Here is a 72,089-nt window from a genome sequence, read left to right as displayed (position 1 = left end):
GCTAACTCGCACCCTAATCCAAATATTGTAGGTTGATTTAATAATTGTGGTGGGATTCTAGACTAGCGCCCAATTTTATAACTGACGGCCATACCATATATTTCCATATTATGTCATGTCATTATATTGCATAACGTTGTAAATTTGTCAGTTTGTTGACGAATAGTTTCCTAAAAAATGTAGAAAATTTGCTGCATCCCTGGTTGCCCAAGCAAACGCCCAACCCCACTATACAAGGTTCCTGCGAAGAAATTTTGTTTCGGGGAAACATTGCAGTGGGCTGATAACCTGGAATGTATTATTTTGGGCTTGCGTGCTGATCCCTCTATTTATGACTTATTTAAACGTGATTTAGTGAAAATTTGTGGTATACACTTTAAAGAGAGTGATTTTACTACTTCATGTAAGTATGTATGTATTACCATCTTGTTAAACAATAACAGTACTCAAATAATGTTTACCATATGTTTGAACAGCTGCTAATCAGCTTTGTTTGAGAGTTGGTGCACTGCCCAGTCTCAACATGCCAAAGTTAACTACACCAAAAGTTCCGCGAAAGGCTCCAACTCCTCGCATTTTCACTCAACAAGCGAAACATGCCACTCTCTCACAGTTTACTAGTTCAATCAAAGGTCGACTTTGTCAGCCATAGTACATAAAACATCAATCTGATGATTATGTACATTTGGCTTATCAGTCAGACCTGTTCGATCAGGAAAGAATGCAATATTTGTGAATAAAGAATTGGAGTTGGATGTGCAATATTTTGGTCGGTCCTTATCATCTGTTGATTTCTGAGTTTAGTGTTGCAAACAACACCTTTTTTCAACTGCTAAACTTTGTAAGGTTATTGGAAACTTGTATTGGTACTACCACAGAAGATGGGACAAATGTGAAGCCGCATATTGTGACCACCCTATCTGTTCCATTTCAAAAAGGTTCAATACCAAAAGTCAACCGATTGGCTTAAGTTTTAATAACATTACAATAAATTAATAGTTAACTATATTTTTGCAAAGGTCTGAAGTGCAGCATTTTTGTTTCGGGAGAGCTAAAATGTGATGCATGTACAGCCTTAGATAAACAGGTTAACAGAAGGCAGGTTGAACGAGAAAGGTATCGTTCCAAAGTTAAGGATCAGCCCCTGCAGCGCTTTGGCCAATCTGTTTTGCCTGCAAGAATAAAGCAGTCAATTGTTAAAAAAAATGAACGGTTGTGCTAGGTTTAAATTAGTTTTTGTACAGTTCAATATGTGAAATGGAAAAATAGATTAACTTATTAAATGTATTGCAGGATAAATGAACTGCAAAGCTCAGTTGAAACTCTGCTTGCAGAAAAAACTAAGCTTGTTTGTATAGAACCAAGCGAGGCAAACAACCTGGATAACTGCTTAAAAGAAGGTTATTTTAGATGCATGGCAAGCGAAATGTTAGAGTAAAGTAATTTAAACATTGTTTATACTACAGTTGAAAAGGCAGGTCAGATGGATGACTTCCACAAAACCTTTTGGAGTGAGCAGTTGTAATTAAACAAGAAATATCAGATACATAATCGATATCATCCAGATTTGATCAAGTAAATACACTACTGACATGCAATAAATCCTCTAGTTACTAGAATCTAGTACAATCAAAACAATATTTTTTGTAGAGATAAACCGATATATCGGTTTACGGATAATATCGGCCAATATTTGGCTTCTACCGATATATCGGTTTTGGTAAATGTAGGCCGATACTTTGGTACAAAAATGTGATCTAATTTTTCCTGTACAACAAACAACTTACCCATTTTGTGTTTTAGCATCATGCCAAGTTAATATGTAAAATAGCAGTTTAATAATTAATAGAAGTATATAAACCAAAACGTTATTTACATTTTATTTTCAATTAGTTCAAGTTTTCAACATTTCCCAGGTATATATAAAAAATCGGGAATCTGTGACGGTCCAAAAAAATGATATCGGTCGATCTCTAATTTTTAGGTACTGTTTGCTGTTGTACTCCAGGGGTCCACAAGCATATCGAATGCTACAACAATCGAATGTGATTGTTTTGCCTTCACTCCGCACTTTACGACGTTACAGGTTTGAATATATATAAATATATATATCTTATTTATTACTATATTGTACATATTTATTTGTAACTTTCCCTTTGTATGTATTTGACTTTTGGGAAACTAACATTGCATTGTGGCACAAATCAAATTTGTTTACACATGACTAAATGTGGAAAATCCTGAAGAGTCCAGGGTATATTTTTGTTGTCATTTGTGCTTGCACTTTGAAAAAATGCAAACAAGCCAGATGCTGGTTTTGATGTGAATCTGTTGAAGAAAATGCGGCAGGATGGCGACATTACTCATCATCAAAATCAATTTATGATTATTGTTGATGAAATGAAAATTCGAGTTGATTTTTGTATACTAGATTTTGTTTATTAATCTCGTTAATTTTATATCATAAACACTTTGTTTATTAATCTCGTTAATTTTATATCAAAACATTTAGAGTTGGTGTTTCAATCGTCAACCAATAAATTTATGGAATATGTGGATCATGGAGACACCAGTAGCAAAAAAGTCCTTGCTACAAATGCTCTTGGAATTTATGTTAAAGGTACAATAGTTTGACACCAAATGAAAAGTGTTATTGTTTTTTTTTTATATCAGGGGTGGCTAAATTGGTCAGTGAGACGAGATATATTTTTTACCGCACAATAGTTTTACTGTATGTTTTTGATTAAGGTTTTGATTGACCCTGTTATTGAAAATACAAATAGCCCATTATCAGCGGTTGGGCTATCGTTCATGTTTATCATCTTGCATCCATTTTCATTTAAGAAATATTTATTAATTACTTATGCTTTACAGGTATTACCAATTCAAAGATTTCCGCCATGATTGGCCACTTTGCAACCACAGGAGCAAATGGACCAGAACTAGTTGCACTAGTTGTTAAAGCGATTAGTATGTTGTACCATCTTGCAAACTTGTGGCGCCTTGTATTAATTGGTAATTTAAGTAATGATGTTTATTCAAAACCTTTAATCAACTAATACTAACACACAGAAACGAATCCAGGCGATGGATGTGTAATGCACAGACAGCTGTTTCAACTGCTGTCTGCTACTCCAGAAAAAAGTGCCATTCCACGCTTCGCTCCGAATCCTTTAGATTCAACAAAGTATGTGCAAAATCTCACTATTAAAATTTGTTACAGTAATATTCCAACATTTTTTTTACTAATTACTTTTATAAAGCTGTTTTTTATCAGTGACCCCAGTCACCTGATAAAAACCACTAGAAACAATCTGTGGAGCAGCCGTCCTGGGGGGAGCAAGTATTTATGGAATGGTGAAGACATGACGTGGTCAACGATTGCCAATATCTTTCATGAATCACGTTGTGATACACCCCAATGTCTTGTCAAATTGCCAAAGCTCTCAATTCGACACATCTATCCAAATTCATATGACAAAATGAAGGTGAATTTTGCAGCTCAAGTTTTGTCCAATTATGTTGCTAACGAAGTGAAGCAAAGTGGTAACAAAGTTTTAGGAGAGTTCTTGGCCATGATGAATACATTTTTTGATATTTGCAATTCTTCACTTGGTCAGAGTAATCCTACTAAGGCTCCCTTCCACACCACCGATGATCCAAGGTCAAGTTGGCTTAAAGAAGATTTTGTTGGTCATCTTAATAGCTGGAGTGCAACGGTCAACAACAGGCACAAGAAAAATGGTGAAATCTTTACATCCATTGAGAAGGGGAAAATAAAGTTGTCTCATGCCACTCACAATAAATTGATTTTCACAGTTCTTTCTTTGTTAGTGTAACTAAAATTATGTTGAATTCTGGTGCAGAATATATACTAAAGCGACTTTCACAAGACGTCTTGGAGGCCTTTTTCGGACATATTCGTGAACAAGGAGGTTGCAGTAGAAACCCCAATATGCCAGAATTTAGCCAGCGCATGCACACTGTAAATGTCATGCGATCCTTGAAGCGCAATGCTACACCAACAGAAAATATCTCCCATCTTACAGAATAGTTTTTCTGTATTTTGCCTCAATTGGACAGCATTTTGTTCACCTAGTTTGGGTATGTTCTGTGTCCAAACCAAGGGCAAAGGTTTATCTGCTTACTAAAAAAAAACACCATTGCTATGCCTGGAACCGTGGCGTGGTGCAATGGCTTTAAACCAATGCCAGTCAAAAGTAAAACATTTCTAACTCAAATGATATACGATCTCGTGACTAAAAATCAGTAAACAAAGAATCATACATTGTGCATTACGACCAAAGACTTTTGTTGCCGTTATTTCTAACATATATATATAATTTATATAGTGCATATAATATTTGTTGTGTTTTCTCAAGTTAGTTGATAAATCCCAAAGTAAGCAATATAAAATTATAAACTTTTTCAATACAACATATTATTGTTATTATAAAGTGTTCTGAGCGCTTTTCTAGCAGGTCTTAAAGGTCAAGTTTTAAATGTTTTTAACTAAAAAAAAAATCCGGCTGATGTTTGTTTTAAAGCCAATGCACCAACGACAAGGTCTCAGCCTTTGCAGAGGAATTTCTTTTAAACAGTAGAAACTCTTGTACAGGTAGGAATTGATATTTATGTTATTATTATTAATCCCAGCATTTTAAGCAATGTATACTTTAAAACAACACTTGCATAGAAGTGGGTTAAATTAAGTAGCCTAATTACTTACATGAAAATTTGTAGTTTTGTTTATTAGATTAAGAGTATTTTTAGAGACTGTATCTGCTCACTTAATAAGCTAGAACAGCTAAAGAAGCAAATGATTTTTTCAGCTGAGTTGCCGAACATGCAAGATCTATTTAGGCCATACAATACAGACAAGACTTCTGTAAAAAAGTCCATATATGTTCAACATTAATGTAGAACATTGGCACAATTGTTAATATTCTAGAGACAGTAGCAAAGTAAGCACTGCAATACAGGTCTGGCCCATAACTTATTTTTGTTGTTTGTTCTTTTCTGTTCCAATGGACAATACATTTGCAATGTTTTTGTAGCAGGTTATTTTTAAGTAAAATGTTTTATGTAAAAATTAGTTAGGTTTCTTCATTTCTCTAGCACAGGCCCGCACAAAGTGCGTCCCACGTATCACTGCTTAAATTTTTTTAATTAAAAAAATGCCGGATAGCAAATCTTGGCGAAATGAATCCCGTTTACCTAAAGTTGCCCTGTTGTGTCTTTTTTTTGCATCAATCTTTTTTTTGTCTGATGCAGGTTGGTCAGTCGTTTGGCATAAGAATGACCACGTGTGCGAACATATTTTTCTAAAAGCATCGATACAAGTTTTGACGCATCTTCAGATGTTTCACCAACAGCAATGGACCATAAATTAAGCAATAAATGGCAATTTTGTAAAACCTTTTCAGCAATGTAACTTGGGTCCAGTTCCTCAAAAGCATGTAAATCTGCCTTAACCTCTTGTTCACAAGCAAGGCAACTAGATTTAGCTGTTTCATTTATACCCCAGCAATTCTTATACTCAACTGGACTAACATCTCCTTTTAATGTTAGAAGCACTGAATCTCCAGTTTTGTAATAAATACTGCGAAGAACTCTTCCGCCAATATAAAAACAAATATCTCTTTCATCGCGTGTCAGAGCAATTGCAGGAGAAGTGGATAACTTGGAAGATAAAGAAACCTTAATCTGTTGTAAATGTGGCAACAATTCGACCTGTGCAGTTTTCATTTCAATACCTGCGTTAACTGTATGCATGATTTTTAAATATTCACGCGTAAAATTAACGTTACACACATTATGGTTGAAAGCGTGCAACAAAATGTCAGCCAAAGAAGCAGGTAGTTCAAGTTCTTTTATGGAAGTGTATGTAGCACATTGAGCAATAGCCTTGTCCCATTGAAACTTAAGGTCTATAATACTCAACTGGGATGCGACAGGCAAAGTGTGCACCTTGGTAAAATGTAACTGCAATCCCCTGTAAGTGGCGTAGCTTTTCAAGCAAATGTTACACACATGCTGAAAGGCCAGAGAGGACGTACCAGTTTCAATTTCAACCAAAATCTGTTCCATGGCTTCGTCCAGATCATCATCAGTCCATAATTCGACATCAGACATCGTTGAAGTGCTTTCGGTTTTCAAAAAGACACCTATCAATAAAAAAATTGGTCGTTTGCTTCGATCTTCCAACCTTATTTCATTACGCGCGCAACAAATCAGCTGGTTTTAGGTAATGCAGCCATGCATGACCTTGCAAGGACTACTGATCGTTTAAAAGGCTGTGTCCAAGCGTGTTGTAGATAGGCGTTGTTTTAACTATTTCCTTACTTTTTTAAGATGAAAAACTATTAAGTGCAGAGTAACATATTTAAATTTTAGTTCAATTAAATATACCAGTCTTAAAATCATCACCGACTGGGCGAACATCTTGCCACACACATACACACATCTCACAAACTTTCTCTTTTATTATGTAGATACCAGATGGCGTTAATTACAATTCATAACAGTTCGATTCGGCGACGCATCGAAAAAAGAGGAAACTCGGAGAATCGACGAAAACACGATCGGGCAATATGCTGTCAATTTGATGAATTCACAGAGGCTGGTGTGACGACGTCAATTGACGAGTTGGGCGACGCCAAAACGGAAACATCGTTAGTTAGTAAGGCGGGTAAATGGGCCACTTTGAGACGGTCAATTGATACATTATCGGCCGTACCATTCATTGCAAGCGTGAAAAATTTGTCATATCTAGCCAGGACTAAATATGGCCCTTTGTAATTCACATCTAATGAAGTTTTCTTTGCTTTATTTCGCACAAAGACATAAGCGCATTTTGAGTTCTTGTCAACGTACGCTTTTCGAGGCGGCTGTGCTCTCCGTGGTTTGTACGGACGGGAACTTTTTACGAGATTCTGGACAAATTGATTTTCGTAAGTGTGTTCAGAATCATTCGCTTGAATTAACTGTCCAGGCAAACATAAAGGCTCTCCATAAATTAACGAGGTTTGCAAATATTTTTCACCGCGGTGTGAATGCCAAGCATAGTTAATCCCAACTGTAAAGCCCAATTTTCTGATTCGCCGTTTGCGCGGAGCGAATCCTTAATTACGCGGTTTATGCGCTCAACTACTCCATTAGACATTGGATGATACGCGGTGGTAAACTGTTGGCTTATTCTCAAGAATTTACAAAGGTCTCTGAAAATAGTTCATCTGAACTGCATGCCTCTGTCTGAGGTCAAACGTTGCGGGCACCCAAAACAAGAAATCCACATATTTACAAAGTGTATTGCACAATTTTCGGCAGTGCAGTTAGTTAGCTGGACCGATTCGGACCAACGCGTAAATCTGTCAACGATTACCAAAATATATTTGAAACCATACGACTCAGGATTGGTCCCGTCAAGTCTAAATCTACATCTGTAAATCTGTGTTTGGCTTGCTCGAATTCACCAAATTACGCTGAATTATGGCGAGTTATCTTAGAAGATTGGCAAGGAATGCAAGTTTTGCACCAGCTATTTACATCCTTTGACATAAACGGCCAAACATAACGGCTTCCAATTAACGAACGCATAGCTTTACTTCCAGCGTGGCTTAACTTGTGTAAAGTGTCCAATACTTGCTTCCGGAATTCGGCAGGTACAATTATTCGAAATTGTTCTAGTGAAATGTTGCCTGATATTTTTAACTGTGAATCAGGGAGAGGTCTTTCTACAATTTGAAGTGAGTGACATTGCGGCAGGGTCTCTTGAAATGAGGGATTCTGTTGGCAGACTGCAATTGCCTGTAAATTTATTCCCTCATCAAACTTTAAAGAATTCACTTTGCTAAAACTTGTCGGATTTGTAGCGCGACTAACGTCATTCAGGTCGTTATACACCGCAGGGCAATTGTTTAGGTGGTGCCGTCTCTGCCACGGTTATGCGTTCACTGTTTGTTGCGGGCACACCTTTCAGAGGAGTTCTCGTAAGTAACTTGGGCAAGGTAATCCGATTGCCGGATTCTGGCTGTGCCGTGGAAGGTTCAAAATTGTTTATCGGCTGTAGGTTAGATGAATTAATCTTATTAGCCGCGATCGACTGAGACATGCCGGCGTCTGATTTAATCTCTTGCACGAGATTAGTGGGCGATTCGACTTCCCGTTTTGGCAATCTAGATAAACAATCGCTAACCACATTCTCATTGCCTGGGATATACAATATGTCCGACACTGTTTGTGTAATCAAATCAAACCAACAACTAATAGAGCAGAATAACTTAAATTTAGCTCCTCCTGATGGAAATATACTTCGTTTTTACTGACACCAGAAAATATTTTTTTTTATTGCAACAAGGCAACGTCAAGTTAGGTAAAATCAACTTATATGATATACAAATCTTTGGAATGGCCTCTTTGATCGGTCTAGTTCAGCGGTTCCCAAACTTTTCTAAAAATTTTGGCTGGCGGACCCGTTGCAATTATTTTGATATTTCGCGGCCCTATAAAATTTCAAGGGTCAGTTGACCCATAGTTCTTGTAATACACCAGTGCAGTCACGATTCTTTCTAATTTAACAACCTTCGAACTCAGGGTGGTACACGGTTGACTGCATCGCGGGCCACAATATTTCTTGCATATTCTTTGCGGGCCACATAAAGTAGGCTAAATGCGTACCAGGAGCGGGTCAACGCTTTTCGTTTGGTCGAGGCATGAAATGTTTAAAGATAACGTCACAAAGTAATATCGATAGACAGATACGCTCCAGAAACTTGCTTCTGTCGTCGAACGTGTGCGCAAATAAAATCGAATGTTATGAAACTGGGAAAACTGGTGCGCGCGAAGCGCGAATAATTTGCGTATTTGACAAAAATTTTAATTAGAAGACTGCATTTTATAAGCGTAGAATGTTCGCGTGAAAGAGATTGCATACTCCCCAATCGCTAAAGTACAAAGACGTTATCATTTCGCGCAAAAAGGTTTAATTAACCAGATCAATTTGGCTGAAATTGCAACTGGGTTTGGACCACTTTGTTCTAACTCAGTGGTCGGCAAACTGTGGGCCGCGGCCCAAATGTGGGCCGCACAGCCATTTTTAGTGGGTCGCAAGCTACTTTTTAAAGTTTAGTTTTATTATGTAGTTGTGGGCCGCGTGAATGCTGTACATATATTATTGTATTTAAGCTGGTAAGAAATTTTATATTGTCTCAGCGTGTGGCCCGCGTGCTAAATGTGGCCCTGTGAGTGCCTATCAAAGCCAACTTTAACTATGTAAAGTTAACGCACATTTTTTTCGCGCTACGCGCGTATACTTGGTTTTGTAGTATGTTTTACATTCGAAATAGTGTTGTGTTTCGGCATCGAGGCGCCGTTTAATATTTCACCATTTCTTCGTGTCCACAGCCTAACGCTGTGTAGACTAAGACTTCCCAAAAAATACAACTTCTACAAACATATATATAGTTAATGTTTTATAGTTGGGGAACAAATGGTTCACTTGAGTAGCATTCTTTGCATGCAAAATAAACACTTTTTCTGTACTGTCATTTCAAGTTAAAAGCTGTGGTATGTTGACGGATAGATTAAAGTTTGTGTTAAGACTTTTAAATCCCATTTTACGAGGAAACTAAATCCTGCAGATGTAAAAACGTCAAAAGTGAACCACTGGTCCCACATCTCCCCTACGTCAAAGTTCAACGTTTCGCCAACCGGATTTTAGATTCACATTTGCGCACGAGTTCGTTCGAGGATAACTAAGAACAATTGTTTTGTGGCGTACCTTTGTGACGCCAATCTAATGCCTCAAACTCAAAACAAATATCCTGGATCCGGCCTTTTCTTCCTAGTGATTTTACGTATTGGGCCTCCGAAAGCTCTGAAAAGAGTTATTTGGGCCGCGACAAAAAAGTTTGCCGAACACTGTTCTAACTAATGCGAACGATTCGATGATAGCAGGTCACAACAGACATCATAAAACACGCTATGATCGAATAATAAAGCATAATTAAAGACAATAAAGATGACAGATAATGTTTAAAACATAGACTAATGTTAAAAAACTTAAAAGACTAATTCTCCTTGCGGACCATCTGAAACTGCTGTACAGACCCTATTTGGTCCGCGGACCCCAGTTTGGAAACCGTTGGTCTAGTTAATGTATTTTTTATGTACATTTAACTATGCTGGTTGGTAACGCTGTTCTGACAACAACATTTCTTAGCATTTATTTTCGTATAATAGTAACAGCAGCAGGTAGTAGTAAGGTTTAATTGAAGCTATATGCATAAGTAGAATCAGGTATTTTATTTAATTGCTTTTAATATCTCATGGATGTACTGAATTAGTTGCTGTGTTTTATATGGTGTTTGTCTGTGTCATCCACTAACAAACATTGGCCACCAGATGCCCAATCCATCACTAACTGGTGTTCAAATGGCAAAATGTAGGATATTATCACATTCCAGTGCATTTTTTGCTTATTGTCGTTACTCTGTTAGGAAAACATATTCGTGCATAAATAACTTATCCATAATACAAAATCTCTGCAAATAATTACTATTTTCCACACAGCAGCAACTCTGTTGTATTACAAATAGAAAAACAACCATAACTAAGGAAAACAAAGTCAAATGACACTTGTAATTAAACATGAAAATAAAAGGTAAATTGGTAAAAAGTTTTATGTTGCATTTTCTATAAAGTACCCTTATTGGATGTTGAAAATAAATAAAGATTTATTAATAATGTTAACAAAACACTATCTATGTTTAATGAGTAATTCTTTATATGTCAAACTACAACCTTCAGTGCTTTCAAGTTTATATTAGTTTTTTCCAGTTGTTGGGTGACAATATCATAGAGATCAGTGGTTTAATCACGCAATACTTGACAGAGTTCGCAAAATATTGCGTTAATTGCAGCAGTATAACAGTAAGTATTTGTTGAGGATTTTTCTCACGTTTCACGCTGAGGATTTTTCTCACGTTTCACGCAGTTTAGCACCGGGATTACGTATATTGCGCTATCAAGCAGGTCTAAACAATTGCTGCTATAACCTAAAGTTTTACGTCTGAGAGTTATTCTCAATTGACAAATGTTACGGGGTTTCGTTACTTGATGTATGACAAGCTTACCCAAGTAATGTGTGATATAGTAGATTATTTAATCGTACAATTTCAAAAACATCACGCAGCATTGCACTTTGTTTGCCTGTTAATTACAAAGGGCGCGTGTGCGACTTCTCGCAAAACCTCTTGACGTGTCCAGGGGTAAATCGTTTCCAAACATTTATAGGGCAGTAACCTGCGTGACTGTAAAAATCAAGGTACATTGCCTTGGTAAAAATAAAATTTCATGTGTATTCGACTCTGTGGCAAAAATTTCTACTTTTAGGTTTAATAGCTTTTTACAGTTTGTTTAACCACGTGAATGGAGCCTATAAGTTCGCAAAATATTGCGTTTATTGCAGCGTTTTCCTTAACATTTTTTCATTAGGACACTTACACAGACAACTTACAGCAACCCTAACCGAGTATAAACTATGCAACATTTGGACTGAGTTTGCAAAATATCGCGTATCGTACAACAAACCTTCCAGCAATATTGTGACAGCGATTGAGGCCGAAGCCCAATGGCTTCTTACAATGTGTTCATCCACGCAATACTAGACAGAGATCGCAAGATATTGCATTTTTGCAGCAGTTTAACAGTACAACCTAAAGTTTTACGTTTGAGAGTTATTCTCAATTGACATATGTTACGGAGTTTCGTTACTTAAAAGATGTGTCACATGCTTACCCAAGTGACACGTGATATAGTCGATTATTTAGTCGCATCATTTCAAAACATCAAGCAGTATTGTAGTTTGGTTGTATGTTGAATCCAAAGGGCGCGCGTGCGACTTCTCGGGGTAACACGTTTCCAAACATTTATAGGAAAATAACCTGCGTGACCGTAAAAATCAAGTCAAGTACATTGCCTTGGTAAAAGTAAAATTTTATGTGGCAAAATTTTTACTTTTATGTTTAATAGCTTTTGCAGTTTGTTTAACCACGTAAATGGAATTTAAGTTCGCAAAATATTGCGTTTATTGCAGCGTTTTCCTTAACATTTTTTCATGAGGTATTAAGAAACTAACACAGATAACGTACAGCAACCCTAACCGTGTATAAACTACGCAACATTTGGACTGAGTTAGCAAAATATCGCGTTTATTGCAGCGGTTTGAACATTAAGCAAATTTACTTTTCAAACAGGATTTTCTTTCGTTGGATGCAGTATGGTACCTACCGGCATTACTAGGATTAAATTGGCGCAATTTGAACAATTGCCGCTACAACTTTTTTACGTTTGTTAGTGATTTTCGATCGACATATGTCACGGGTTTTCGTTACGTAAAATGGTAAAATGTCTGTCATTTAGGGATTACTTTGAAAATGGACAAGGCGTTAAGTTTGTTTTCGAGTTTTAGAGATTATAGCACCTTTTGACTTCTTTGATTTCGGTATTCTAGAACGATAGATTCTATAGGCATTTGACTAATGGCTTTGCATTTTTACATCAAAATTACGATTTTGACGGCTCTATTTCTGCATTGTAGGCTACATTTCTTGTAGTCGCATGTTGTTCATCGCCGGTGTAAGTATTTTTACACAGATTGTTTAGCGATGACGAACCAGCTCGATAACAGAAGAATTCTTAAACACTAAGGAGCAGTTCATCATCAGCTCCTCGTTTACCAACGCACATTGTTCGAAGCAAGTTTTTTATCGCCGGACAATAGTCATCTACGTCTTGGAGGCCGCCACCGCTCTTGACTTCCACTACAAAAAGCCGATCAAGAAGGACTACATGATCATCCCATGAACAATGTTTGACATCATGGAGGAAGAAGACCAACATTGAGTTTCTCCGGACCTATTCTTCAAAGACAAGGGGAGTGTATGTAGCGGCTTGCGCTTCATATTGTTACCGGGTTGAAACTACGGCTATTCAAATAAAACAGTCTGACGGATTGTGACATCAACCAGCGCCTGCCTGTGCGTGTTATATAAAACTGTCAGCGAATTGCTGGAAGCGTTTCGTCAATTGTCCAAAATTTCCTGTTCTGTATGTTGTGCTTAAAACGTAATGCCACGAAAACTAATTAACGCCAGCTGGAATATGCTATATAAGTAATTTTCATTTATGCCAAAACCAGCAGTCACTGTTCACTTCTGGAGTCAGATTCGCTACGTTACGGAGGTAAATTATTGTAGGCCTACGTATATCGTAAGTAGCCTACCGTTTATCGTTTGTTGATTTGCAATAAATATTCCTTTATTGTGGTTCACACCAACAACTTCGTACATTATCGTGGTTATTTTAGATGTAATTAATTTTTAGCCAGTTAGAATAATTGGTAAACATTCTATTTAACCTGGGCAACGACGGGTATTTCGTCTTTACTAAAATATCCGAAAAATAAAAAATCAACGTTTTATTGAATCAATATTTATATTTTATTCATATAATTTCTAACATGGCATACCTTGACTCGGTAAAATACAAGTTGTAACGTCAAGCTGGACTGAACCGCTTTTTTGACAGGTTCGGGATCGGTTAAGGTTCAGGTTCTATTAAAATATTCGGTTCAATTCCGGTTCGGCTACTTAAAATATTACAAAAAAACGGTTCAGGTTCGGTTACGGTTCGGAAAAAATTGACCGAAAACAGGTTCATAAAGTTCCGGTTCGATTCCCTGGTTCATAATGCTGCCCCTTAATAATTATTTTATGGTAACACGTGACTAGTTTAGATTAATCCGCTTAATATGTGCTTGAATCATGAATATCACGCAATGTGTTGTGAACTTTAGGGCTGCCACTCCTAGTGGTTTTCAACTAGATCTAGTGTTTTTTGAAATAATCTAGTGGTCTAACAAGTCGTTATACTGATTACTGTCAGTGTCAGGCAGCGACTTTGTCTAGAAATCCTACAGAGCGAAATCTGCCCCCCCCAACCAAAACGCTCAGCACTTGTGAACTAGACCAGACCCTTTTTAGGCTATGTCGGATTTATAAAACTGTGAGGATGTTGTAAATGGTGACAGAACTCCACCTCGAAAAAAAAAGTTCTTATCGCCAACCTTTAAATCTGAATTGGTTAAATGATGACAGTTTCAAAGCCTGGCTGAAACCTGGACGGATCGATATAAGTAATATGTAAAGTTTGTGATACAAAGTTGAAGCAACCTAACAAAAGTGGTATTTTAATGCATAAAGATAATGCTAAGCATAAAGAGAATAATTCAGCCAAACTTAAAACCACAGATGTTTCTGCATTTTTTAAAAGTACCCAAGAAACATCTCTACAAGAGAAGGTAGTAAAAGCAGAGCCTCTGTTGGCTGAATTTATAGATGAGCATCACACACCGTTTCGGCAAAGTGACCATCTTGTAAAAACAATAAAAGATGCTTTTCCTGATAACGCAATTGCACAAAAGATAAGTTTAGGAAAGAGTAAAGCATCATATGTCATGCAGCATGGCAAAGCTTGGAATGAAAGACGGGACATTGACAGCATTTGCAAAGAAAAGTTTTTCTCTATTTTGATAGATAAACTACAGACATAGCAGTTGAACAAGTTTTGGGTATAATTGTACGCTATTTGGATGAGGTATTCCTCTTTCCAACATAATTGGATTTGCAAGTGACAATTGTGGGCGCTGGTCTAGAATCCTACCACAACGAAACACCATTTGGGTTAGGGTACAGGTTAGCGTTTGGGTTAAGGTGGGTCAAGTATTATTATTGAATTAGGAATATAATATTACTTGACCCACCCACACCCAAACACTAACCCGCATCCTAACTCAAATTTTTTGCGTTGATTTTAGAACTGTGGTAGGATTCTAGACCAGCGCCCAATTGTGCTACCATGACCAGATCTCGTAGTGGTTTTCAGGCCAAGTTAAAAGAAGACGTTCCTTCAGTTTTTGTAATTGGGTGTGTTTGCCATTCTTTTGCGTTGTGTGCCAACCATGCATGCAGTCGTCTGCCTTCTTGACTAGAAAGTTTTCTGAAAAATGTGAGAAAAACGCAGCTAGGGATGTTCAAAGTAGAATCCCAAGGTATTCTAGAATAATAGGTTTCGAATCTAGAATAACGAATCCAGAATAGCGAATCCTAGTATATTTTTATTAAATTTTCTAACCTTGGTTTTGTTTGGGGAAGAGATTAATCTTAACCTACCCCACAGGGCCTACAATCACAGCAATAAAACGCCAAACAATTTTCTAACATGTGTACATTATAATAGAAAATTCTCCCATATGTTTAACATTCTTAACAACTGTCAGTTGAAGCAGTTCTGTAAACTGTAAACTGTATTATGTCAACTGTCCAGGTTGTTGCCAAAACTTATATTTTTGCTAATAGTGAGTACAATGCAACACTGCACACAGAACTCTTTAGCAATTCAGTCCTGTTTTTTAAAGCATTGTTGGGTTTTATTTAGTGCTTCTTTTTTGAGTAACATGATCTGTTATGCAGTCAAATAATGTACTGCAAAGAATACAAAGTTACTATTGACATAACGAATTCTTGACAATTACACTATGCATAACTGAATAACCTCGCTGAATATTGGCCTAAAGTTGACCTTAAGTGACCCTATAGCGCATTTTGTAGACGGCCAGCACATTTTACAACGTAATATTACTTTTGCAACGCATTTAGGGCAATTGCGAACTCCACACCAGACACACGTTAGTCGCACGCCCAATAATGCTTGATTGACACTTACTTATTAGACGAACGTTATCGCGAGATGCGGTAATTGGTCGCTCGAAAAAACGCTGAAACTGCACTACCAGGTTACATTTAAAGCAAGCACTATAAATTGGTCGCCGCAGCGACAGGCCAACTTACCACACGCGTTTGTACAATTAGGCGCAACAATCGGCGGTAAAACATTAAATTATATTGGTTCCAATTACCCGAAATAAACGGCAGAATTGGATTCGAATCCCATCTGGATTTGAATCCAAGGATTATTCTACTTTGAACATCCCTAGACGCAGCGTAAATGTAAGTTGTGACAAATAGTAATGAACGATCTACCGCTTTACGGGCTGCCGTTTGGGGGACTTATTTGACACTGCGAGTTAGTGGCATATTAGCAAAAATATTGGCGACATTAAATGTACCACCACACTTGTTATTCACTGTGTAGTAATAAAAAACTCATGGGTCACTTGTTGTGGCACTGGTCTGCAATCCTTTCCTTGTTTTTGGCAGTAACGAAATGTCTTGTCAAAGTTGAAATTGCAAGGAAGAAATACATAGGAGAATAAAAATTGTAATAATACTAGCCCCCCCTAATCCAGTGGTTCTGTAGGAGTTGTCTTATTATTTGTTCTTATTATCCGAAACTAAGTTTTATAATCAACTTTATGATGTGACCCAAACGCAGTCCTGTCACCATAAAACAGTGATCACGTTGTAACACGAAGATGTTATTTCCATTCCGTTAACACGCCTCTGCTAATCGATTCTTTGGCCAGGCGATGTGTACAAAAGCCGTTTGCATTAAGCCAAATGAGACTTGACTTACCTTAACTGAACAGAACACAACTGGACAATGACTCAACTCACTCAAAACGTTATTATGCTGGACTGTTAGTACTGTGCATGGACATTAAGCTATTCCTGTAATTGATTGCCATTTTGATGTTATTCAATAAACTCAGATACGTTTAATACCTTGCTGTGGCTAAGCTGTTGGAACACGCAACCTTCAAACAACCTTTAACAAAGGAGTCGGACTGAAATCGTAGCAGAAACCTGAATCAGTTCTAAACAAACTCAGCTTAACCCTGCAGTTCTCCTTAAGTTTTTTTAATATTCCTACGTTCTAAACACGAAATCTAAACACTATCATTTCTTCCTCAGCAAAAAACAAATGTACAAAAAATATGTAAAACTGCAGTAGTGCTTCTGTGCCAAAAGTGAAGACAGCAGAGATCATAAAAATTGGTTCTTTTTAAAGTTTTCTATTCCTTGTCTTACAATGATGCAACCTTTACTGTCTTCCCGAAAACTCCAGCCTCCTGAAGCAAACCTTTTTTCACTTTCGGCAAACTAACTGGGTTTAAGTTGACTTTTTATATTCACAATACTCTATTTTGGTATTTTCCAAATTCTGTGGGATTTCACTTCGGTTGCCCCTCACTATGGAAGTTTAAATGATATTAAGGATTTAACAAAATTGCATTTAAAAAATATGGCACGGATCTAGAATCCTACCACAATTATTAAATCAATGCACAATATTTGGGTTAGGGTGCAGGTTAGCGTTAGGATGTGGGTGTTTTTTTAGAGGGAACAAATAAATTTTTGTTAGGACGGAATATTTTAATTTGGATGTTCAAGCGGTAGCAGTATCTCGCAAACAACACTCGTTTCTCAATTTTGTTGTAGTGTAGTGGGTCGGTATTCCAATAAGCGCTGAAAATAATATTGTTTTGTTACGTATTTATATTGTTACTATTACATATTTAGGCTTAATTTCACATCTGTAAAGTCTTGGTAAAAATGCTGGAAATTTTTCTGGTGATAACTGTTTTGGCTGGCAAAAAAAGTTGAGGAAAAAGGTTTTACGGTATGTATTTGCCTGTTAAAAGAGCTTTTTAGGGGACAGGGTTGGCAAAACTGAAACAAGTGATTTTTGCTTAGTCTTTTCAAAAAAAACATACCAGAAAATGTATTCCTTGTCTTACTACCTCTTTGCATCTGTTAAGTTATAGCTGAAGGCAGAAAGTTTTCGGCTCATATCTGTTTTTGCAAGGCCCTAAAAATACCCGAAGGTTATGGTAAGTTATTGGTCGTCCGAAAACAGGCTTTGACAAACATTGCACTTCTTTAAAGCACTATAAAATAATTGCCACAGCGACAGGCCTTAATCCAATGTTCACTGTGCAAAACTTTGCACTGTGGGCTAAACTCGTTGAATATTGACCTAAAGTTGACCTTGAGCAGTGTTCCTCTAATTTTCTACCAGGTGCGCAGGTGCCCCCCAAAAAATTTTTTTTATGGCCTGGTGTCTAACCTTTATGCAAAATTTAGATCCCTGTCAACTGCACTACCTTGTTCAGACAAACTAAGCCCAAATCCACCGCGAAAGATTAAAATGTGAGTTAAATTAGCCTATAGAAACCAAGAACTAATAAAAATTAGTAGATCAAAAACTTGCCAATCACAAAATCACAAACCAAATTTTGCAGATACTAAACTCTTACCCGATCCGTCAGAAATTAGTGCAGTTCTAAGCATAAGGGCCTCTGACAATTAGGGCATCCAAAGTATGGAAAAGTCTGACTTTTAGACTTGAAAGTCTTGGACAATGCACTAATTTGACTTAACAAATCTGCTTAAGAAGATTAAATTTAATAATACTTGCCACCCGAACCCAAACGCTAACCAGCACCCTAACCCAAATAATGTGCGTTGATTTAATAATTATATAAACGCTTTCGGTCCTAATACATCAATGTGTGACATAACAATCCTATATAACCTGGACGAGAAATTATCTTATGCCCACCCGAATTTGGGCTTTTTCCCAGCGTTTAAGTAATTATTAAATTTCCGCACATTATTTCAGTCAGGGTGCTGGTTATTGTTTGGGTCAAGTATTATTAAATCTATCTCATAGTTTTTGTGAGTTTTCAGCCAATATTTCCTATTTATCTCTGCCGGGAGTTTACCTAAGATCCAATCAGTGCGTTGCCGCGACCTTAAAGTCCAAAAGTCGGACTCTCCTGTCCTTGTATGCATATATAATTGTCATAGAACTTTTTGCTTAGAACTGCACTAATTTTTGACGGATCGGGTGAAACTACACATGCGTGTAATTTTAAAGTAAAGCATACGATACTGAATATAGGCAGAAATCCAGGCGTAACCTAACCATAAAAATTACTGCACAAAATATTAAATATTTAGGGCAGTACTTACGGCAACCCAGAATTTGCCGGCACTCGAGTTAAGAACCACTTTTTTCGGACGTCTCAAAGCAAACTAATTACGACACTCTTTTGGTTGTACGTAGCTCGAATAAAACTAATTTGAGCACTTTTTATTTCGTACGTACTTCGGATAAAACTAAGTTGGGAACTTTTTGTTCTGTACGTAGCTCGAATAAAACTAATTTAGGCACTTTTTGTCCATACGTAACTCGAATAAAACTAGTTTGGGAACTTTTTTTATCATACGTAGCTCAAATGAAAGAAATTTGGGCACTTTTTGTCCGTGCGTAGCTCGGATAAAACTAATTTGGGCACTTTTTGGTCGTACATTGGTCAGATAAAACTAATTTGGGCACTTTTTCGAAACTTTTGTGAAGTAGAAATGGAGTACATAAAATATTACATGTAATAATCTTTGCAAAATAGTGATAATGTGGACTTCAGGAGAAGACGGAAGGTCAAATTTAAGTAAAAAAAAACTTTAAAAAAAAAAAAAACTTTTTTTTTTACTTCCTTGAAAAAAGTGAGCAAGTGCCCAAAATTTTGCGCAAAAAATGCGCTTATTGGGAATACTGACCTTGAGTAAACCCGTAGCTAATTTTGTATGTTTTTCGATGGGAGTTTGTACATTTTTCGATGGGAGATACTTTTGCAATTTAAAGCTTTTAAGACAATTGTGAAATTTCTGCACCTGGCATAACATGTTATACACTCCCCCAATAAATTTGTGAATTAAACTATGGTTATCGGCAAGTAATTAATTGGCTGCCCCCCCAAAACTACAATGATGCATTTAAAGCAAGCACAGTAGTTCTTCCGCCAGTGCTAATCCAAACTTGCCATTCTCAAATGTAAAATTAGCCACAACTTCTGCAGGTGAACCAGCAATTTTTATCTGTTCCGATTACCCAATATAAATGGCAAATGTGGAATTGAATCCAAACTGGATCCTAAGTATCCGATATTCTACTTTCAACATCCCTAGCATTGACCACAGGACCACTATGGTCATAGCCACTAATCATACTACGGCATGTTGCACTCGAGACTGTGTGACTCTAACCTAGGTAACAAATTTTATTAAATATGATTATAAATATCATTATTTCAAGCAATTTATATAACATTTTTTTGTGTGTTTTTTCTAATTTTGCACTATGTTTGCACCTGATTTCCCCCCACAACAGCTCATCTGTGTAACAGTTTTAGAGTAAAAAACAGACATGTGCACCTGCAGGCCCCAGATAGCAGTTTTGCATGTACCTATGACCTTATGTATTTGTTTATGTCACCAAAAAATTGGCGCTTTCGGTGCAGGTTTTTTTAACTAATTTACTTGTTAACCTTGTTTATCACCTAAACATGACAGTGTTGATTCATTCCTTAGGCAAACAAATTATTAAACTTTAGGGACGTGACCAAAAACCAAATAATTCAGGCCAAAATGCTTGTCACCAGAAGGCTGGCAAGATTCTTCCAGCCTGTTTGAGTCTTAAATTACCCGGTCTAATACAGCACATTGTTTTTATCTTTATATTTTGTAAAACATGGTTATGAAACAAATGACTATGTTGTAAACGTGCTATTTGTAACCCAAAAGTTTGATGTGTATCTTCACATATAAAAACGTCCTTTGTTTAGTAAACAACATTCTTCAATTAATAAAGCCAATCATAGAATCAATTATTTTTTCATTCATGTATAACAAGTACCACCTATACACTGTATATTATTCCAAGTGTCTACAATATATAGTCTGATCTAACTAACTTCTCCAGCCCTTATTTGTCGTACCCTGAAGTAAATTACAATGGATAAATGTGATTGTTAGATCATTATCAACTGGTACAGTTTAATAATATTGAGTTCTAATGCACTTGCAAACAATAATAATACACAAAAGCATTTCTTATACAGTGAAGTTTTGATACGGAAATCATTTTGTGATGACCTAGGAAGATTGTAACGATGCACTGGGGTACGCACAGTTTTCAGAAATTCTGTAATAGATGGCCTGCGTTTAGTCTTGCATGTATGCCTATGTGTAATAAAAGTTATTTCCAAAATTACAAAGATATTGGGTTTTAATCTGGTGCTTATAATGCCATTTTTACAATATATAAATATAGTTCATTTCTGTTTTTGTCCACCTAAGTTTCAGGGGAGAGTAGACTGTTTTTAAGGGACATTAAAAGTTTGAAAAACAGTGTCAATTGGTAAATATTTACATTTACAACATAAAACTAGACGGGGGTGCGGTTGTTGTATATTTTGTCAGGGGGTATATTTTCAGGGCTTAGTGTTTATTTTCAATTTTTACTTTATTTTAATTTTTTTCAATTTTTTTTTTATATTTGTATTGTGTACTTTATATTATATATTTTGTGTTTCATTTTCCTTAACTTGTTTCTGCAAGCAAAAACAGATATGGGCCGAAAACTTCCCCACTTAACTTAAATGCCTTTGATGCGAAAGGGGTTCAAATATGGCGTAGTTTTTGGGGAATGATCGAAACATATATTTGATAAATAGAATTTACGTAGATAATGCGTATGGCCATTTTATTACATTTTGACCAGCTTACGTGTTTGAAAATCAAATGTTGTCATTCTCTTAAGACTTCAAATGGTTTAACGCCTATGGTTTGCTATACTTTTGCAAACTTTGACTCGGTAAATTTTTACCATGGCTAGGTCCGAGCAATCACTGTTAAAACAGGCTTTAAATCTGTAGTTTCAAACAATATGAAAAACCCTATTATGCGCTAATACGCAAACTATTAAATCGAAAGTTTTGCTAGATGTTTAGGCCTGATGTTGGTATGCTGGTTGGAGCAACTTTCACAACAGGTGCTAACAGAAAGGCGTAGACTGCCTCAAGATTTCGCATTTAAATTTGTGGCGGGAAATACACCCTATTGACACTTGATTATTAGGCGAAGCTTATCGCGAAGTTATTGGTCGCCCGAAAAAAAGCTAACGCCGCATTGAAAGCAAACATTATAAATGAGTCGCCGATATTCTGCTTTGAACATCTCTACTCGCAATGCTTCCCTCCGTTAATTGTACGGTGGGTGAAACTTTATTCACGGCCTTACCTCTTTGTGTATTACCGCGACAATACGATGAAATATGATTTGGAGAATATTGGAAAGAATCGTATTTGGAGAATATTTGCTATTTGCACCTGTGTAGTATGTTACTCCAATCCAACATATCAACACACAATTTTAAGTTGTGTAGGCCTGGTGTTGATATGTTGGATTAGAGTTGCCACCAGATTTTGCATTTAAATTTGCGGCGGTAAAATAAGTTGTTTCTTAAGAGCATTAAGTAATTTTACTAAAGAGAAGCCTCGTTTTAAAATGCAAGCCGCACGAGCCCAGTTTTGGACGTGCCACTTCGCACAATGAAAGTCTCACGCGCGGGACAATAAAGCGCAGCAGGCGGTCAGTCGCTTCGTCACTTCATAAGCTGGACAAAGCAAGCGAATATGAACGAATTCTGTATGAAAGTTTTTCTGCTGCTAGATGGCAGTCGTTAGCTACAAAGAGCTGAAACGCAATATTTCAGGTTTTTACCCCCCAAGCAAAAGCCCCTGGGGGTGCAGCCTCATAAACTTCTACAAAGCACCTACATACCACTCTACGCCATGTCTGAAAATTGGAAGGTTCTACGATGTCTACTTTTTCTATAAAGCTTCGGACAAAAATCGGTCTGAAACATACCATAGGAAACCATAGGAAACCAAAAAAGAAAGAATAACGGCAAAAACAAGATATGTCCCGAAAATAAATTTTCGGCCCATATGATTTAGCTTTGCCACAGGGTCTCTGAATCTTGCCTTTTAATTGATTTGCATTTTATTAAGTTTTTGAAGTAGCCTTTGTATTTTCGTTATTTAAAAACCTTTAGGTTGACTTTTAAGCAGTTTTTAAATTACTTTGAAATTGTTTCATAAAGTTGTATCGCAACCCTGCAAACTATAGTTTGCATATACAGCCCAAAATGCATAAAATATTTGGAATTTTAATTGTCTACACTTATTTCGTTTTTAATTCATTGATCGACATATATATGTGTGGAGCGTTTTTAGATGCCCTGGAATTTGACAAGTTTTACTTGCAGTTAGTGGGCAAATTTCAATTCTGAGAATACTATAGGTCTATAATGAAGAAACGCCGTTAGTTTCACAGTTTAGGTGCACATAATAATGTGCAGAATTACATTGTGGGAAGTGTCCGTTCGTATCACAGATGTGTAAACTGAAGTGCTGAACTCACAAAATATGACCAACGAATATGGAAATCTTTTGGCCTACAACCTTTTACAGACTGGATGGGAGGCCATTTACCGGTAAACCGATATATCGGTTCTATCTCTACTGATAAGAATTTTGTGTTTGGGGTTAGACCTCTTATGGTAAAATCTGCATCAACATATCAACTGAGCCTGAAATAGGAAGAACTGTCAACCCGTTTTTTTAAGTTTGAAATGCTGTATAACACACTGACGCTCGGTTGCTCAATGTGTAAGAAAACAATTCCAAAGCAATCACTGTAAAACAAATTTGTCGTTCAGCAGTTAGCACTTTGAAGATAAGGCCTAGATGTAATAAATACTTGCAAACCATTAAAAAAAATATGGGTGTTCTACAAAAAATTTTGAGCCCGTTTGCTTGCCAGGTTTAGAGGTATGATACGATTATATCAGCAAGTATAGCTTATCATTGAGTATAGTGAATAATAATCATGTATCGCGAAAGTATTATATTGTCCGCTGACAAACATCGCTACTTACATTTTTGATATACATAAGATATACATCGCAAAGATTTTAGTAATAGTGTTTTGTGTTATGATTAGGTATATTTTAGCCTGTTAATTTTGGCATGTATGGTTTCGCAATGGTTTGATTATAACCTTACAAATTTTATATGCCGGCATGAACTGTTAAAAAAACAAAATAATAGTTTAAAATGTGCAATTTTAACTTTCTCTAAACTATATCCGTGTCACAGTGATTAGATTTGTTTTGCTAATATTGTTGTGGTTTAGTGTGCATAGCACACTGTATATTCTTGGCAAAAATTTAATCAACAGAAAACTGCCAAGCTTTGTTATGGAGAGCAAGTCATGTATCAAGCAAAGGTAATGTGTTAACATATAAACACATCTAACAAAATAATAAAATGATGACTCTTGTTAATAGGTGACTCTTGTTTACTCTTTGAAATTTTTTAGCCAGCATTCAGAATAGTTTTTATATCTTGCATGAAAGCTTATTATGTTCAATGTTCAAAAAGTTTACAATTTTTTTGTGTTATTTATAACTTTTAACAACCAGACCGGTAGCCATTGAGGTCTAACCCTAATCCTTCTTCAATAAAGAATTACTGCGTTTCTATCGCTTAATAAGTGTGATATTAAACTATAAATATAAAGGTGATTCCAGTGTGCTTTTCATATTTTTTTTAATTAGGTCAAGGATATCATAAAATCCAACTGTTGGCTGCATGTTCCTGATAACTCACAATTTAATTATGTTGTTTTAACTGTGGATACTGAATAACCACATTTTCAAGCAAGCACCAAGAAGGAGCGCAGATCCACATTGACATTTTCCAAACCTAAATTATTGTATACCAGTGTCCCCTTAAATTTTTGACCATGTGCACAGGTGCCCCCCAAAAATGTGATAATAAGTGCTTCAAAGTGCCTAAAATTTTAAACAAAAAAAGTGCTTAAATTGTATATGCGGAATTCCTTTTTTTGGTCTTGTCACTTTTTTTAGTCTGTTAATATCCTCTCTTTTTCACCCAATTCACCTAACTTACAAGTTCTTTCATGAAAAGTTGTTGCAAAACGCAAACAAATAATAATTAGTTTGGAACTTCCGTTTTTATTAGCTCTTAAATATAATCTGTAATTATTTTTGGCTTGCTTTGCCTATTGGACGGATGGTTTCGTTGCAATTGAGGGACCGGACAATATGCACCGGAGAGCACAAGAGGTTTTGCAATAATCTTAATTAATTTCTCCCAGACATAAAAATGAGTCTCTTTATTTGGAGTATTGCGTTCGCTTGAGACGCCATTTCGCTTGGTAGTTTGTGAGGCGGACTTATTCAAACATTGCGCGCTGTAACCGCCCAATGGCGCGTAGTGCAGCGGTTTTAGCAGTAAGCATTTTTACTTTTTAAACTTTAATTAAATTAAGATTTAGCCCTCGCGTCTTTCCTGTTTATATTGACATAAATTCAAGCTAACTCCTTTAGTTGACACAACTAGCAACATTACTTTTTTTGAGGAATATTATGATTTTGCATTGTACAGTGTTTTAGCAAAACAATGAACCTAAAAAACTTTTTATCTTCGGAAATTCCTAACCTTTTAGGCGTTAAAAAATAGCATGAAAAGGACTTTTTTGCAAATGAAAGCATTTCACAGATAATTGCAATAATTTTGTTTGAAAAAGGTTAAAGGTATTACAACGCGTGGTTTTTAATATAAAGCAAGTACTTTCCTGTAACACAAAGCATACAGTGCTAAACACAGATACCTTGAGCTAAAATATATCTCCAAATCAGGACAAAATAAAGTTATAAAGCGAAAGATTCGCGCGTAATGCAAAAAATTCCGGTTACTGAAAACCACAACCAATTTCGCAGTTTAACTTAACAAATCTGATTAAGAAGATTAAACTTAATACTTGCCCACCCGAACCCAAACGCAAATCAGGACCCTAACCCAAATAATGTGCGTTGATTTAATAATTATATAAACGGCCCTACTACATTAATGTGTGATATAACAATCCTATAAAACCTGAACGAGAAATTATCTTATGCTCACCTGTATTTGGGCTTTTTCCCAACGTTTAAATAATAGCGTTTGGGTTGGGGTGGGCCAAGTATTATTAATTCTATCTCATAATTAATTTCTGACGAATCGGGTGAAACTACACATGCGTAAAGCATATGACACCGAATATAGGCAGAAATCACACCAGGCATTACATGTAACCATACAAATTACTGCGCAAAATATTTATAGAAGTAAACTAAATAAACACACTGCTTTAAGGTATATTGTTGTATAATGCCATGGTATGATTAAACTTTGTAACATCATCCCTAAAAGTGCATTCAACTTCAGTATGAGGCCTGGTGCTGATACGTTTGGTAGGAACAAAATGTGAAACAGTTGCTAACAGAGAGGTTTACACTGCCACCAAATTGGAATTCAAATTTGCGGCGGTAAAATATGTTGTTTTGTAAGACTCAATAAGTAATTATACAAAGAGAAGCCTCTTTCTGAAAGGTAAGACGCACACATGGCTTAAAGCACGGAGCATGGTGCTAGTTGATTTGTCGCTTCGTCAGCAGAACAAGCGAAACGAATCTTGCGTTGGAAATATTGCTATTGCTAGATGGGAAAAGATACTGTAAAACTAAAACAATGTCGTGACACTATTTTTTTTTGTCCCCCAATAAAGCCCCTAGGGGGGCAGATTCCTAATCCTGTGATACGCACCTGTATACCATTGTACGCCATGTCTGAAAGTTTTTTTACATTCTACAATGTCTACTTTTTCTATAAAGTTTCGGACAAAAATCGGTCTGATGCATACCAAGCAAACCAAAAAATAATAGCAACAAAACAAGATTTGTCCCGAAAATAAATTTTTGGCCCATATAATTTAATCAAAGCATAACTCCAGCAGATAAAGGCTTTATGGTTGTTCAACTTTTAACATTTTTCAACGCATCATTTTATTAAGTAAGGTTGCTACAGATTTATATCAAAGGTGAAATGGCTAGACTTGACTTGTGCCGTTTGGCAAGTCACTTGACTTGGACTATAATATGGGCCGAAAATTTATTTCTGGGACACATCTTGTTTTTGTCGTTATTCTTTTTTGGTTGTTATGGTTTTCTATGGTAGGTTTCAGACCGATTTTTGTCCGAAGCTTTATAGAAAAAGTTGACTTTGTAGAACTTTCAAATTTTCAGACATGGCGTAGAATGCTATGTAGGTGCATATTTAAGGTTTTGGAGTCCACACCCCTAGTCATCTCTAATTGGGGGACAAAAAACAATCATGTGACTTCATCGTTTTAGTCCTTTACATCTATCTACTCCTAGTTTGTTTTTTTAATTTAAAATTCATTGTGGACTTGCTCTAATATTGACTTTTGTTGGATTTGATTTGGACAACTGATGGCGTGGACTTGACTTAGACTTAATGATTTCTCAAATGACTGGAACTCAAATGATTTCAAAATTGTTTGTTTAAAACACTGTTCATTTTAACGTTGTATGATTGTATCATAAATTAGTGGGAATAATAAATTGAAACGATTCTACATGGATAAAACAAAGCAAATACCCAATGCTGTAGTTTTGACATCTTAAGACAGCAGTTCCCAAAGTATTGGTCAGAGTAAAAAATGGGTATGGTAAAGGTAAAAAAAATGGGCCTCCCAGAGACAATTCCTTCTGCCCCAAAATGCACTGTTTGATTCCTTCTTTTAAGTTTGATTTATCTCAACATAGACTGAGATTAGGGATGTTCAAAGTAGAATATTGAATCCTTGGATTCGAATCCAAATGAGATTCGAATCCAATTCTGCCGTTTATTTCGGTTAATTGGAACCGATATAATTTAATGTTTTACCGCCTATTGTTGCGCCTAATTGCACAAACGCGTGCGGTAAGTTGGCATGTCACTGCGGCGACCAATTTATAGTGCTTGCTTTAAATGTAACCTGGTAGTGCAATGTCAGCGTTTTTTCGGGCCACCAATTACCGCGTCTTGTGATAACGTTCGTCTAATAATTAAGTGTCAATCAAGCGTTATTGGGCGAGCGATCAACGTGTAATGTTTGGTGTGGAGTTCGCAATTTTTCTAAATGCGTTAAGTTGCAAAAGTAACATTACGTTGTAAAACGTGCAAAAATGCGCTATAGGGTTACTTAAGGTCAACTTTAGGCCAATATTCAGCGAGGTTTTGCAGTTATGCGCAGTGTAATTGTCAAGAATTCGTTAAGTCAATAGTAACTTTGTATTCTTTGCAGTACATTATTTGACTGCATAACAGATTATGTTAGTAAAAAAATAAGCCCCAAGACCCAACAATGCTTGAAAAAACAGGACCGAATTGCTTAAGACTTTTGTGTGCAGTCGCACGATTGGCAAAAATATAAGTTTAGGCAAACCTGGACAGTTGACGTATTACAGTTTACACAACTGCTTCAAATGACAGTTGTTAAGAATGTTAAACATTTGGGAGATTTTTTTTATTATAATGTACACATGTTAGAAAATTGTTTGGGCGATTTATTGCTGTGATTGTGGGCCCTGTAGGGTAGATTAAGATTAATCTCTTCCCCAAACAAAATCGAGGTTAAATAATTGAAATAATTTAATAAACATACTAGGATTCGCTATTCTGGATTCGTTATTCTAGATTCGAAACCTAGTATTCTAGAATACCTTGGGATTCTACTTTGAACATCCCTAACTGAGATATTGCATTACCTGCAGTTTTGGCAATATTAAAGTCACTTCATTCAATGAATCTTGTATAAGTTTATGGGTTAAGTTGTTAAAGGAACCATATTGAAGCTGAATAGGTTAAAAATAAGTAAGTGGACAGGAGCTGATGTAGATGGGAACTAGGCACTGCCCCCCAATAGTATATTTTTGATAGCATTTACTATGCAAACATAAAACAGTTTTGCGCGTTGCCTGCCCATTGCTACATGTTCACCTTGTTTTTTGTCCGTTTTAAGGTAATTCATTTTACTAAAGTTTATAAATAAAAAGGACAAATTCTGGTAAATTAGAAAAAAAGTTGTTATTTTAAGCAATATGCAAAACTATTTTATGTGCCTAATGCTCCATGTATCCTTTTAAATTTAAAATTAGGTCAATTTTAACCAAATAAATGTATTTTTGTTTCGAGCTTTGCACGATCAGACTGCACTTGATATACGCATTTTTGCACACATTGACCAAATTCACAAAAATATCTTATTATATATTACTTGTTTGTGCGTTTGGTCAAGAGATATTCACAATACTTAAATTTGGGTAGCACTGAAAAACAGTTGGGGAACCACTGCCGTACAACAGGGATGTGCATGATAGTGTGTCTTTAAGGTGGTAAATCCAAGAAAATTGTATTTAATGCTTTGCCTCTTTGCATGTCATACCATTCGTTTTAACACCTTGCTTTTAGTTGGCGTGGGATTCTCTAATAAGCCTTAAGACAAATATTGATTCCTTGTTTATAATTTTCTGACTTTTGTAAAGTTAAAAAAATGCCACAAGTTTTCATTGGATATGCCTTGTCGAATCTCAATTCCGCCCATAACAGAATTAAAATAGTTTTAACGATCTATTTTTTATATGCATTTTTTGCGTTCTCAGAAGTCAGATATGACTTTACAGTTAAAATATGATTCTGTAGTCCCGTTTTAGAGATATTTGAAACATACTTTTAATTTTAGAACTTCAAAGCCATCTGCTGACAGATCTGTGAAAGGTTCATTTTGTGATAAAGGAAATCTTACTCAATGTATTTGCATTTTAGATGAGGTATGTGTGCACCCTTGTGAAATACAAGCACCTAACCTTGTAATGCCCAAAAGCATTTCTATAAACTGATTTAAAATGCATATAATTTATTGTTTAATTTGGATATTGTCCCTATTTGCACAAGTAACTTTCATGTAAACTAACAGTCAGTCCCTGTAGTTTGTTGACTTTTTTCATATGACAGGTTGACAGCCCTTTTCTACTTTACAAAATTGACTCAATTTAGTTGAAAAAACCTCACATTGTAACATGTAGACCAGCGTTTTCCAACGTGGGCTTCACCGCCCCATGTGGGTGTTATAGATATGGCTAAAACTGAGACAGATTGATAGTAAAGAAGGGCATTAAAGTTGCTTGAAGCGCAAATTTTTTTTGCGTTAAACTAATTAAAACTGCCAAAAATATAGTTTAAGCCTTAGATGGAACAGCATGGCCTGGTACATCCTGGTTATGCCCATGGGAATGTCATTCTTATACCTGTCTATTAAACAAGAATTCGCGACTATCGTGATTGCTTTTTTAACTCAATATAGTAGTAGGGTACTGGCCAAATTAAAGTAAAACTGCAAATACCCCAAAATGCTATTATCAAAATTGAGTACTTTTTAAAATAAAAACAATCTATATGCCTAACACTGGCTTTTCCTCAGTACACAACATGCTATACGCATTCGGTTACATTTTTAAGATTGGCACAGCAAAATTAATTTCAGCCAAAAATATAGTTTAAGCCTTAGATGGAACAGCATGGCCTGGTGCATCCTGGGAATGTCATTCGCATACCTGTCTATTAAACAAGAATTCGCGACTATCATGATTGCTTTTTTAACTCAATATAGTAGTAGGGTACTGGCCAAATTAAAGTAAAACTGCAAATACCCAAAAATGCTATAATCAAAATTGAGTACTTTTTAAAATAAAAAACAATCTATATGCCTAACCCTGGCTTTTCCTCAGTACACAACATGCTATACGCACTTCGGTTACATTTTTAAGATTGGAACAGCAAAATTAATTTCTGCCAACTGTAGTGCGTAATGGTTTCAAAGGATGTGTAGAAACAAAGTTCTTTAGAGTGAAATAAATCTTTCGAAAAAAAAGTTAAAAAAAATAAACAATTTTATTTATTTTTTTTAATTAGATTTTTTCACGCCAGTTTCTTCGTTTTTCTGGCTTATTCTTCTGCCGACATAGTCGCCAAGTCGCCAGCATTCTGCCAAACAGGATTGAGGGCCTTGTAGGGGAGATAAAGATTAATTATTTCCCCAAACAAAATTGAGGTTAAATAATTTAATAAAAATATACTAGGATTTGCTATTCTGGATTCGTTATTCTAGATTCAAAACCTGTTATTCAAGAATACCATGGGATTCTACTTTGAACATCCCTAGCGCTAATACAATACGGTTGGGAAACACTGATACAGACAGATATTTATTGTTTTGAAGGGGGCTTCCAGGGAGAGCAGCAAAAGACTGTTAGGTACATCAAAGTCATCTGCTCTCCGGTTACAATGTCAGCTGTAGGCACATGGTCAACAGTGCAAAACTAATATAAAAAAAATAAATTGAAATACGATAAACCATTAGTGTTTGGTCTGAATGGAGACCCTTGCGGGAGCCAGTAATGCATGTGAAAAATTTAAAATATTAGAAAATATTAGAATCAACAAAAATAAAAAACAACAAGAAAATATGCAAACAAATTAAGAACCAACAAGGGTAGCAACTCACCAGAAGAACGGTTAGTGCATGGTACAATTGTCATACAAATGAGGTTTGTTGAAGAGAAATACAACTACACCAGTTTAATTAAATATACTCACTAAATTTTTGGTTATATTGAAGTGTGTCCGATGCTAGGCTGGACATACCTGGATGCTAGATAAATTCATAATCACTTTTTACTTGTCCCAAATTATTTTGTATCAGTATCAGAGTAAAATATATCGTACATTCCCAATCAAAAACAGTCAATTATGTCCAGTGTGTAACTTTTTAGAAGTCTGAAGAACTTATGTGTCGTTGACATCCTGACGGTCACCAGCTGCACGGGTATTAAAACTTTATGCATGAGAGTGGGACTACATTAATTTACAAGTACGCCTTTAGCCACTTGAATTTCCAAACTAAAATCTTATTTGTTAGCTGTTATCATACCATGTTTATCTAGCCATCTGCACTGCACCTAAACGCCAAGGCAGCTAAAATCCAAGATTGGTTTGGATAATATTTGTGTCAAGCGCACTCTACTCATGTGGTCTTAGAATAGGCCTATATATATAGAGAATAATTTGTGCGATAACTATGATTTCATAAAAAGAAGACTCCCAAACATGTGCAACGGTCAAAGTGAGACCACTTTTTATGAGACTCTGCCTCAGTAGAAGAGGCCAGTGTTACACCAATGACGGATATTAGCGCAAACTGCAAAAAGCCAGGAATATTACCTGCGCCTAACTCAATGTGTTTAGCGAGATAAAAAGACAAAGCTTTGAGAGTCAAGAATTATGTACTGTCTTTTTTTATTCTATATTAATGAACTTGTGTTTCATTGCAAATATTCTATTTGCTGATGTGTTAAAGCCCTCATGACAAATCTCTTAGCCTGGTGGGTTGGGCCGGTTGGTTGTAATTTGTGACAATATGTAAGTTTCGTTTAACATCCACAAATTTAACAAAAAAATTTTCTTCATCTTCCTTGAAACATAGGCACTAAATTTCCATTTCAAAATCTCTACATGACCACATTAAAAAACGAGCCAGTGTGGATTGATACACATCATGATCTACTTGATGCGCGTCAAATGGGTAAAACTTAGTAGAGTTTATTAGATGCTAATGTTAATTTTTTGCAATTCATTTGAAGCTGTACTGGTACTTTGGATATCTCTATAAAAATGGGCAATTATGGAGTTATCCCGTACAATCAGTGATTTGTTTAAACATTCTTTATTAGCTTGGCACCTAAGTGTAACAGTTTAACAAACAGGTTCAATGACAACCTTTAAATGAAATTTAAACACCAAGCAATTGAAATCATGTGACAATTGGGCGTGAGTTAATCAACGAGTTTAAATGTTGCATTTTTCTTGACTCAAGTAGAAAATTTTGCACAGTCTCACGCATCTAATCATCGATGTTTGGAGAATCTACAATACATGAAACGTATATATTTTCTGTAAGATTTTTTTGTTTAAACGCACCCACAGCCCCCTTTGATGATTGTGTGACACCCCCTTTAAGAATGTCACGCTACACGCCTGCCTGTAGTTATAGCGCAGGGGTCAGTTTGTTTGTGCACCGCGGCTAACTGAAATTTTATTGTGGGCCTGCCTTTAAACACCATCAAATGTTCAGTAATCTAAAATTAGCATCCCATTGATTCAATGAAAAAGTGTTTTGCCCCCAGCAAGTTACAAAAGTATCTTTTGCAACCCAACGTTGGTTCGGCGACCATGCAGTCGCCAGCCGTCGCCAGCCGCCTGTCGATCAGACGCAACGGGGGGTCGCAAGTTGCTAGTTGCTTTTACCGTAGTTTTTGGCTCCGCGAAAGACCGGGGTCGCGGGACCATCCAGTTTGGGTCGCGAAAGCCTTAATATATTTGAATAGCGGTCTATAATTGGTAAGTTTTTTAATTGTGTCCATTAGTACACTGAATTATATACATTATACAAGAGGGCCGTCTTACTGAGCGCGAATAAAATTGTCACATGAAATATATACACTGAGACCCTTTAAAATGTTGGGATACCTTACTTCATACTAGGTGATGGGATAGAGCTTGGCAATCCAACACTATTTTGGCCATTTCCACATCAAACTGATCTGCTGAGCCGGAATCTGGGTTTACTTCCGAGTATATGTTTTAAAAAAACTCTCTTTCACGACTTTTTAGCCCGTTTTCTTTGACCAAAGCATCCTGAGCATGTAGTTCTCTTAAAGTTAAAATATGCAAACTTATCAGATAACGAATTTTTTTTCTTAACACGATATGCAATGAGCATTTTTCTCACAATTAGTATTAAAATTCTTGCTAACATAAACTGCTTATCCAGGTTGTGCAGTTTTTCACGAACTTTAACGATATAAACGAGCTATTATAAGACGCTTTACGCGAATATTTATGTTTGCTGATACATTATTTTTTGTGCGTTCAAGCATCGTCCATATTTTTAACTGAAAAGTTCTTTTAACTAAAACCAGATGCAGGAAATCTGGTTGCAATTGGCGCATTGAGTTAGGCTAGACAAAGCAGAGTGTGTAAGGTACTTGTGTTAAGATGTCAAGTTTTGGTTTACTTTTGTTACATTACATCGTGTCTTAAAGGCCCTCCAGTGAAAATAATCCGGCCAGCAAAGGCCATGCCCTATATTTTTAACTGTTTTAACTATACGAAAATGCACAAAATTTTCTCGCCCCGCGCGTATCAAATTTGACTTTGAATTATATTTGCGTTTTGAGGGAATCTTCTCAGACCAAAGTTGACGTGCGCATGACAACTACAAGTAGGAAATTTTTCGTAGCATGAAACCCTCTAAAATCCAATTTTATCCAAATTAAATAGTTGGCTGATGTATTCTTTTATGATAAACATTAAATAAAATAGTATGAGAAATATGTTTATATTTTATTTTGTGTGTGCCAAATGCGTCATGTCTCCTTGTAAATTAAAGGTATTTGCCAATTTGAACCAAAACAAAAATATTGCCAATTTAAACCAAACAAACACATTTTTTTTTTGAGTTGCGCGCGCTGCTTCATTTTGTAGTAGACTGACTCATTTTACTGGATCAAACATTTAGGTCCCTCCCTGATTAGGAGTTATTATATTACAGTGCGTAAAGGCCACACATTTTCTAAACAAAATTGTTAGTGGAAACTTGGTATAGCCCGCCAAGAAGGTTTGCTTTAGCCCGCGACTTGGTAAAGGTTGCCGACCTGTGTCTTAAAATGTATAGTGACCCCTGAAAATTCCTTAGATCCGCACCTTATAATGTTAAGCTAATAATGTTGAGTTTCCTAAAGCAATTGCGAGACGTCGGGCAATTCTAGTGAGTCGCGCCAAAAAAGTCATTACACATCTTGACAGTAATTATTGCACTAAGAAAGCTCAGTAGCGGACGGGGAGTTGGTGGAGCTCCAACTCCAAGAACACATATTGGTTGCTAAATCATATTTATCATCTGAATGAGAAATCACAAGTACTAAAACTTAAGGCTTCTTTTCTGTTGTTACAGAACCCGTTTTCTTTTAAAATGAACAAAACACAATACTAATAAATAGAAACACAATAAGTTACTGTGTTTTTTTTAGCAAAGCTATTTTATTAAAAACAACTCGTATTGGGGTCGCGATACCTCGGTAGAAGTAATTTTGGGTCGCGCCAAAAAGTATTTGCGGACCCCTGCCCTAGAGTCTACTACCATACAGCATACATACCTTATATGCCGAGCTGCCGTGAGGCACACACATTTTTGTTTGCGTTGGAATAGTGATTGCAATCTGTCCTTAATAAAATCATGCCTGTCAACTAGTTTTTTTGTCACTTTATTTGATGATCACGAGTAACAAACCTTTGAAGAATTAAACAGGCAACATTTTTTGTAACTGCAGAATTGTTATCTGCCTAACATCTTTGGTAAACAAAAAATTTTGTTACTGACTATGCAACTAGTTTCTAATGGTTTATGTCATGACAGGAGTTTTCTTTATTTGGATACCCATCTATTAGCTCACATGATGGTTTAAATCAGATAGTGCTTGTCAACATTGTATACGATTTACTTTCCAAATATAAGGAAGCTTTGGAGTTGCATGTTAAGGATTGTGATAAACTTCGTAATGCAGAGAGGGAAGCAACACGTTTTCATCACCTCTTGTCACTAGCCAAGGTAAGTTTTTTATTTAATAAAAATAATGAAATGTTTTATTATTGTTTTTTCGATTATGACACAATACTTAATTGATCATATGATATATGTATCTTTTTTTCTAAAAAGTGAGGTTTTCAATTTTTTACTAGGGAGTATTTTCTGTCTAACGTTAATGAATAATGACGTCATAAAATAGTGATTTCAGTGATGTCTTCATTAGGAAAAAAAATGGAAAAAAAAAAATTTAACATCCAGCAAAAGTAAATGTTAAGATGCGAAGCAAACATGTGTGTTGTTAACACTTCTGCCAGGTGCAAAGCCGCTTAGTGTGCAATTATTAACTTTAGGCGACCCACTATACCAAGACAGTAAAATATGTGTTAATAATTTAAGTAGATAGAAGGGCGTATCTTTATGGAATCCAAAACCATTGGCAGCAGGTTTCTGCTTGTCGATCACTGTTCTGCTGAAGCGTATATAAATAATAAAACTCAAAGTTTAAAAACCAGAGTAAAACAGGATCAGACAGTTTTTTTAAAAAGGAATATATATTGCGCCTATACTGGCATTGTCAGTTCCTTAATTCGAATGATTCATTCGACTCTGGTTTTTAAACGTTGAGTTTTATTATTTAATTTAAGTAGAATATGGGACTACGCTAAATTGCAAGCACATATTTTTTATTCTTAGCGATACATCTGCATAGACTGTTTGTCAAGTCAGCAAAATACAAGCTGCGGTAAAGGGAAAATAATTTGCGTCAATGGTACACTAAGCATGTAGTCTTATAATTTGCTAATCGAGAACAATAATGCGGTAAATATTATTCCATAAAAATGGTATCTTTAATATGCTTCATGACACAGTTAGACCTTCTTTAAGAGCATCTTCTTCAGTTGCCACATTATCCGATGGCTGCACAAGCAGCAAACAGCGAGGAACATTAGTCTATTAACTCATCATTTTTAGTGAGAGCAAAACCAAGAAGGTTTGACTTAACATTGTTAATTGTCCTTGAATACGCACTTGCTAATCAGCCTGAGAGGTCGTTACGTCAAAATGTTAGTTAAACTCTGACAAAAACAATCATAAAACAATAGTATCACTTACAAAAAGGGTGGGGGAGGGGAGTATGAACCCCCAAACCCCCTGGATATGCCACTGAATGTGTTGGCTAACATTGGGTAAATTGCATTAGCCACATCAGTTGTTTCCAACTGTTTTTTGCTTGCAGCACCCTTATAAATAAATTGCATACCCTTAGTAGTATTTCGCCAAGTGTTTTTATGTAATGTCACAATACACTTAGATTGAAAGAGCACATATCAACTGTGCACCAGGTTGAAAATCCCTTGATTTGTTTCACTCTAGTTGACAAGAAACCTACTAAAAGGGTCATTCCATGTCAATTCACCAGAAAAATCGAAAAATGTAACCCACCATTTTAGATTTCGATGAAACTTTCAGGTAATGTAGAATGACTCTTCATTAACTCAAAACTGAAAAAAAAAATCCGAAATTCGCCAAGTACTTTTTGAGATATGATCATTTAACTAATGGTATGTTTTGTTATTTTTTTGTTGCAAAAATTATAGCAAAAACAGTGATTCTTTTTAGTATCACTAATATTGTGTTTTTAAGGGAGTTTTAAATTACTTACAACGATTTTCAACAATAGGAATCCTTTCTTTTCAACTTACGAATAACAAACAATGTCAAAGTTTATGTTTTCGCATTGTTTGACCCAATCACCCCCAATTTAATCACCCAATTGAAGAAGTCATTAATGCGGAACGCAAATTTCAAACGCTTTTTTTCTCTAAAACCTTAGTTTCGATTTTGCCTTAAAGTATCTCATTTGAAAGATACAGTTTTACTAAACATTATATGCAAAAATAAAAATGTACTTTTTTGTATATTCTTTTTAATTGAGGAATTAAAAATCATACCCATTTTTCGTTTATGTTGCTAAGTTTTGGTTCATTTATTTACAAAATCAAGCCATACATATTTTACTACATAGTTACTATTGATCTGTACACTTTTATTGTAATAAGTAAAGAACGCCACAGCAAAAGAAAAGAAGTAAAAATAAAATACTCATAGCAAAATATTTTTACACCCATAGTTTGATATAAATTTAGTGGTACAACATTGATTATTTAACAGATGACCATTTTTTATAATTAAAATTTGCATTTGTATATTTAGTTTGTATTTTTTAGGGTCAGTGAGATGTGGTCCAAGTGCTGAAATCACACATAGAATGTGGTCAATCTTTACTCTGGCCAATAAAAATACTCTTTTGGCCTTTTGGGTGCATGAAATCCACTAACAAATCTTCTTGATCAAAGCTAAACTCTAGTATGGTAACCAAATATCATAAATTGTCATAAATAATGGCTACCTAGAAACCAGGGTGTATGTTTTTTTGTATAATCCGGCCAGCAAAGGCCATGCCCTATATTTTTAACTGTTTTAACTATACGAAAATGCACAAAATTTTCTCGCCCCGCGCGTATCAAATTTGACTTTGAATTATATTTGCGTTTTGAGGGAATCTTCTCAGACCAAAAAAAACCAGGGTGTATGTTTGTAAGATCTCTTTTTGCCAAAACACTGACCGTCATCCAGCTAGTCAGCTTGGTCGTAAGGCATGTTTGTGAAAAAGGAATGAATTTATGCAAGCTTTTAGTTCCTTAAACTGCAGAAACTTCCGAAAACCATTGTTTTAAATTTTCCCTTGCTTCGATATTTATTAGATTTTATAAATATAAACTTGATTCCAGCAATGTTAGTTTGACAGTAATGAAACATTTTATCTGGAGTTGTAATTTGGTTGTTTACAGGTCTTTGCAAACTGGCTTTGGATGTCAACCTTTTTACTATACCCCCAATTCCATCACATGCTCCTTTTCACTGACTTGTTGCAAAAAAGACCATTGAGCATAGATGCCAAAATCATCTTTATGTTTGCACAGATTGTAAAAGATTTTACAGTTTTTGTATTGTGCAGCACAGCACAACCATTAGTAATATATTCTACAGTGGTAATATTTGGCAGTATTTCTTCTTTAGGGCCATGCAATTTTTTTGAATTACATATACCATGGAAACATCATTTTCCATATCATAGCTACTGGATGAATTGTACAAGAGTGGTATGTCCAATGGAATCCTTGTGCTTCATCTTGGATATAAAAAGAACAGTTTTAACTGAAAACCGCCATTATCAGTGATTTGTTTTTTAGATTTTCCTTTTCAGATTGAGATATTTTGATTGTGATTTTGAAATGTATGACTGAGGAATCAATACGATTAGTTTGCTGATCAATAACTCAAAAAATTCTGCAACTAAAAGTGACTGTGGCATTAATACTGTTCTATATACTAAAAGTTACTATTTGCCCTCATTTGCAAGGTTTTCCATGTATAAACAAGTTTAAACAAATATTTTTTTACTAGATCATATATTTATCCCTGTCTTACAGCACACTAGAAAATCTTATTGGTAAAAAAACATCCTAAAATGTCAATACTTGCACTTTAGATACAAAAGTTTTTACAAAATTCAAACACCCCTAAAAACGTTTAAACAAAAAAGTACACTCGAAATTAAGGGTTTCCAATAAAAGCTAACTAAAGTATAGTTCCGCTTGAATGATTTCGTAAACTACGCTGTAAACAATAGACAATAAACAATGAGAACAATTGGATCAACAAGAAATTTTGCAGTAACTTCAAAGTGGCATGCCTGATGGTTCTTTAAAACTTATTTGAACCTTCTACAAAGTTGCATCACTGAAAAAATGCAAGAAACCACCATGCCTTCACATTTTAGGTTTTCAGTTACGCTTCAATGAACACAAAAGTGACCATACAAAAAAGGCCATATCTCCCGATATAGAAATAATCTGAGTGAAATAGGTATATCATTTTTCTTAGCAAGGAATGCTCTACCAAGTTCAATCAAAAATTCAAGAATATGAATCCATGGGTTACATGACCTGGTGAATTGACATGGAATGACCCAAAAGTTGGAATACAAAATAACTTAAAATATTTCTCTGCACCCTTGATCATTAAAACTGACCATTAGAAATAGCACTTGGTCTGAAACAACTTGGCTACATTATATTTGACAATATAATGCAGTGCTAAATAACGTGCATTTGACGGAAATCAGTGCGCAAATCGGCTCCGCGAAAGACCTTTATCTTGGGTCGTTCTTTTGTTTCAGTCCCCTAACATTATTTTGAAGTGGGGAGCAGATCATCTTGTGGCAAAACACCTAATAAACACTTTTTACCCATTAATTTAAACCTCTGTCAAGACATAACATCTGTCTTTCCTTTAACGTCATGTAAATTATGGGAATTCACCTAAAAGTTGTTGCCAGGCACAAAAAATATCAATACTTCTGTTTTCATAATGTGATCTCTTAAAATATTTGGCTTGGTTTGTTGTCGGTCCGACACTTGGCGGTATTTCCATTGCAAGAGAGAGACAGTAATGTGCACAAGAGAGGGCGCAAAAAGGATTCTCCAACACAGAAAGAAGGAGTACTGCGGCTGCATGAAGGGATTGCGCTTGGTAGTTTGTGTTGTGAACTTCGGAAAGTTTAGCGAGCTATAATTTGCTGGTCAAAAGCGATTTTCACTTTTAAGCGATCTTTGCTTGGAGCTAATGGCTTTCGTACTGTATGGAACCACGCAAAATTTACAGTTTGCAAATTATTGCATTTATTGTGGTAGTGTTAACAAGAAACAATTTTACTGTCAATGGGGTTACAGATTTTTCTTATATTGGATCCCGTTAGGTACAAGGAATATGTGTTTGCTTGAATATCATGTAACGGCTACCATTGTAGTATCCAAACTTTTATAAGACATCAGGAAACTTACGAAGACATTGTACAACAAACCTACAACATAGAGGCAGTGCCCAAAAAATATAATTTCAGGGTGGGCCATGCCTGTTTTTTGAGATTTTTTTTAAGCTTAGCATAGAGTACTAAACTGTCTTTGATCAAGTAACTAAACAATAATATCATAAAGAAAACAGATTTAGCAACATTCATTAGGATTTAAAATGTTGTTCAATTACTGTAGCGTTTATCTTATTGTTAGCACTAGTTGTATTTTAAACAATCTGGTTTTAGAAGTTAAATATTTAACTTGCAGAAACTGTTCATACCTCTATATTTCAGGAAATGTATTATGCATATGTTTTTTAAACATGTTTGATGCCCTAAATGTGTTGAAACCACCATTCAATAATAACACTTTGTCTTCTCAAGGTTTTCTCTGCGAAAAAGGTTGGATTGAAAAACCCTAGAGATCATTAGGGTCAACTTTTTTTGTTTAATTTTATTATGTTTTTTTTATTATGCAGAAATTAGGAAATATATACTTGAGGGTGAAATAATCACTACCACTTTAACTATAAATGTTAGTCACCTGTTTTTTTTTTATGATGACAACAAATTACAAATTTAGTGCGAAATCAAATTGTTTTTTTGGTAAATAATGATTATACAAAGTATTCACTGAGAAGCCACAATTACCTTAACAACAAACACACTGCCTGGAATATACAGTTGTATTGGATGCATAAACATCTTGACATACACTTGTTACACAAGTTTGATTGAAACCCTTATTGTGATTATTAGAGTAGACATTTGAACATCAATATAAGATGGATAAAGTTGCTTAATTTATTTAAACTTGAAGAAATAAACAAAATAGAACCCTTGATAAAGGACTATGCCTAACATGCCCAAAAAAATGTAAAATGTTTTTAAATTCTGTCTAAAGAACTGAAATCATCAACGTTTGCCAAATACACCCATTGCATTGCAGACTTATTATAGTACACAACATTATAGCTATCTTGTTAACATTTCGCCTCAATTACTTTTTTTTTTCACTTAAACATAGTTTGTTTCTATCAGCTGTTGCCCGAAAAATATTAGTTTGCTGACTTAACAGAACTATGTTCGGCTGTTTCTCAACCTTTAGAAATATGATTTTAGCGTTGGCTACTTTTTAATTATACTTACTATTGCATTGCCTAATACAAGTTTAGTATAATCAAAATAATAACAATTTTTCGATGCCACCAACACTGCAAAGCAGTACCGCACACTCAATGACGAAACTGATGGCGCCGCAAACAGATTGAATACCACTCATTTGAACGGATTAAGGATTCGTATCTGGCTAAACGTGCATGTAAACGGGCTCAGTTTCTCTTTTTCAAATAATTCATCAATTGGGTTATGTGCCCTCAGCCATTGTCCAGGTGTTCAATATAGTTACTGTTTGATTTATTTGTATGGGCCCTGGGAAGATTGCCCCAAAAATGTAACGATCACCTTGCTTCATATACTGTTTTGTCAAAAAGTAATTATTTTGCCTAGTTTAGGACAGTATTTTGTTATAAAGATATATACTAGGCTAGGTCAAAATTTGCAAATTATTAACACTTTTTAGAGCAAAACTGTTAAATATCTTAAAAATTGGAGCTAATTCATCAAAAACCAAGGTTTATATTGGATTCAGCGGCATCAAAATACCTGTAAACTTTCCTAGCCACAAAATGTCTGTAGACCAGTGTAATTCTTGTTTAAAATTATGATCACCCCTGCCTGTGTTTAATAAGAATTGGTAAACTTATTTATATGTCATTTTCTGGTATTTTGAATTTAGTACTTTACTTATTGCAATACTGAATGTGTATTTAAAACAGTACAATTGTTTCTATTTATTCCTGTAACCACTGTTTGGTTTTAAATATTTTTTTTATTTACAAGGAAGATCTTTCAAATAAAGATAAAGATTTAAAGTCAAAGAGCATTGAATATGGTCATCTTAGTCAAACAATTGACACAGTTTCAAAAAAATATAAATCGGAACAAGAACGAAACCGTCGCCTATCAACTGAAATGGTTTGTCGCGATACACAATATAAACATGAAAAGAAAAAGAAATCTCAAGAAATTGACAAATTGCAAACTAAACTGCATCAAGTTTTACAGGTATGCAATATATGCATTATATCTGTTCAAAACTAGCATACTAAATTATCAGATATGCTTAATAATAATTTGTTAACAACTCAAGGCCAATTATTATGTGAATTGCTTACGATACATGTTTGTATCACTACAAAACTAATTAAATAAGGGAGTCGGCGCAACAGCTGCTTATCTTGTCCTTCATTTGACGACATGGTAATTCACCTAAATTGGAAACCCTATAAAAGTTGTTCCCAAACCCAAACAAATATACTTATTTTGGAAAATCTGAATTATTTTGGCTTAGTTGGGTCTTTCAGGAGGATGCAGTGTAACCACTCAATGGTCAAGCAATTATATCGCGTAACTTTGATAACTTGGATTAAAATCAGATTTCACCCTTGCGTCTTTAAAATGAGATCATTTCAGGCTACTCTTTTATTTACCACATCACACAACATTGCTTTTTTGGGGTTATTATAACTTTGCATTGTACCCTGTTTTACCAAAACAATAAGCATAAAGTTTAATTTTTGTTTTTAAGCTTTAAAAAACAGTGTAAAGAGATATTTTTGCAAATAAAAGCTTATTGCAGATAATTGCAATAGTTTTGTTTAAAAACAATTAATTTTTTATATATAAATCAAGTACTTTTCCTATTACACAAAACATACAGTGATAAACACCGAGACTTTAACCTAAAATATATCTCCAAATTAAATCACAAGAAAGTTGTAAAATATGAAATGCTTATAAAGAAGATTCGCATGTAGCGCAAAAAATTCCGGTTACTGAGAAACATGGCCTGGTGTCTAACTGTCTAAGTACAACCTAGATCTCCGTCAACTGTGCCACCTTGTTCCGACAAACTAAGCGCAAATCCATTGTAAAGATAATATGAGTTACATAAAAGACTCTGAGAACTATTCAAAATTAGTAGTTTAAAAACTTGCCAACCACAAAAATTCGCAGTTACTAATTGCACATGCTTGTAAATGTAAAGTATAACACACCGAAATCACACCAAGCTTAACATGTAACCATGAAAATCAGTACTTGCCTTATGATTTAGCTGGCGCTCTATTTAGGGGGGAGCGCCTCCCCCAGTTAAGAACCACTGGTGTAACATGTTACTTATATTGTCGGCAGCAAACAACATCGGGACAACCAGAAAAAAATATATATATGTTTTTAAAAATTATTACATACACGAAAAGAACAATGCTTGTATCACAATAACCTAATAAGTACTTTTTTTCACATATACCTCAAAGCAAACTAATTAAGGCGCTTTTTTGGTCGTAGATAAGACTAATTTAGGCACAAACTTGGTTGTACGTAGTTTAAATAAAAACACTCTAATAAAACTAATTTAGGCAGTTTTTTGGTCCTACGTAGCTCGGCTGAAACCAAAATGGGGCACTTTTTTGACATATGTAGTTCCAATAAACCAATTTTAGGCACTTTTTTGGTCGTACATAGCTCAAATAACACTAATTTCGGCACTTTTTTTCTGTATCATGCTCAAATAAAACTAATTTGGGGACTTTTTTGTCTGACGTAATTCCAATAAAACTAATTTGGGCACATTTTGTTCTGTACCTTGTTCGGATAAATATGATTTGGGCACTTTTTTTTCCGTACCCTGCTCAGATAAAACTAATTTAGGTACTTTTATGTTGTGCATAGCTTGAATAAAACTCATTGTGGTACTTTTTTATTCGCACATAGCTCAAATAAAACTAATTTGGGCACTTTTTTTTCCTTACATAGCTCTAATTAAACTAAAATTTAGGCAGTTTATGTGTCCTCTGTAGCTCGCATAAAACTAATTTGGACACCTTTATGTCCGTGCGTAGTTCCATCAAAACAAATTTTGGCGTTTTTTTGGTTGTACCTAGTTCAAATAAAACTAAATTGGGCACTTTTTTGTTCCTAGGTAGCTTTAATAAGAGCAATTTGGGCACTTTTTTGGTTGTACGAATGTACATAGCTTGAATAAAGCTAAATTTGGCACGTTTTTGTTTGTAAGTAGCTCAAATAAACTAATTTAGGTACTTTTTTGTCTGTTTTTCGAGACTTTGGTGAAATAAAAATAGGATACCTAAGGTATTATATGTAATAATCTTTGCAAAATAGTGATGGTGTGGGCTTCAGGAGATGGGTAAATTTAGTAAATAAACAATTTTTAATTTTTTTTGGGCTTGCGCAGTTTCGGTCAAACAATGTGAGCTTAGCGGAAACACTGATGTAATCACACTGAAACAACTGTGCAGTGTGCTACGTACGGACAAAAAAGTGCCCAAATTTGTTTTATTCGAACTACGTACGATGAAAAAAGTGCCCAAATTTCTTTTATTTTAGCTACGTACGATCAAAAAAGTGCCCAAATTAGTTTTATTCAAGCTACCCTGGGACAAAAAAGTGCCTAAGTTAGTTTTATTGTAGCTACGTACTGACAAAAAAACTGCCCAAATTAGTTTTATGTGAGCTACGTACGACCAAAAAAGTGGCCAAATTAGTTTTATTTTAGCTACGTACTGACAAAAAGGTGTCCAAATTAGTATTATCCGAGCTACGTACGGCTAAAAAGTGCCCAGATTTACTTTATTAGTTACGTACGACCAAAAAAATGCCCAAATTAGTTTTATGTGACATTTGTATGACCAAAAAAGTGCCCAAGTTAGTTTTATTTGAGCTACGAACGGACAAAAAAGTGCCCAAATTCGTTTTATGTGAATTACGTGCGAAACAAAATGTGCCCAAATTTATTTTGTTTAAACTACGTATGATCAAAAATGTGCCCAAACTAGTTTTATCCAGCTACGTACAGACAAAAAAGTGCCCAAATTGTTTTATCCCAGTTATGTACGACCGAAAAAGTGCCCAAATTAGTTTTAGCTGGGCTACATATGACAAAAAAACTATCCAAATTAGTTTTATTTTAGCTATTTATGGACAAAAATGTGTCCAAATTAGTTTTATCCGAGCTACGTACAACCAAAAAAGTGCCCAAATTAGTTTTTTCCAAGCTACGTACGACTAAAAAAGTGCCCAGATTAGTTTTGTAGGAGCTATGTTACAAGCAAAAAGTGTCCAAATTAGTTTTATCCAAGCTACACATGGAACAAAAAGTGCAGGAAACTCACAAAAAAACTATGAGATAGAATTAATAATACTTGATCCCATAAGCGCCGAACTTGTAAAATTTTAGGGCGTTTTTTTGTCAGTAATCACCAACAAAACATAACAGTACTAGTGAACAGATTTGGTACCTTTGTAAGTTATTATTGAAACAACGCGGTGTGTACCGTATCTCGGAAAATCGTCATACCAAATTGCAAATGCGCGCTTAATGTTGAAGGACAATATAGTATCAATCTACTCTGCTCATAACAAAGAAATGGTCTGTCAGTGAACGAAATAATACTTGGCAAATCACGGTTATTTATTCACAATACTTATTAGAACGGCGTTTAAATTGTACTTGCTGACAAGTCGCAGCATATCTGGAGACCTGGCGAGCAAAGCGAGCGCAAAATAATTTGTGACAATTGGCATATCCCAGATTTTTTTGAATTGCTTGTAATTTTGTATAATATAGGCCTTATCGTTGCGTTAGTACTGGACAACAAATTTGTTTTTTGTTGTTGTTTTTCGCTTTGGATTACCGTTTTTTTATCGTACTAAGCGGCCTATTGTCACACATGTTTTAAGATTTATGAATTGTTATGTTACACCAAGTAGTGTGCTCAGGCACGTGGCGTGGTCATTTTAAAGGGGTTGTCACATCAGCAACCCAAATCAATAGGGGGTCTTGGGATGTGATAACAACGCCCCTAGCGAGAACGGGCGAAGGCCGAAAATTTTACGTTTAGTGAATTATGGGCGCTGAATATGGCAATTATAAGGAACTTACAGCTGTTTAAGAGTGTGTGTTTGACGCTAGAAAAAATTATGCAACATTTCGTTAATGCTTTAAGTAGTATAATTTTAATTGCACGCCAAACGCTATATGGAATTGCGGTGCAGAGCAGCCTATGTGATGTATCAACCACAAAACTATTTTACTGCGGGAATTTCAGAAGTATTTTTTTTCAAAAAAGTGGGATTTTCAAAGTAGAATTCCTGTGGATTCTAGAACTCTAGTTTTTTTTAATTTAGCAGAATAACGAATCCAAAATATTGAATCCTAGTATATTTTCATTAATCTATTTAACCTCGATTTTGTTTGGGGAGGGATTAATCTTAAAATACTCTACAGGGTATTACTGCCTCCTTAAATGTAATTAAACACGTTTTTAAGTGCAAAAACGATCCGAGGCCCGCCTGATTCACATTTCTAACACAATTATTAGTTAACATTGAGACCTAAAAAAGGTTGCCGACCCTTGATTTAAGTGAAAGCTGGGAAAAAGCCCAAACTTCTGTGGGCAGGCATAAGATAATTTGTTGTCCAGGTTATATGAGACTGTTACGTCACACATTGATGTATTAGGGCAGAAAGCGTGTATATAATTGATTATTAAATCAATGCACATTATTTGGGTTAGGGTGCTGGTTAGCGTTTGGGTTAGGGTAGGCAAGTATTATTAAATTTAATCATCTTAAGCATATTTCTTCAGACAAATTAGTGCATTGTCCTAGACTTTGAAGTCTAAAAGTCAGACTTTTTCATCGTTTGGATGTCCTAATTGTCGTAGACCTTTTCTTCAAACTGCACTAATTTCTGACGGATCGGGTGGTAGTTTACTAATTGCGAAATTTGGTTCATGATTTTGTGATTGGCAAGTTTTTGAGCTACTAATTTTTATTAGTTCACGGTGCTTATAGGCTCATTTAACTCATGTTTTACAACGAATTTTGGCTTAGTTTGTCTGAACAAGGTAGTACATTGGACAGGGATCTAAGTTGTGCATAGGGGTTAGACACCAGGCCGATACGCGCGAATCTTTTGTTTTACAACTTTCTTTTGTCCTAATTTGGAGATTAATTTTAGCTCAAGTTGTCTGTGTTTAGCACTGTATGTTTTGTGGTATAGGAAAGTACATGCTTTATATAAAAAACCTCGCATCGTAATAGCTTTAAACTTTTTCAAACAAAATTGTTGCAATTATCCGCGTTATGCTTTTATTTGCAAAAAAGAACTTTTCATGCTGTTTTTTAACGCTAAAAGGTTGGGACTTTTCGAAGATAAAACTTTTAGGCACATTGTTTTGGTAAAACAGTGTACTATGCAAAATTATAATATACCCAAAATAGCAATGTTGCGTGTTGTGTCACCTAACGGAGTAGCTTGAATTTATGTAAATATAAACAGGAAAGACGCGAGCGCGAAATCCTATTTTCATTAGAGTTATCAACTGAAGAAAAATGCGTAACCGTTTAAAAGTCAAAATGCTTACAACCGCTGCACTAAGCGCGATTTTTGCTTTGACCATTGGGCAGTTACACCACCGTGCTACGCTTGACCAAGTTCGCCACACAAACTGCCAAGCGAAATCGCGTCTTTAACGAGCACAATACTGCTAATAAAGAGATTAATTTTTATGTCTGGGAGAAATTAATTAAGATTATTGCGACACCCCATCTCTCCATAGGACTTTCAATATATTGAAAAGCGGATATTAGCAGACTAAAAAAAGTGATAACCAAAAAAAAGGTGTCCCGCATATCCAATTTAGGCACTTTTTTTGTTGGAAAATTTAGACACTTATTTTCGGCTTGTACGCAAAATTTTGGACGTCGGATGAGTAAGTTGCATCAGACTTTATTGTGGTCACAACCACTGGTGTTTCCGGAGAAGGGGGTTTGGACCCCCCTGTTTTTGAAGTGATATTATCTTTATTTTCAGGGTTTAACAAACTCTTTGAATCGGCAGTATTTTTCATTTTATTGAGTCACATGTCTTAAGTTAATGCCGAACCAAAATCGAGCGCAATAAGCTGTTTTTCTTTTGTTTGGTCGACCATAAACGCAGGACAGTTTTTCTCTTATGTATTCAGGTTGGCTGTTTAGCAAATGTGTTTTACGACAATCGACAACGCTAAGTCAAATCTTCTTGATTTTTTTCTCCCTAAAATAAGTCCAGTAAGGATCAGTTAATGTTCCTTTCTGTTCGCTTTTTGCGGTAATATCAGATGTTAGTGTAAGAATTTTTTTCACTGTAAAGCACATTCCTAAATGGTGAGATAATGGTGACTGTTAGAGCCTCTTGCAAAGTCGCCATTTTTAATTTGTGGTAGTTACCACAATATTTTTATATTCTAAGACCACAGGTTTAGTGTGCAATTGACACAACATATTTTTCCTCAACAGCAGCTTGTATTTTAGCTTGGCACACAGCTCGGCGCAGATGTTGTGCTGATCGTTGCATAATAACACCCGGGAAAAAATATCTTTGTTTAGTGTACTTGTCGGAGGTGGCAAAATACGTGTTTGTAATCGAGTGCTAGTCCCGTACATGTAACTTAGCTTTTTATGTGCTTGGAAAACACATAGTCTACATTGTAAAACAGAAATACGCTGGTCTTTCCTGTTGTTTACCGCCGGCAATTTTAGTAACATTTACCTTATAATATCTATGGTTCTTAACTGGAGGAGGCGCTCCCCATAAATAGAGCGCTGGCCAATTCTCAGGGGGCACGAGTACTGCCACAATATTTAATATTTTGTGCAGTAATTTTATGGTTACATGTTATGCTTGGTGTTATTTCTACCAATATTTAGTGTCTTATGCTTTACATTTAAATTACGCGCATGTGTAGTTTATAACTGTGAAATTTGGTCCCTGATTAAGTCACAAGTTTTTAAACTACTTATTTTTAATAGCTCTCAGTGTCTAGGCCCTATTAAATCATATTTGCACGTTTTATGACGGTTTTGGGCTTCTTTTGTCGGAACAAGCTGCTACGGTCGACCGGCAAGTGAATAGAGGTTACACACCATGCCAAAGCTCTCAGGAACTGGATTTTTTTTCGCTTTTGCACGATTCTTTCTTTTGTCCTAACTTGTAGATATATTTTAGCTTAAAGTCTTTGTCTTTAGCATTGTATTTTTGTGTTATAGGAAGGTAATTGCTTTAGGAAAACTCTCGCGTTATAACTCATAGCTTAGAACTTTTGCAAACAAATTTATTACAATTATCTGCATTAAGCTTTTATTTAAAAGCTTTGACCCTTAGGCAGTTACACTGCGCTACACTTAACTAAGTTTGTCACACAAACTACCAAGCGAAACGCGTCTCGAGCGCAAGGTTCTCAACCTTTAATGCTTTGTGGCCCCCTTCAAAAAGCTCTTGACCCTCGTGGACCCCCTGCTTGTAAAAATACCTGGCAACTCTTCACGTTAATAACAAATACAGCAATTAATCAACGAATAAATGCACTTTTCTAAAAATTGAACAAATCAGTCATTTTGATTTAAATTAACTTTGTTAGTCATTACAAAACTTGATCTTACCAAGGTATTTTTTTATATTCGGCTCTGTTTTGTACTGAGCCAAGCTAATGTTACTACATTCGTCAAGATGATTTCTTGATCTTGGTTTTTTTAAGCGTTACTATTACTTTACAAATACGATATGCATAACCTCGCTGAATATTGGCCTAAAATTGACTTTTGAGTAACCCTGCAGCGTACTTTATGCGTTTAACGATGGAGTGTTTCTTTTGTAACTTTACGCCTTTTAGGGAAATTGCGAAATTTCTGCACTTGTCATTACATGGTATATATAGTTGCTCACCCAATAGCATTTGACGGACACTGATTAAGCGAAGGTTATCGCTGACGCTGCACTACATGGCTACATACATAAAGCAGCACAGTAATTGTTTTGCCATAGTGACAGGCCTTCGACTTTAAACATCCCTACTGTCGAGTCAAAGAACGTGTCAGAAAAATGTGTTACAAAACGTTACAAGAAAGTGTACATTCATAATAAAAAACTTTTATGTTAACTGGCTAATTTTGAAAATAGCGACACTTTGGTTTTGTAACCTAGCTAGAAAATTATGCCCGTGGCCCCCAAATAACTGCTCTGTGGCCCCCCAAGGGCCGATGGCCACGGTTGAGAATCCCTGCTCTACATAAAGAGACTGATTTTTCTATTTGGGAGAAAATGATAAAGATTATTGTGACGCCCACACTACTTCGTCTCTCACTTGCAACGAAAGCATCCTCCTGATAGACAAACCAAGCCAAAAATAATTACCGATTTTATTTGGGAGTAAATAAAAACAGATGTTCCTTAATAAATATATTGTTTGCCTTTGGTAACAACTTTTATAAATTACAAGTTAGGTGGATTACCATGACATCAAAGGAAGGATAAGATTGTTGAATGGCAAGTAAGCAGTGATGTAGGTTCTGATCTGTTGCATTGCTTCAGGTCAAAGGTTAGTGCCATAATAAAAGTTTCTAAAAGGCCATCTTTTTTGTTTTTAGGATAAACGACAAGAACGGTTGCTTGGTATTGAAATATTGAATTTCTTGCAAAGGCCTGATGGAAAACGGGCCAAATGGAGTACAGATAAAACTAAAAAGAAGTGTGTTGCCTGGAATATTTTATTCAAAGTTTGTTTGTTATCTAAACTTTAAAAGGGTAATAAATGGGGGTGTTCAAAGTAGAATTCAAAGGTATTTTGAAATAGTATATTTGGAATTTAGAATAGCACATCCAGAAAAGTGTGTTTTTATTTTTAGGGAGGTTAAATATATTATTACCTTTTTGACAAATATAATTATTTCTAAAATTTTACTTTCAAACAAGTACTTGTTTTAAAACTTTAGGTCATTGATTGGAGCATTACTTCCAATGCTAGCTTTAAGCCAAAATGGAACATAGAATAATGCTAAAAATGTGTTGGACCTTTGAAGTTTTTTTAGAAAAATAGCATTATAACCCATCTGTTTAAACCACATAAACATTTTGTGGCAATACAAAACTTGCCCCACCCACTTTGCCCCAGCACTTTGTGTTGTACCTGGTTAATGATGGGAGATTTATATTGTGGTGTTGCGCCTATCATAAGAAAGGATTTTCTGCACATTCTTTGTAGTCTCCTCTTGAAAAGAGTTGAATGTTTTTTTTTTCTTATCAATGATAACATTATTTATATCCTTGACTGGGTCAGTCAATGGAAAAATTGTGTAGTAGATAAAATTGCTTTGTTTTGTCTATTTGATCTTGAAATTTGTAAAAAAAAATATTTTTCCGAGCCAGACGTTTTTTTCCAAAGAAACTGCATTTAACAACCAGTTCATAAATGTGTTGCAGGCATAAAAAGAAGTTTTCTTCCTATGGTATTTTCTAATAGTTTTGCATCACCATTTATCCATTCACTATTGCTTGCTGTAGTGTCAAACACCAATGATCGCACGATTTTAGTGTGATTCCATAACATTGTCGTTTCAAATATGGCTTTTGCTTGATATTGACCTGTTGCACTTTGCAATTGTTGAACACAAAATACCTTTCTATTGGGGTAACCACGGTTGTCCAGAATCAATTATTGCAAGAGCTTAGAACTTGTCTCCAAGGTGATCGTGAGTCAACTTCCAATCGCAATGAATTGCGACATGCTTTGGTGGATTTGCAGAAACTTTGTCTAAAATTATATGTGATATTTTGAATCTGTTCGCAAGCTTGAGCCTTTGTGTAGTTGTAGATAGAACAAAACCATTTAAGTCACCCTCACATGATTTAATGAAATATGTTGCGAAATTGTATGTAATTTTCAGCCTGTCTTATACTTTTGTTATTTCAGGATTATGAAGTGTATTCCTCGCTTGTAATGTCATATGTTCACTTAGAGGTTACGTATGTTGCATTCCAGATGCCACAGCATCACCAGGAAAACTTTCAACACTTTCTGTTTCAGTTTCTGTAGAAAATGAAAGCGTTTCAACAGAATTGCTGTCTTCCTCTTTTGTCAGTCTTTTCAAAAACCTGTTCTCGTTGCACCCGGATTGCCTTATGTTGTACTTGAGCACGGAAAACTTTGTTGTTTCCACTCATGGTTCTGAATGTGTGCATTTGTTGGTTGCAATAAAAGGCAATGCCGTCCTCTTTTTTCTCAGCTGACAAAAAACAACCAGATTGTATCAAAGTAATTGCATTTGCACCAATATTCCACAATTCATCCAAGATGATCATGAATTCACTTCTGTTTTCACCTAGATCATTTTCTCTTTTTTAGCTAGCTTTCAGCGAAAACCAAGTATCCAAAGATTTTTTGAGCTTTATAATTGCATTGATCTTTGTTAATGTTTTGATACCTGCTATCTTCCAAAAAACACAATTACTTGATCTACAGCTTGCAATATGAATTCTTCGTTTGACGTTGAAGGGGAGCTTCTTTTATATACAGAATGTACTGCATAACTTGTCGAAGAGTTGGCAACTGACTTCCACTTATAGATGGATTGGAACAACCAACTAGAAAATAGCTAGCACCAGGTTGAAGGTTAGGTTTTTTTAGAAGAACTCATTGTTTATTAATTGGATAATTTCTAGAAAAATACACATACTTGTATGTTACTAAAAGTCTTAGACCAGGGTTGGGTAAACTGCGGCTCGCAAGCCACATGCGGCTCGCTTTTTGTGACTCTTTTAGTCGAATCGTAAAATTCCCAAAAATTTGTAAAGGCTACCAACAGTATTTATAAACTTTTCTCTCTTTTTCTTTTCTTTATTTAGGCAGGCATTTTGTTTATAACATAGCACTATACATAGAATTCAAAGAGTTAGTCAACAGAAAGTCTTTTATTATATTACAATTTTGTTATTATTGCTGAACTTATATTATTTACCGTTTTTGTATTGAAATAATTTTGAGGCTCTCTGGTACTTATATTTTTTGCAAATGGCTCTTCCATTGAATACATTTGCCCACCGCTATCTTAGACCAAACTTTGATTGCATAAATTGTTAACTGTTCTAGAAACTAAGAACAGTCAAAACTGTAAAATAAACTGAATTTAAATATTTTAAGATAACTCCACAGTACAATTCAATACTGACTTCACAATTATTTATTTGTTATGACACTGAACAGTCGCTACAACAGCCATCAGCAGTTTTGTCATCTAACAACCTTTGTTGTTGTAATGACAGAAGTGTGACCAAGTAGTTTATTATCTTTAAATCAGTTATAATTTATATGCCGAACAACTGTTAAAGTAAGATTTTGTAGTAAAAAAACCTTAAACTAAGCAGTGAAAGCGTGACAATAACAAAATGACAAACCTGAAGGAAACTCTTTTCTTAACAGATTATACCGGCTACCGAAAACTTGATCATAATGCATCTCTAGTTGACAATTAAAGAAAGCTCATGACACCATCTAGATTCTACATACAACATCGTATATAACAGTGGTTCCCAAACTTTGCTCCGCGTACCACCGGTGGTATGCGAGAGTCTTTCAGGTGGTACGCGACTATGTATAAATTTTGCTAAAACTTTTTAAAGGATCTGTATAAATATCCGAAAACTTTCAACTTTTAAAACTTTCAGATTGGGTAATTTGCAATGTTGCGTTTTAGTTACCTTTAATTTGAGGTTTCGCATGTTTATGACGTAACACTTATCTTGTTGAAGATAGTAAAACATTAATTGTTAGCAGCTGGTGGAGAAAAACAACTACATGAATCGCATTAAAACTATTTGCTGTGTTTTGTTTAATTTATGGCTTTTTGGCATGACATATGTCAAACTTTAATACAGCTACATGCTCATTTTCTTATCTATATGCTAAAATAATTATAGTTTGAGATTTTTTAGTCAGATGTAACTTAGGTGGTACATGATCGCTGTACAAAAGCTCGAAATGGTACACGAGGAAAAAGTTTGGGAATCACTGATATATAACATGTTTGTACTGTTTCTATTTTTCTATAAATGTTTCTGATGATTTCTCTAGAAAATTCTAAAAATAAAACATAAAAAAATAAAAATTAATTAAAAATTCAGGCTGGATATATTTATATATAGGACGTCAAATGTACGAGAATGTTGTCCAACTTAAAAACTTTCCAATACACATTTGTTTTCACCCTTTTTCCTGTTATCTTAACTCTTTATCTTTGGAAACAGTGGTGTACCAAGTGTTGGTAAACTTGATATAATAAATAAAATAATATTTTCAGAAATCAGCCTCTCGCATATCATATATATTACAGCAGCCATGACCAAGTTGCAACCATTTTTAAAGGCTCTGCAACCCTTGTGTAGGTCGCGAACCGACAGTTAAGACTGTAATATACCGTTAGACTGTAACCACTGTAATATATAAGATTGAGCACTTGTTATATTAACTTTGTTTATCATTTCACCATGATAACCAATAATAAACATCAGGACTGGCAGTTTTCAGGTTTGATAAGTTGAATATTCAGTTAACCATTTCCGCATTTGTCATACCTGTTGCCCATATCAAAATAACCTGCAATACATACCTTTATATAATTCTACCATTTATGAAAAATATTTTTCAATTTACACACAGTTTTTCTGTAACACTTCATTAACACATTTAACACTTATACTTCGCTTTAACTGTGCATTTCTTACTACACATTGACACCAAAACTTATTAGTCTTTGGCACTTGGACTAGCTGCTTCAAAGATTTGGTACTCCTTAGCAATATTTTTGTACTCCCTTTGTTATTACATGTTGTACAAAAATAAAGGGAATGTGAATCAATAATATTGTACTACTAATATGGTTTCATTGATGGAATGTTGCTTTGGCATTAGAAAGGTCTACAAAAATTTGGAGGAACAGATAAGTAAGTAGAAGCTTAAGTGTTTTGCCCATAAAACGCTTGCACAAAAAAACAAACAGCTTGAAGATTTCTTTAAGCTTTACTGATATTCTAATGCAGAGCAAACTTCTGCAGTACCATGTGCTTTAAAAGAATTTTAAAGCAATTTTAGTAACAACATTTATACAACAGGTTTGAAGATTTGATATTCTACTTTGAACATCCTTAATTTAGTCATAGATCCATCATAGATGTTTAATGTAAGTATTTTTTTTCACTGAAAGAAAAAAAAAAGTATTTTATGTCTTTTATTGCGTTTTGGTAAATAATAAAATAATAATCCTTTGTAGCAAACAGAGCCAACAATGCTTTATAACTTCATAACACTTAGTTTAACAATAAAACTATGAAATATTACTAGAATTTACTACTATTTTGTTTACTATTTTTATTTTACAGAAACGAGCATGATATGTACAGGTTAATAATTATGAACTATGAGAACTCTCAAAAAGAACTTATCAAGGAAAATAAAGATATGCGAATGTACTTGAAGCAAATCCAAGATGAACTTATTGCTGCACTTAATGTAAACTTGCTGCCTGATGGTGAATATTTCTACTATGATTCTATTTTGTTTATTGATAAATAACTTATTTTTTATATTCCTATAAAAACTAGAATATTTATCAATAGACAATAAATATGCTTTGTAACAAAACCATAAATACAAAAGAAGCTATCTTAAAACAAATTATCTCAACTCAAACAACAAAACTTTTTGTGGGCACTTTAGTGCACTTTAATTCAGTTGAGTTCTGATTCACCCCAACTTGCCCAACTTACTATTAAACCAGTGGTCGGCAAACTGTGGGCAGCAAACTATTCAATATACTGGTTAACACACAACACACATTTTGGTGCCTAGAAAGTTTTATTTTGGGATATTTTGATGATTCTGAATCCGAAAATTAGTTGGTTTTATAAATTGTCTTTATTTTTTTTTAAATATTCCATAGTTTAGCTCAAAAAATGTTTGTAATATTATGATTTTTCTGGCCAGCCCAAGGTATTACAGGATATTAATGCTGTGGTCAGTTTTCAGATTGGGTTGTGTTTTGTCTGTAGGCTAATAAATGTTTTTAAAGCATGTCAAACTACATTGCATTTGTTTCATGCATTAATTGTTATGCGACATGTAAAAATTAGGTCTATAGCAGGGTTTGTCAACCGTGGCCCTCGCCCCCCTAGGGGGGCCACGAGCATAACTTTCTAATAGCACTAATAGTAGTGATTATTTTGTATTCTTTGCAGCATATTATTTAAATGCCCTATTAACATATCACATTTGCTATAAAGTATAACTAAGACACACACGTTAAAAATTATAATCAAATTATAAAATTATAAGAAAAATATTACATAGACATGTTAAAATTATAACCAATTTATATTATTTCAGGTAAAATATTTCTTCTGTTGTGTAGCGTACAAAGATGTTGTGAAATATGCTACAAGTACCTTATTCTTACATTTTTTTAACGATTTTGTGAAATATGTTAATTTGTATCGCAGAGATTATTATTAACAGTAAACAACACATTTTCATTTGTAAAAACAGTTGCCGAACACAAACAAATTTTTTTGTAATAATCGAAGTGCATTTTTTGTGAATCCAAAGCACACTGTTAGCCTCCAGATTAAGGATTGGCCTTTTAAACAGAATGCATTAAACAATGTCCTCCATATGTAGTTGTAACTTGACTTGTTATCCTTTGACCAGTTGGTTCAACGACCGTCCTTGTATAGCCGGGGTTGTGAGTTCGAGAACCTAGCCGCAGACTTTTTTTTTCTAGCCTGGTCTTGCTTAGAGGCCCTGGATTTTTGACAGAGCTGGGTGAAATCAGTGACAAAATGAACAGCGCAAAGCTGTTGTCTAAGCGCTCACATTTTTTAGGTAATTAATAAAGTATTTTGCACTGGTTAGAAAATGACGCCATGGAATTTTAAAAGAGGGCACCTATGTTCTTCATTGATTAACTAATCTCTTAGTTTGAATTCTGAAAGTTTTTGAAATAGGGATTAAAAGATACACAAAATGTATTTAATGAAAAACAGAAAAAACAGCACACACTTGTGTATGAATGTTTTGGTGACTTGTCAAAGCATATTTATCAATTATATACTGCAAAGAGATTATTATTTTCACTGGCTATCCTGATCCCGTAGGTTGCCGACTCCTGACCTGTAACCCGGTAGCATACTTTGCGCGTTATATGATAGTTCTTACTTCTGCAACTTGACGCCTTTAAGGAAATTACGAATTTTTTGCACCAGGCATTGCACGTTAGTTGTTGCTCCATAAATGTTAGTGGTTTGCCCAAATAAATTTGCTTGTTTCAACAAGTAATGAGCTGCCCAAAAAAATGCTGATGCCGCACTACATGCACAGTAATTATTAGGCTGGTTTAATTCAAACTTGTCACTTGCGTATGTGCAATTAAAATCAACTTTCCGGGATAAAATAATAAATTATAACTGTTTCAATTACCTGATATAAACCGCAAACTTCGATTGGAATCCAAATTGGATTCGAATCTAAAAATACAAATTCTACTCTGAACATCCTTAATCACAAGGCTAGCAAATTTAAACGGAAATGTTTCAACGTAATATACAATAGTGATGAATAGCATGGTGAATTCTTAGATTTTGTTTAACCACCATAATCCAGGTAGATTTCGCATTTTACCACACTTATGGCAGGGGTGATTAATAGGGATGTTCAAAGTAGAATCCCAAGGTATTCTAGAATAATAGGTTTCGAATCTAGAATAACGAATCCAGAATAGCGAATCCTAGTATATTTTTATTAAATTATTTAACCTCGATTTTGTTTGGGAAAGGGATAAATCTTAATCTACCCTGCAGGGCCCACATCACAGCAATAAATCGCCCAAACAATTTTCTAACATGTGTACATTATAATTAAAAAACTCTCCCATATGTTTAACATTCTTAACAACTGTTATTTGAAGCAGTTGTGTAAACTGTAATATGTCAACAGTCAAGGTTGTTGCCAAAACTTATATTTTTGCCAACAATGAGAATGCAACACTGCACACAAGTCTTAAGCAATTCAGTCCTGTTTTTTCAAGCATTGTTGGGTCTTAGGGCTTATTTTTTTACTAACTTGATCTGACTGCAAAGAATGCAAAGTTACTATTGACTTAACGAACTGTTGACACTTACACTGAGCATAACTGCATCGCTGAATATTGGCCTAAAGTTGACCTTAAGTAACCCTATAGCGCATTTTGTGGACGGCCAGCATGTTTTACAACGTAATGTTACTTTTGCAACTTAACGCATTTAGGGAAATTGCGAACTCCACACTAGATATTACACGTTGATCGCTCGCCCAATAACGCTTGATTGACACTTAATTATTAGACGAACGTTATCGTGTGACGCGGTAATTGGCCGCCCGAAAAAACGCTGACATTGCACTACCAGGTTACATTTAAAGCAAGCACTGTAAATTGGTCACCGCAGCGACAGGCCAACTTACCACACGCGTTTGTGCAATTAGGCACAACAATCCGCGGTAAAACATTAAATTATATGGTTTCAATTACCCGAAATAAACGGCAGAATTGGATTTGATATTCTACTCTGAACATCCCTAGTAATTAACTTACATTCCAAGGATAATGCCAGTAGTCCTTCACCATTTAGTATTAAAGTAGTGAATACACTTGTTTAACCTAGAATATGCCAGGTATTTTGTCTATTTTAAAATTAATATAGCTAAGAAAAGGTAACTATGTTAGTAAAAATGTTAGTAAAACAGAAACAAAGTGTGATTCATTTCTGTCCAATCGGCAACGACTCATAAGCTGTTAAAATATACTTTATCCACTGATTGAGTAAATTTGTTTTTGTGTTTCGAGGGACTGAAGTTGTTTTCTTTAGTTTCTCCAATGGTTTTAAAACTACAGTATACTTTTATCACCTTAACTATTGGTAATTTTACATATTTGAATAAAATATTTATGGTCTATTGAAATTTTGTAGACATCACCAATGCAAAGCATAAAAAATGCATATAATAGTAGATTTTAGGAATATATGCAATATTACTATAGAAAACTTATCCATATTTTGAGATTGTCAAAATTCACCATTATATATTTCACTGTTCTTTTGTAGAAAACCTTCGAATATCTGTCAATGAATCATTGTTAGATGCAGAACAGCAAATACTTCAGAAGGTTTGATACTTAGCTTTTCCAATTTACTCTTTATGTATATAAACAGTTAATAATTACAGTTTACAGATTCTATTGTAATTTATCGACATTGCTATTACTTAAAATTCATCAGTTAAAAGATGTTTTATAAAACTAAATATGTGATACTTTTGTATTATTTTAAAACTGCTCTAATATATACTGTTATTTTGTAAATGCAAAACATTTTGGGTCACTTGCACACTTTATTTTTAAGATTTCTTAAGTTGAGCTGCGGACAAACCAAAGATTGACCAAACTAGTTTTGTTTGAGCTACTAGAAAATAAAAGATTCCCAAATAGGTTTTTATTCTAGCAACATGTTAACAAAAATTAAGAAATGGCCTTGTCAAAAATACATCATAAAAGCTCATTGTCGACCTTCCACATCCTTCAATTTCCATATTCTCGAACTGTAAAAAAAAAGACAGATTATGTCTAAACCAGTGGTTCTTAAACTGGGGGGGTGCGCCCCCCTTGGGGGCGTGTGAGGTTCATGAGGGGGCGCGAGAAATTGACAAACTCTGTATGAATTATGACTAAACATTAAAGCAAACTGATATTTTCCTGCTACTACTACTCAAATTAAACATTTGGTATCCAAAAAACAGTTACATCATTCGCTTTTTATGCAACTTACCGGGAAATAAATTGCTGTTTTGCTTGATGTATTTGATTTTATAGCAAGGTGGGGCACGAGTTTTGTTAAAACTGTAAAAGGGGTGCGCGTCTCAAAAAGTTTAAGAACCACTGTTCTAAACGGCCATTCGAATGGATGGTTAGAACAGTGATGCTGCTAGGCCGCCTCTGACCTTGATAATAATGTTAATAGACTAAACAAAAGTGAAGACAAAATTAACGTCTTCCACATCAATGGGTCAATTTTACATTTATGCACTGATTTTGACCCCAAATGAAATTTCGGCACCTGGGCATGTTGTTAAATCGGGAAAACGCTGCTAGAACCAATCAGTTGTAAGTACCTTTCATTTAGCTGTGCTTCAAATGAACCTATTACATTGCTGTCTTTAGAAGTCTTTGAATTTAATTTATGTTCTGCCTCAGTTTTGTGTATAGAGTGTAAACAATTTTTAACTATTTAAAAAAAAGCTATAAATTTCCTTTAAATGTCTATATTTATTTTTGATTTTTAATAACATTGAATGGCAATCCTGTGTTATATTTTAACTAGATGAAATACCCGGCAATGGTCGAAAAAAATTTTGGCAAAGGGAGCCATAAAAAAACAAATATTCTCAGTTATATTACCTTGAGAGCCATGTAATATTTTTATTACAACTATAGGTACAGTTGGTATTTAAATAGGAAATGTGATATAAGCGAAAAAACACAACAAATACTGTTCAATATTTTTGTCCAAATCAGAGAGGACTGCGTGTTTAATTCTTCCGGCTCGCACATTAGAGATAAACCGATAAATTGGTTTATCGCTAATATCGGCCAATATTTGGCTTCTACCGATATATCGGTATCAGTAAATGTAGGCCGATACTTTTTCCTGTATTTTAGTATGAAAATATGATATATTTTTTCCTGTACAACAAACAACGCACACATTTTTTGATCGAAAAATATTAAATTTTAGCATCACTCCAAGTTTATATGCAAAAAATAGTTAAATAATTAATAAAGGTATGTAAACTAAAACGTCATTTGGATTTTAGTTTCATTTGATTAAAGTTTTGTACATTTTCCATGTACATAAAAAAATCGGTATCGGTATCGGGTATTGGTTGACAAAATTATAAAAAATCGGGTATCGGTATCGGTCATAAAAAGTGATATCAGTCGATCTCTATTGCATACCGTATATTGCTCTAATGAAGTTATAATACAGTTAAAATGTTGATGAATATAAATAAAAATTAATGTTTTTTGATTAAATTGAACCCTAAATAAAAACATAACTTTAAAAAATCTGATTACAGTTTTTTTTTTAATTTTGTAAACAATTTTTGATCATTTTTATTCGATTTAGACTTTAAATAAATTTGACAAATTTTGACCTAACATGTAAATTTTGACAAAATTTTCACTTTTTATGACAAGTCGAAAAATAATCACCCTAGTAATAACAATGTGACGTATCCATTTTTTGGGGACACCGTGTATATTTCTCTTTTAAAACACTAGAAGTTATTAATGACTGACTTTAACTAAGACAGGAAAGTCTAAAGTTTATTTGCTCCCATTTGAAGCCATTGTCATCATTTAAGTGTAAGGGCCACTGAGGTGTGACCACGCTCCTTAGCTGTTCGCCGTTCTGTTCGATTTTACGCGGGTCAATTCAGTTAAGTCAAGTCAAGTGATTTAAAATTGGTAACTTATGTGCAGTAATTGAAGTAAGTCATTGCAGCTGTTTTATGCAAGTATTAGGAAATGACCAATTTCAGGACAAGGGCAAAGTCTGTGGGCAGATTAAAGCGTTTCATAAGAAGAGAGATATCTTCCTATTTTACACATTCAGTTTGTCATTAAATTAAACCATTTCGATTTTATTAGAAGACCAAATTTTAATTCAATTTTTTATGATTGTAAACATCCAAGTTTTGTTATACCTTTGCAGTGCCCCCCCTCTAAAACAATATTATATTTTGTGTTGAACAAATTTTAATAAATGCCAAAACACAGTGTAAAATAGTTTTACATGGACTATAGCTTTCAGATTTACACTTAGATTAATCAACTTTAACTGTAAAGCATCATGCAGACATCACAAGTAATATTGCTTCAGATGAGTGACTACTACCAAAAGTATCATTGTCGTTTTACAAACATTGGAGATACTTAAACCCCAACCTTTATATATGTGACGTATCCATTTTTTGGGGACACCGTGTATATTTCTCTTTTAAAACACTAGAAGTTATTAATGACTGACTTTAACTAAGACAGGAAAGTCTAAAGTTTATTTGCTCCCATTTGAAGCCATTGTCATCATTTAAGTGTAAGGGCCACTGAGGTGTGACCACGCTCCTTAGCTGTTCGCCGTTCTGTTCGATTTTACGCGGGTCAATTCAGTTAAGTCAAGTCAAGTGATTTAAAATTGGTAACTTATGTGCAGTAATTGAAGTAAGTCATTGCAGCTGTTTTATGCAAGTATTAGGAAATGACCAATTTCAGGACAAGGGCAAAGTCTGTGGGCAGATTAAAGCGTTTCATAAGAAGAGAGATATCTTCCTATTTTACACATTCAGTTTGTCATTAAATTAAACCATTTCGATTTTATTAGAAGACCAAATTTTAATTCAATTTTTTATGATTGTAAACATCCAAGTTTTGTTATACCTTTGCAGTGCCCCCCCTCTAAAACAATATTATATTTTGTGTTGAACAAATTTTAATAAATGCCAAAACACAGTGTAAAATAGTTTTACATGGACTATAGCTTTCAGATTTACACTTAGATTAATCAACTTTAACTGTAAAGCATCATGCAGACATCACAAGTAATATTGCTTCAGATGAGTGACTACTACCAAAAGTATCATTGTCGTTTTACAAACATTGGAGATACTTAAACCCCAACCTTTATATATGATGTATGATACTTTCTACCCTATCTCAATTCTCAAATAGTTTTGTGCTTACAATCTTAAAAAGCATGTTTTATTGCCAATCTAGAAAAAAGTGCTTTATCTTTTGAAGTCTGTGCAGTCTGTGCAGTGTATCATTATTTACATAGGGATTGTCCTAATTTGCAATAATCCAATAAGTCATGTGCAAAAACTTGTTTTAAAATTGTTCTGCAATAAACAAAGTAAAAATATTTCAAAATGTTTTCAGAAAGACACAGATATATCAGAAGACATGTTTGAAATGCCCTATGATTTGGTTAAGGAAGACATTGAACGAAGCATATCAGCAAATTGGGATGCTGTAAGAAAAGAAATGAACAAAAAGTACACTATTTCCTGCAAGAGTGCTATACAGACTGGTTGGTGAATGTTAAGATATCTTTAAACAAATAATTACATAAAAAAATCGGTTGTAGCAGTGTTCTTTACATGGTATTGATTCAAATCTATTCGAGCGAAGCACATAAATTATGTTTATTGGCAAACTTAGTAAAACTTACAAAAAAGGAGTTGTCACACAGCTAGACAAAAAATTTTAGTTTTCCAAATAAAATGGTATTACTAAGTCACTTTTGGCAAACAACTTGTCAGGGCCTTTAACTCCACATGTGTTTGGCTACACAGAAACCAAGAAAACATATAAGCGAAACCATAAAAAAGCAAACAGTATTTGGTAAACTTAAAGTTGCAGCTGTATTACATGCAATGTTGCAAAAGGTTATAGATTCGTGCAACCCAAAAAAAATTTTCGACAAAAATTACATTTTGCAGACAGGATATGAGTATACATAATTAGGGAAATTTTTTGTATGCGATGTATGGCCGTGTAAGAATTTGTAATACATTTGACCAAATAAAAAAAAAACGGAATAAAACATTTTTTTACATGTAATTAATCTCTTTTTTGTTGACATATTTTTGATGTAGATAAAATGGTTGGATTTCAACAAGTTATCAAAGAGCAACAACAACTTATAGAATACTTTACCACCAGCCAGGGTAAGGTTTGGGATAAAATTTGTTTTTGAATAATGTATATTTTTCTGCAGGTCATTTTTTTCACTTCTACATTTTTTTTTATTTTATACCAAACTTTTTGTGTCAATTCAAGTACTTTTCAAATTCAAGGTTAGAGGTTGTAGTAAGTTGTAATAAGAATTAAACTAAATTCTAAATTACATTTAGATCTTGGTATATGATATGGAGGTTCCAGTGCACATAGTTTTTATTTTGTATTAGTGGAACTTCAAAAAATTGCTTCAAATATAATATAATTTGTTATTACTTGCATTATCAGGTCTAAAAAAAGAGTGCACAGTACCCCAAAACTCCTATTTTCTTGAAGAAAAGTCTGAACTGGAACAACAAAAAAGTATTTTCCGGAAACAATGTTTGGTATTAGAGCAGGTAATTTAATCTTAAACATCATTGCTTTTATTGTTGTCATTGTACACATTCGGTAATCACTAATTGTATTCATTCTACATCTTACTTCAACCATTGTGTTGAAAGCCTGGAGAGTGGCTAACCCAGTGGTTCTCAATTTTTTTCATATTCCAAGTCTCAAACACTGTTAATTCCTCCCCCAAAAGAAAGGAATATTGCCAAAATGGAAAAAATCATGTCAGTTTTGCCTGAAGATCTCCACGTTTGCAAATATCAAGTGTTCCTCTTTTTTTGGTCAAAATATCTGTAATGGAACTCTAACCATATTCAACTAAACATGTAGTCGGAAATGGAAGAAGCGTTTGCTTTGCAACTGTTAATAACCCCATTAGCTGTTTTTTAAAATGAGTGAATTGGTAAAAGTCGCACTTGAGCATTTGGTTTGGCATTTTGCAGAATTTAAACTGTATACTGGACCTACACTGAACTGTTCCTTTATCATTACTATGACTAAGTCTACCAAATATTCTACTCAAACTTATCTGCAATAAGAATTAGGTGATTAGAAGGATTAGAAACATAAAACATGGTCCAGGTAACCAGGATTATGAGTATTGGCAAAAATGTGAATTGGTACTGTTCAGTTTTGCTAAATTTTCTGTTTAACTTTAAAATATTAGGTAGCAGTATTTTTTCTCAAAATATACAAGTAACTGCAGCTACAAGAAGTGGAAGCTAGGCAACCTTATGTTTTACTCTTTCTTTACTTTACTTTTACGTACTTAACCATGCTAAAACAAACAAACAGTATACAACAGACACTGGTGCTAGTGAACTTTACTTACTGTGACAAAACAATATATATTGTAAACCAAACAGAGTCGCTTATGACGTTGGTTAACACAGTTAAAGTAACAAATTGTCTTCACATATAAGCTACTTAAGTCTTATTGTGAGTAGACGTTCCCATTTAAACTTTATGCAGTTAATGGTAAATATCAAATAATAAAAATGAGCCATTTTCACCCAATTTCCCTCCCCAATTCCTCCTTGCAACAAACTTCCTCCCCAAAATGTAAAATTCCCCCCAAAGCGAGCCAAGTGGCGCCCTTTGAGAAAAACTGGGCTAACTGTAAATAGTTAATAATCAATAAGGAATTTGTAAGCAAGGCAGGTTTAAAAAACATCTAGTCTGCGTTGAGGTTCCAACTTACAACCTTCTGGCCATACCGTAAGCAGGGGTGTTCAACACGCGGCATGCATGCCAAATGTAGCATGCAACCTAATAAAAAATGGATGCAAGCAGTTTTTGTATTCCCCAAAAATACTTCAGCCAATTGTCAACAAAAAACAAAATTTGTTATACAGCCAATTGCCATTGTTTAATCACAATATAAATCAAATCGCGACAAATCAAAAGCAAAAATGAGAATACTATTTTAAAAAAAGCACTTGAATTAGTTACGAAACTTAGGCATGAGAAGTAGTTATAAGAGAAAAACTGGCACCCCGGAATGTTTGAGTTGGACACCTCTGCCGTAAGGTAAGTGTGTTATGGTTGTTTCTTGACTTACTCCCTTCTGAGCCTGTGTAGCTCAGTTGGTAAAGAACAGTCCTGGTATGACTGGAGATTGTGAACAGTCCTGGTATGACTGGAGATTGTGAGTTTGATGCTTCACCACAGGCTTAATTATGAGAATTAGGTGAAATCAACGCACTGTATTGACTGTAGTTGTTGTAGGAAGCAAATGTGAATGTATTACAATAATATTCATTTAAAAATGCTGTTGACTTTAGTAGAACTTATTAGTTTTTTTATATTATTTTTTTCTGTAGGAAAGAAGGTCATACACAGAGGCTTTGTTGCAACTCGGTGAGGAGCGCCAGGCGTTTGAGGAGGAAAAACAGAATTGGCTTCATCATAACTTTCTGCAAATAACACCATTCCGAGGTGTTGTTTGTTGCTGACATAATTTATTTTGTATTAACCTAGAACCTATTGCTAAAAGGGCTATATCTGCCTTATTTAAATTACCTCTGGTAAGAACTTACTGACAAAGGGTTAGTTTTCAGCACTGTTTTGGCATAATTCATATTGATCAATGACATCTGTCATACGCAGCATTTTTAGTATAATTTATTTAGTCATAGGTGCAGAACTTTCAAAATCCCAGTGCATTTTTTTAACCAGTAGTGCCTACTCATTACCATCAAAACATAGCAAGTCTCGCAAACCGATTTTGCAATTTCATATATCATTTTTTGAACAATATGCTCTTTTGAATATAGAAAATGACATTTTGAGGTCACTGAACTCATCTGAAATAATTGCCAAATTTGCAGAGATCAAAATGGTTGAAAAGACCTTTGAATGATATTGTTGAACTATTATATTTCTCCTTGCAAATTAGACTTTTGTTGTTGTAGAATGTGGATCAAATCAATAAAATATTCAAATACTCATGTGGATTATCTGTACATCAAATCAATCTACTGCAGACCCCGCACTTAAGTTTGCCTTGAAGACACTGTTTTCTCTATGCTGACCACAATATTTGTTTTGCAGGAAACTGTGATGACATTGAGAAGCAGAATTTGTTACATATTTCTGACAAAAAATGCTTTTCTTCCAGTTGGGCCAGCACTATCAGGGTAACAATATTTTGCCTTCATGTTGTTTTTTCTATTGGTACATATAAGTGTTAATCAAATGTAATGGTTAGTGGGGCCCCTATTATATGATACATTGTTAGTAATTGTTTAAGTAGTTTCTATATAATAGGTTATAGTTTGACTAGATTTATTTAATGTACAATTAAAATATGCTTATAAGTTTTACCTGCGATGGCTTTCGGTGTACTAATTATATGTAAGCCGTAGTCGTTGGTCAAAAAGCAGCTTCGAAGGGCTAGAACTCAGCTATTAACACACATGTGTGAATGTTTCATTGAATAATTCAGACTATTTAAGATTAACCAACATATATTTTATTAGAGAAAACTGCTTTAACAAATTAAAAAATATAATTTTACTATTACATGTTTTACATGTTAAGCTTGAACCTCCTTTATCCTAAACAAATCAAAGTGATCCTAAATCAGGGGTGTCCAACACAGGGCGACCTTATAAAAAATGGCATGCAAGCCTCGCAAAAATGCTTTGTTATTCAGGCGATGGCCATTGTTTACTCACAACATAAAACAATCGCGACTATTACGACAACTAACAGTTAATTATAATAGCACAACTTTATACTGTAGTGGAGGCTAGCATTTCCAATTATATGGCTTGGTGTGAAGAAACAAAAAGCAAATGTAAGCTTACTGACGGCCACACAGCTTAAAGCTAATATTCCGAGTTTGGCTGAAAACAGACCATTGCAAAGCGGCAGTATTGGTCAATTGTGCATGGTCGCTTGATTAAAAAACAAATGTTTTTCTTGTAAGCAAAGTTTTGTACAAAAGCGCTTTTGATGTTAGAAAGAATTAGTTGCAAAACTTCGGCACGGGAAGAACTTATATGATTAAAATTGGCATGCCGACATGTTTGACTTGGCACCCCTGTCCTAAATGAAACAAGGTGTAGGTTATAATATAACAGGGGTTCCAAAAATACTTGCTTTTATGTAATGTTAAACATAAAAAGTTTTGTTTCATTGACACCCACACTTACCCTTCACTTATTTTTGTTGCGCTGAATTCAAATATGAAGTTTTTTTTCTAAAAGCTTCACATTTTTGGCAAAAATATTTTTTTTGGCAAAATGTTGCATTATTAACACAAAAAATAAAGTTTTTTTAATAATAGCCATACAGTCTACAACAGATGTCAATACAATATCATAATAAGCTCTGTTTAGGCAAGAATTTGTGCTTGTAAACTTCCTATGGGCAATATCATGTGATGCGCCAGCAGTAATCTGCTAACATGTTTTTGTCCTATATCCCCGAGTAGCGATGCTCCATGGTGTCATCAGTTCCTGATAAAATTGCTCACCTTGTTAACAGGGAATTCCTGCAGCAGTATCGTATAAACTACAACTTGGTAGTATCTGCTTTTTTTATTACCAAGAAAGTTTTTTGCAACTTTGCACAAAAGGGCCATGTGGATTTCTCCTTAGTATATTCATCTTTTTGACAAAGTCCTCATCACGCACAATTTAACCACCAAGAAGTTATTAACCACCGAGATCCATTAAACACACCCACCTTTATTTTGTCAAACAACATCTTAGAAAGTGCAAGAAAGGTTTATTTTAAGTGGAGGAAACACCTCCTTTTCTCGGTTTAAGATTGGGTTGTGCGCAACGTTTTGTCCACTTTGGCATTGTTCGGTTCAACGTAGATGTGTGAGCAATTTTTTTTATCGTAGTCACTAACACAGTGTTAGACCAACTGTGGACTGCGAGTTATTTTTGAATTGCTTGGTGTTATCATGTACCGTAGTTGTTGGCCGCATGATAACCGTACATTCATTGCACTTTATTTTAACAATTGCTGTGGCATGTAATGTTTTAAATTGGCTCAGCTCGGAAAGACCCACGTGCCAAATGTGTCTTGTGAGCCTATAAAACTATATTTTTTGCCAACTTTAACTCTATGTAATCGCAGAATTTTCGCGTATATTAATATTCATATTTTTTTATTTATGAATATTAATATTCAGTAATATTCGGCCCTAAAATTAAAATGTGCCTTAAGTGACTTGCTTAGGGTGAAAGCTACGAGTCTACTCAAAAAATGAGATATGACTCGACCTCCAATTATTCGGGGATAAGTTATTACGGTTATGAATTTTTGAAAAAATATTATATTCATAAATATGAATATTAATATTTTAAAGTTTTTTTAAAAAAAAAAGTCTGATTGCTGGCTAGCTTAGGTTGCTTTAAGTAATGTGTAAAAAATTCAGATCTGATGTGCGTTTTGCCTTGTGTTAAATGTGAATGTAATTGTAACGTCACTGTAGCGTGTATTAGGTGCAGTGGTTAGGCAGTGTTAATTTAATCAAAATAACCGAGATATAAGATGTCTGTTCAAAACAATGTGCCGAAAATAAAATTAATAAAGCCAAAATTTATTGCGCGAATTCTTTTTTGACTTCCTAACTCGTCGTAATCAACCAGAATATATTTAGTCCTATTTGCACATGCGCGCGAGAGGCAACAAAAGGCTTTTTCAAGTTAAATGTTGATTTTGAAAATAAATTGCAGGAAACTTTTAGGCTTTATTTCGTCGTTTACTCCAAGGCTGCATACAATGTATCAAACATTTAACCAATTAAATGCAAAATAACGTTTTTATAGGTCACTTCAGAACTAAATAAATGGATGTTATGGCAACACAGGCGAATCGAGTCAAAAATAAGTAACTCATTTACTTGGGTTAACAGTTTTTTGGGCTTGTTGTGTTTTTTGTCGCTTTTTATTTTGCCAAACAGTTCAAACTGTGCAGTAATTTCGAATTTATCACTTCCATTAAAACTCCTTTATTTTTGGAACACAAATAATACTTTTGTGCCAACGAATTATGAATTCAAGCATTAATTATGGTTAATTGTAAAAAATGTAGTACTTAATGAAATCTTTGCATACCTTTATCATACATTGCGGATTTTTAAAAAGGATTTTTCCTTCACTGCTGGGGCTTTGTCACCTGGTTCGTCACCCGTGTTCACTTCGAGAGGACAAATGGCTGGTTCATTTCAAAATCAGTGTTCCACATTATGTTCATTTCAGTAAGTTTAATTTTAAATTGTATATAAGGTACCGTAATCAAATATAGTAAAGTATGAGCGTCATGTGACGTTATCAACAGGGAGAAAAGTCGTGTTAATAGTTCCCAATCTTCACCTGTATGCGCAGTAAGATCATGCGCATGTTGTCCAATTCCTTCCACACCTTCCACCTCCGACCTTTACCGCGTTCTCGGTCTTCGTTACAATGGAAAAGAAAATGTTTTGTGCGGGTAAACTTTTTAGTTTCATATGTGTTTTTCGTACCATGGTGTAATTTTGACTCCTTCAGAATTCAACTTAAAATAGTTAATCATTAAATAAAACAGTCCGAAACTCAAATTTAAAGGATGTACTACAGCGTAGAAAACAATTGTCTGCCGGAAAAACTGAAGCGATGAAAAGGACGAAATTATTATCTCCTGGTTTTCGGTTTGCTATATATATATAACTAATATAATATAGTTTGGACGCGCTAATCGCCTTCTATAATTTTTTGTAAGACAATTATTTTCAACTATTTATTTGCAATAAAACGTAACATAGATTTATAAAAATAAAGTGTTTAGGAATGTTTCAGATGGATTGTAAAAAAGTTCAAAATGCCTTGGTGTACGTTTTACCAAAAAAAAGAAAAATCTAGTTACACCGTGGCACACTGTTGAGCACAGCTACAACGAAGTATTCTTTTTTTAGGGGGTATTTCTTTTTTAAGTTAAACGCACAACAATGTTTTATAGTACGGGCTAAATTTGGAGTTTGTTGCACTTACTCAAAGTAATTCTAAAGTCCAAGTCCTATTTTCCAAGTCGTTGGTTTCCCAAGTCAAATCCCAGTCAAGCCATAATTAGATCAAGTTAGTTTCAAATCAAGTCCATGTCATAAAAATAGAACATTTACCTATTGAAACTGATAAAATTAGGATAAATATTCCAATTTCAAACAAATGCTTAATAAAACACTTTATTTTATTCCAATAAAGGTAAATTATTATTAGGATTCAATATTCTAGAATCTTTCTTACTGCAATGGTTAGCTATATATTTTTGGTTTTGAATCGTATGTTATTCACAATTACCATCGTTAATTAAATTCAGTGTTAATACCGCGGCTATAAATACATGGGAAAATAATTATTTTATTTGTCAAATAACCGTTTCCTCGCTTAAAATACAGTAGGCCTAATGGTGTGTTTGCAAAGTACCAAAAATAGTTTTTGGAAACTGCTAGGTTCTACCGGCTCGCCAACGAAAATCATCCAGCCCGCGACCTATTTAACAAACTCTACACGAGACTATTCTTCATATATTTTGGCTATTTCATCTACAAAAAAGCAAATGTTTTTTTTCAAATGCGGGTGACATTTGGACATTTCGTCGTCCAAGGCACTAACCCGTCTTAGCACGTAACAAGCCCCTGTACGTACTGAACCAGTGGTTGTGGAGACACTTTCATTAGGATGTGTGTATGATTACAGAAAATTTCAGGAGTTGACACCAAAGATGTGCAAACAACCAGACTACCAAGTTGAAGTTCCATCAAACGAATCAAAGCGTAGCGTGCGGAATGTACCATTAGATGATCTTAAGATGAAACTTTTTCCCAATTGCAATTAACCAGTTATTCTGTTGTGGATATTATTGATAGTTATTTATTTACAGTAAAACGTTTTAAGCTTGTCTACCAATTCTTTATTTTTTCCTGGTTACCATAAATCAAGAAAGTTTTGAAATTTGTTTGTTGTGTTTCCTTAACTTACCAAATTTATACCAGACTCGGGACTCTTGTAAGACTACGTAAAACA

The 72,089-nt window shown here is 34.7% G+C and overlaps 1 protein-coding gene across 1 annotated transcript; it reads left to right on the top strand.

Moving 5' to 3' along the window:
• Window positions 1-24,060: 24,060 nt before the first annotated feature.
• On the top strand, window positions 24,061-70,522 carry LOC146164320 (afadin- and alpha-actinin-binding protein-like). Its single transcript, XM_083380710.1, has 13 exons — window positions 24,061-24,158; window positions 29,523-29,610; window positions 35,313-35,504; window positions 42,304-42,528; window positions 50,953-51,053; window positions 55,736-55,865; window positions 61,755-61,765; window positions 63,306-63,526; window positions 64,095-64,166; window positions 64,465-64,574; window positions 66,390-66,509; window positions 67,120-67,205; window positions 70,369-70,522. Exons 1-13 carry the CDS (start codon window positions 24,130-24,132, stop codon window positions 70,520-70,522), a joined length of 1,539 nt encoding a protein of 512 aa, XP_083236836.1. The 5' UTR covers window positions 24,061-24,129.
• The last annotated feature ends 1,567 nt before the right edge of the window (window positions 70,523-72,089 follow it).

This window comes from Ascidiella aspersa, chromosome 2 (genome assembly GCF_963924565.1).
Source record: "Ascidiella aspersa chromosome 2, kaAscAspe10.2, whole genome shotgun sequence".
Lineage (NCBI taxonomy): Eukaryota > Metazoa > Chordata > Ascidiacea > Phlebobranchia > Ascidiidae > Ascidiella > Ascidiella aspersa.
The sequence above is the reverse complement of the archived record's forward strand: the minus strand, read 5'-3'. Positions and strand labels throughout refer to the sequence as shown.

Excerpts from the sequence above, each read along its gene's own strand:
- LOC146164320 (XM_083380710.1), top strand. The coding sequence starts at position 24,130 with ATGGAGAGCAAGTCATGTATCAAGCAAAG. Across the intron at positions 42,529-50,952 it reads AACTGCATCAAGTTTTACAG|GATAAACGACAAGAACGGTT; the intron begins GTATGCAATATA and ends TTTTGTTTTTAG. Across the intron at positions 64,167-64,464 it reads ATACTTTACCACCAGCCAGG|GTCTAAAAAAAGAGTGCACA; the intron begins GTAAGGTTTGGG and ends TTGCATTATCAG.